Here is a 63,423-nt window from a genome sequence, read left to right as displayed (position 1 = left end):
GATTACCTATTAAAGTTTGAGCTAATGTAATTCTGAGTGCTTAAAATTTCTTTTAAAACTTTTTTTTTCAACAATGCATGGATGAAATTGAGGAATTATGTGCTATTCAATTTAGCAATGATACTGTTCCAACCACCGAGTCCGCGTAATATATTTATTTCATTGAAATATATTTACTAACGGACGTATGTAAACCCGTAATGAAAAAAAATCTCTGCTGCTGCGCGGTAGAAGGTTCAACTTCGTCCAGAGCCAGCAAAACTTTTCCTAACTCTGGAGTTGACGAACTGGTACCAACTGATCGGAGAATGTCCGAGGTCAGTCTGAGGACCGCATACACACCCATAAATTATCCACGACTCCGAATAAACGCATACGAACGGAAATGATCAAAGGAAATCGCCTTACATACTTCTCTTAATTCTTCCCGGCGAAAGTCAATGCACACTCCTGAGGTTCAATCTTTTAAAAAAAAACATAGTTTCAGAGGACGTTTCATCCAGACGTTTTCATCCATATTACATCTAGATCAGTGCGAACAGCTTTCAAGACCAAAATCACGAAAAAAAGGATTAAAGTGTAACAAATCTAGGATAGACGCAGCTTCTTCAACACATGGAACGTGCTCTTGCGTGACATCCAATTCGTGACCATAATGCATGACGACCACGTAAACCACTTAAATCGGAACACTTTTTTCTCAATTGGAACATTTTTTCGCGCTAGTTCCGTAATGTAGAACACATCTTTGAACTAACCGGGATTTCTAATCAGCAAGAAAATTTTTCGGATGCATGAGATGTCTTTGAGTCACCAAATATGGGAATTTTAAGTGATTTTTGAGTATTTGTCTAATTGTGTTCATCTCAAAAGACAAAAACGATGTTAGGAATAATATTAGTAATATAAACTAATATAAGCCGCCAAAAAATGATATTATGGATCCACCGATCAAAAAAAAGATCAATAGAGACAGAGATTCGTTCAGTAAACCGTTATGACTGATGTGACAAAATCCTTATGACCAGTCTGGGTCAATAAAAAAGTAGTACGGAGGGTTCAACGATTTGACAAAAATTTTAGTTCAACGATTCAAAGGATTCAATGATCAAATATGAAAGAATACTGCACCTCCTTTTAGAATAAATATAAAGGAGGTTTCAACTACGTACAACCCGTTACTGTATCATCTTCTTACTGTCAAAAAAGGTATTTTTAACCTAACTTTTAAAGACAACGTGCAGAGGAATTTTCGTTGCACTGCGCTCACCCCCTTTAGTAGAAAAACAAGTAGGGTTCAGAACGAAACATTTTCCAGAAAATCCGAAAACCACAATAATCGCGAGCACATAAACTAATTAATTTCCCCCGACGAATCAAACTTTTACACTCGAACAACTGGTGGAATCAAAGCACGACGTTTAATGTCTATGCAGAAAAAGTACGAAGAAAAAAAACATGGATGGGATTCCAACTAACGATAGATCCATGAAAATGGGGTAATGAACAAGTTGCTGGAAGCAAACTTACAGAACTCCGGCCTAGAATTCAAATAAAATTAATTTCCACAGGATAGATGGATGCAATCCGTGATGTTGGTACCAATCCAATGATGGGGTCGCACATAAGACTAGGATACGCGAGTACACGTTGAGAAATTCAAGAGTGTGAATGATTATTTATTTTAAAAAGGGAAAAATACAAGAAAAGAAGGTCGGCGGACGGCGGACAGCGCTTCTGGAAATACGTAAGGCAGGAGAGTTCCTTTTTTGTCACCAGGACGGTTAGAAGTTCCTTGTTTGTCACATCCAATTTCATCCTACGGAAAAAAAAAAAACCATTTGTGGATAACCACCACAGGTTCACCAAGGGAACGTCGATGGTTTTCGGATTCAAATCAAATCAGATGTGAATTGTAAGACCTTCACATGACGTGATTGACCCTAATAATATCCGGCGGATCCACCGAATCGCTTGAAGCCCTGCACTTCGAATCTAAATCCTGGACATTCCGAACAACGATTGAGAGAAATCTGATTTTTGCAGCAATCAGATATCAGACACATTTTGAGAAGAAATAAGAGCGACTCAGAATTTTCCCACAAAGAAAAGTACTAATAAACACAATGGTAGCCGTTACGACTGTAGATATGAGGAAAACGTTCTGTACTGGTCTAACCCTCAAAAGAATTAGGTGACCGTAGAAGAAAATATTTGTTCATCTAACAATAGGATGAGACTCATCAAACAGGAACGGAACATTTTCGGGGAGGTGTGCGTGGACTCAAGAGGCTATCCCCGATTCGGTCAAGCGTTCACGGATCACTCCGCACCGTACTCGAAACCGTTACACCATGTCAATTTCAGTGTTATTAGCACACCGTAGAATATACACATTGAGGGTGAAAAAAAAAACAACCGATGCTGTTCCGTACGAGCCACCGACTAAAAATAGGCGTCAATATGGACGACGGTCGTAGCGGCGCTTGAAGGCCGCCGCCTGATTCAACATTATCGAACAGCGGTGGGTCACAACAACAGGTTCACTACGAAAACATGATCGCAGCTTACGGATTCGAAATAATTCAAATTTCGCGGCTTTCAACTCTCTCTCTCCGCTTCATTTGCATAATTTACGGGAAAAAAAAACCTGTCTTCTCCACAACAGATGGTCTAACCGTTAAAGATAAATTGCTTCAACGACAATCACGTTAGGCGAAACAAAAACTGTTCATTCCAAAGGCAACGCATCCAACGAAAACGCAACGTAACCAAGATTGAGATACACATCGATGAGACTTGAATCTCCGGCCGTAAACGAGACGGCGTTTGTCTGCAGTATGCTATATATGGATTGCGGTTTTCCTCGCACATCCGACAGCTTCTTTCCGGCGTGGTCCCATTGCGAAAGAACGGGGTGCATACTGCCCGTAAGGATTTTGTCCGTTGTCATTTCACATGTAAGATGACGAACTGCAACCAGAAAAGAGTTAGCACAGAAATTCCTATGAAAAAAAAAATCCCAGAGAAAGAAATATTAACATCTCATATTGATAGATTTTTTTGCGCCATACAACTTCTTGCCCAAAATACCTCTCTAAAAATATCCTCATTTTCGCCCGCATTACAATTTCATACGTTTTTTCACTTTTCTACTTTTTCCTTTTTTTTTCTTTTCTTTTCACACCTTCCTAAAAATATCCTCACTGGATTCAAAATATATGTATGAAAATATCAGCATTGATTCTACAACAAATTTTTCTACAACAAATTGCATGGTATACAGATTTCCTAAATCAGGATCCATTCAACACTTCTACAAGAGGCTCGTTCACGTGCCGTATATTACTTATTAACTTAGTTGTTTATTTACTTACTTAATCGACAGTCTAGCATTCTCCCGATGCGGTTGTCCGCATTTTAGCCGAGGCATTTCTGAACACAGCTCTCTTCAACCTTCTCGCTCTACAGGAAGAGGTCGAGTAGAATCTCCATTCGTCATTGTTCTACCCACGACGTTTCGCGTGAACTCCTCATAGACACTGAGTGACCCGAGCTCAGATCGACAATGTTCGGCAGTTCAGCGTAGCATACGCAGAGTTGTTACCATTCCTCTCTTTAACCATTTGAGAGGTTGGGCTCGGCTATGGCACATCAAAGCACCTTTTTGCAATATCTGAGAAACTCCCATCATTTAAAGAAATCACCCCTCGAATCTGAGGTGGTACGGATTTCAGGTAGAGTATTCGTATACGGCATAGCAGATTATAGAGAGGGATGTGATTCCGTCCATTTCTTCCTAATTGCCGTTAAAAAAAAGCCCTGGAAGATGCGGTGTGTGCACACGGCTCGCGCGCTCCAATCGAACTCGTTGTAGAAAATAGCGCGCCGGAACCCTCGAAGCCGTATCTTTCGGGCAGTTTTTCACGGAAATTAGGAAGAAATGGACGGAATCACTCTCACTCCATAATCTGCAATCCCGTATACGAATACTCCACCTGAAATCCGTACGACCTCAGATTCGTGGGGTGATGCCTTTAAGTGTGCAAGTATAAGAAGGAAGACAGCGAGCAGGTACCAATCAGACTCATATGTGCAGCGCCCGCATTAAATATATATATATATATATATATATATATATATATGTATATATTTGTTTATTTATTTACGTATTCCAAAGATGCACCAAAATAAAATAACACGCAAAGTCAAAATATTGTATTTGTGTGATTTTTTAGAAGTAGAAAGAACAGCAGTGATAGCAGGTGAGAAATCAAATCATTTTCCATCTACCTAAGGTGAAAATATCTGTTCTCCTTTTCCAACAATATTAAGAACAAAATATATCAATAATATAATACTAATTCTTCTCAACTAAGCAATTTACTCGCCTCACCTCAATACACCTCTTTATTCTCGCCCCAACTAAATTATAAGGTAAAATTTGATGTGATTCTGAGAACGACTGCATCTATGACTTACATACAGTACGCCAGTAAAATCTTATTGTATAATCATAAAAAACAAGTGTTTAATGAACGAAGAGTTCAAACAACGGATAGAAATATCAGAATTTTCCTGGGAAGTACTTTGTGCACGCGTAATCTCCTTCAAAAAATCTGTGCGCAGGTTTTTTCGCGTGTTTTTTGCGAGTAATTTATGTCTTAAGAATATCTGCATGGTGAAATCTTCCTTATGTTTCCAAAAAGATCATATTGGTGAAGAAAACAAAGAGATTTTGACTAAATGTAACCAAAAATCTCTTTTTTTTTTCAAATCTGGGACGAGGACAATGACCCTACTGACAGTTGTCTCCGAAAAAGTGTTTTTTTTTCTGCAGAAAATAAAGCAAAACAAGTAGCTATCACACTAATGAGGCAAATATTAGGAAAATTGGAAAATATAATTATTGGCAATGAACATCTGTGTATGAAGGGGATCTCATGATATCCTTTAAAAAAACTGAAAAATAGACAAAAAAAAAAGATACAAATTTACCAAGACTAGCTCGAAAACTCATGTTTAAAAAAACAACTCATAACAAGACTATGACAAAAACAGTGTGCGAAGAAGGAAGGAAAATTTACGAAAAAAATTCATCATGTGAGCAAATCCATCCAAAAATGGGTAAAATAAAATCTTTGTAACACAATTTTTCTGCAGAATTGCCGGGATTTGTTCATTCTCATTCCCTAGTGTTTATTTCAATTGCATAGCTTTTTCATCTCAGTTCTCTTTCATTTACGCTGCTAAAATTTACAAATTTTTACAGGGCGGGGGCGGGGCCTATATTTGACAGGTTAGGACAACAACAACAACATCTAAACTCTGGTCATTGTTCTGTGATTTTCCCGAAGGTCTCTCACCCCTCGTGACATCAACCTCTTTCACATCCGCTAAGCACTAACAATGGATCTTATTTGCTTCGGTCCTGAAACTACTAATACGGGACATTCTACCAAAGAAATCATGTTGTTATCTACTGTTTAATCCTCTCCTTCCAGCCCTATGTCTCCAATATATGATAACAACAAAAAAAGAAAGACATTTACAGAAGAAAAAGAGAGCGTAGCTAAGAAAACAATCATTTCTGCTCCACTTAGGAAAACAAAAACTATCATTCTTAGCCGCCTTCACCATGTATGATTAGATTCTATGGAACAAAAATTGAATCGGTGGTGTTCTCTCAAAAGTAACGTACAAAAGGAATTAATAATCTAACAGCTCAATTTTCCTGATTTCTGCACATAGATTTGATTATATCCGAATTTTATGGTACTCCTTCTCTATACGATAAATGAAAACACTAAGAGCCAATTTTTAGAACAGTACTTGAATGGAATCCTCCAGGACACCAGCTTTACGGCTTTCGTGGAAGTAATAATAATTCCTTACTATCATTTTAACGATTTGTGTTTAGCGATAGAGACTTTGCGGTTGTTTCGTCTGACTCTGAAGAAAACCGAAATCTCCCACGTTCTCAGCCCTTCATACGGGATTTTTGACGATCTCAGTTTCTCTCATACTTATCACTGTACTCAGTCTCTTCTGAAATTTCCATTCCCAAGAAAAAAAAATCTCATAAACATGAAACACGTTTGGGTTCAACAAACAAACATCACAACAATCCTTTGAAAACATACACCTCCTCAACGTCCTAAAATATTCAAGGGGCGTTGCTGAAAATTTCAATTTCCTTTTCGAAATGTGCTTCGAATAATTTAATCCTCTTGAAAAAAGAGATATTCTCAAAAGCCGGACTTTTTATTCGACTAAATGAAGCTTTGATATTTGATGAAGTGAAACTGCACTTGATTAAAAATCGCTGTTTCATTTCATAAAATATCTTACCGTCAAAGAACGCTAACGTTCTTTAGGCAATAATTTACACAACCTTTTCATGAGCGAACTTATTTCTCCTTCAATAATTTTGAAAATCGTGTCATATCGAACTTCTTCACTTACTTTTTTCTTTTACAATAACAATAGTGCGGATAATAAGCATGCACATGGATTATATATAAAGAAGACATGTCCGTTCCCAGCAAACACTTATCAAGGGCACATTTTTCGTTCTCTGGTGGCAACCGTACAAAAAATCCTTCCTCCATCTTCAATTTTCCTCAGCTTTCAATGCTAGCTTTCAATGATCTCCGATCACTGATCTGATTAACATTTCATAAGAATTTTAGCATGGCTTCGCACAGCTTACCCTCCCAAAAAAAATCTTTTTTTTTTTTGCGCAAGGATATTCTCAGGGCGAATCTCCCCCGTCCCCCAAAGCTTTGTCACAAGATCCACTTTATACTACGAAATTATACTAAGTAATTTAGTCGGAGGGGAAATCTCCTCAAATGGGAAAAAAACATACCACCAGCAGTGTGAACTAAACAATTTATCCAGTAATATACCGGTTGCTACTTTTAATCAACAATAACGGTACTCTCCGAGTAAGTACGTAATTGACGACCAATTAAAAAGGTTTGCTCGACGGAACCCTTAGAAATATCTTAGGAACATATGGGAAAATTTCAATTATCTCATGAGCGGTACGCCAATCACACCGGGTAAAGATTTGTTTAACGAGCCGACACTTTTCTGAGAAAGGTGTCCAGCGCGATCATTACGCACCCGTTACTTGTCTTCGATCACTTTTTGTTCTTCGTTTCAAATCTACCAAGAGTTATAGAATTAAGTGACAAACCACAAGAAAAATTCTTTTTTTTTCTCGACAATAAATTAACTAATTAAGCAGAGACTAACCATTAGCCGCTTCCATTGGTGCAGCGAGAGAGTACATGCCCAGATGCCAGATCCCTAAGTTCACCCCACCGCCGCATACCATGAATTTGTTGTCCACGGACAGGGCGGAGATGCATTTCCCAAATTCCGGTCGCGATACCTAAATGATCACGGTTACATATTACCATTTAAATGAATATAAATCCCCTCAAAATCACCTTTTAGCCGAAATAAAGACGTTCCAATAAAGCTCAGAAATCTTACTTCATAAATTATTTTTACACGGTTTTTGGTAGGTTTGTTTCCTAGAGCGCATGTTATAGATATAATAACTAGTTCTGGTTTCAACATTTTTTTTAGATATCGATAAGACATGACTTGGGAGCATTTTACAAACTTCCCTGCACAATTGGATCGGAATATTTCTATTCATTTCTGGTCAAATACGGTTTTCAGGAATTTCTTTGACGCTGAGTTCTTCACAGTTATATTTATGGTTCTGAACGTGGTTTACAAGTATCACATTTCATTAAATGCACGGCTGCGGAAAGTGCTACCGAGTAATTTCACCGGCAATTCACTTTACGCGGCTCACTTCTTCTGATGGCTGCACACTTCTGCACACACGGCTTCTTGCGCTCATAATCCCTCCACTCGTTGAATTTGCAGCCAGTGTTTCAAGCTTTCGCTGTTGCACTTTCAAAGCGTATCCGGAACCATATTCTGTTAGGATATTGTGAATAAGTTCTTCCGCTTTTTGATGTAATTTGTTCTCATTAATCAACTCAATAGGGATTTTTCCTTTTCAATGAACAAATATTGGAACATAATTGATTGATCAACTCATAATTGATTGTAACTATAACCTCAGCCAGTGTCTACAACTTCTTCTCATCGGTCCAGCCATTTTTCGATGTCCATTGTATAGACCTTTTTTCTTCTAGCCGATCTCTTATGCATTAGAATATTTGAACCCATTTTCATTGACTTCGCAGGTTTCTTTTTGCCTGAGTCGCACTGGTGCCAGCAATACAGCGATAGAGAAGTTGTAGTTCTGCCATTGTTTATCTATATAATATATAATATTGAATAATGTTTATTTTTTCAAAGCACCATAAAACGAGTGCGCATTTAAAGATGTCTAATGCAGTCTTAACAATTACATATTATTTTCCATGTGAAACTTTTCGCTTTGGTATTACATCGTCTTTGGGGAATAGCGAAAGCAGTTATTCATCAATTTTATATAAATGGAAAGAACAAAACATGGGAAATTCCCTCGAACCCCACGCTTTTAACAGCCGAGAGCATCGCCATCGAAGAATTATCACTACGTCATTTCCGCCGATTGAGAAATGAGTGGATGAGATCGAGAATGATGTCAATTGAATGTGTTAGAGTAGTAAAATGTTAGATTCAGTAAACAAAAACGCCATTACCGTATTCCTGAAAAATAAACAAACACACTGATGCACATATTTCCACCAGAAAACAAGCCTCGTTAATTACTATATTACTATTAATTACTCGCTTAATTACTTCAACCACAAATATACTATATTACTATTAAATATAGTTCGTTTTACTTTTCGTTTTACACCAATAAAAGCGACAATTCATTCCTCAAATTGAGCAAGGTTTTGGGTACTGGGTCTCCCTTAGACCTTGTATTTACCAATTAGTTAGTTACTCCGTAATCTCCAGACATATCAGACTGGGAAAAATTTCTCCCTCGCACCGGAAAGTCCGCCTTAATTTCGAAAATACCCAGCATGTAGGTGCTAGTAATAAAACACTGTACACCAGTACTTCACACTCTAAATCTTATACATGGACCGCTACTTTACAATTGTCTGACGGAACGAATCAGATCAAATGGTAGACAAAGATTTCTTTCTCAATTTTTTCTCCATTTTTTTCACCCCACCCACTAATAAATAGGGTAACGGTGCAAAAAAACTTCTCATATTTGAATATATTTATAACACCTCGATATTATACTTAAAGAGGAAAAAGAGGAGAAGTTAAAAAATTTGAAAACTAGTTTTCAAGCAAATTTCTCATACAACAATAACCGACAGTCGAAGAAATTGGAGGAAACGGTAAGAGATAAAACTTTCACAGAATCGTTCACAAAATTAGTGTAATAAGCAAAATTATATTACAATTAACATCTCAAAACGCTAAAATGCAGTTTTCCGGAAAGATTCCTGTATGTAAGGGAGTGTGTACACTTTTTTTGCAAATGTTTTGCATTTCGACGGAGAGAATGACAACTACTAAAGTTGCACATTTCAATTATTGTAGTTTCATAACAAATTTTCAAGCAATTTGTGTACTAAAATACAAAATTATCCGATTTCATTAGGCGCTACAGTAGCCCTAACTCAAATATTTACAAAAAAGAAACAACAAAGGAACTTCATTACACTATTTTCCAATAACACGATTTCAGCGCTAAGTTTATTTGTGACGTGAATTTCCCGGAGTTTCACATTGTAGTCCTTAAAAACTCTTGTAACGAGTTGTAGTAATGTGTTAGGCGAGCTGGTATTCACATCACATACTTTAAAATCACCAAATAAAAACGGAGCACCTTTTTAAATCGTTCGATCATTTTCTGGTAATTTCACAGCTCTTCTTCACTAAAAACTATTCAGTTACGACCCATTTAGAGATACTCATACAGTATTCATGAAATTTCCTTCTTTCTCCACCATGTTTCTAGCACTACATGTATGTTACTGAGTAACAGGATTAGCCTCTGTGTGTTTCCGTAATCAGATTGCTTTGAACATACATATACAACGGTAGTGCCAAATTTTTCCGATAGGGGAGAGATGAACGGAACCACCCGGATCCTGCAATCTACAACCCCATCGCTAACTTTTACTGCGGATTCTCTCACCAAGTCAGATTCGCGGTATGCTGCCTTTAATTCACTTCGATTTTCAGGATACGAAACACAATTCTCATTTGGAATGAATGAATTGTCCGGTTCCTCATATCCACCGAGAGATGAGACACAGCCATCATGTGCACCAAAGGAACAGCTACGATTCACACTTCTATACGCCTTCCAAGGACTCTACGGGAGTATTTCTATCATATTTTACGTTATGAACATCAGCGCTCTGCACTGCCACCATAATCCTCTTGATAGAACATTTAGCAAGTTGTATACAGTTACTGCGATAGTGGTAAGTTCGGTCAATCCATGAATCTCCGAGTTCTTGAGAAAGTGAAGAATGAGCACCTTATCGTGTTCGTATTGAATAGCATGACAATTTCTCAAGACTTGAAGATGATCTTTCCAGGATTTTTCTCTACAGTTCCCGATTTCAGAGCATAATGTATTTCATGGACCACTATCTTATACAGCGATTCATCGATCTGGGCTATTGGTGCGAAGAGATACTGGAACTTTTTTCAACGCCAACCTTCCTATTGAATCCATATAAAACAATTGCTTCGTACTGTCCGATCGCTATTCTCGTTCTTCATTTCTCAATATCGTTTAACCGGTTGACCGTTATGGTTATAGCACCTCTGCAGGCAGCAAAGGTCAATTTTTGCAAGGAAAACTTGTTCCTGATTCTACACGCTCAATTTTAGCTTTCGATAGAGAATACTCCCTCTACTCTGACGGAATGTTCCCGTTTTTAAAAACTTCCCAAGTCCACCAGGGTCATCTTTAGTACTTAATAAGTAAATATTTAAAGAATTCATGAAAAATTGTCCTTACAGAAAACTGAAGAGATAGTGATCTTTTTTAGACTGCGATTTGAATATTATGTGAATGTCAGGGTTGGCTCAAATGTCCACTAACTACAGGATCCAAGTGGTACCATAGGGTTACGAATCGATCACCGTTGATTTGGTTTCATCTTAATCTGCACAAGGAAAACACTCCGATTTCCAATAGTGAGAAACAAATCTGTGCGAGAACAGTAAGACAAAACGGTAGTCCTTATCTTGATCGGTAGGTCTTGGAATTAGGATACAATAGAATAAAGTAAAGAAATAGCATAATAGTCAGATGTACGATATATTCAGAGAGAGAATCAGCTGCAAAAAAATCGTAAGATCCTTAATGTATGCATCTCCGTTGCAATTCACTTTTTTTTTAATTTCTTAAGAGATGCAAAAACTGGGCACAGAAATTCAGGAAATGAGCAGAACTTATTTGTTTCAGATGTGGGAAGATCATATTGTTTTAATTATTACCATCATTCTACTAGTACCTTTGATATTCATGTGGTTTATCGTTCCGTGCAAAAGTTACGTCGTATTGAAGAAGGATGGAGGGCTGAGCATTGAGTATGAGAAGGTCTTAACGGTAAGAATCACATTCCGAGTAGACCTTGAGTACCTGGTCGATCCTTCAAAAGTACACCTATAATTTCTTTTCTTCAAATATCCATGATTTATGCAGAGACTAAAGCAAATTAAAACCCCAGCTGTCTTTGATCTTGTATATTTCTGCGGGATTCCCTTCTATTCGAAAACACCAGACTCTTCATTAACAACCGTAACCACCAACTCTCAGAAATTAATCGAGTACATTCAGCGTAAAACTGATTATTAATTTGTTACATCCAAAATATAGTAAGGGCAAAACGACATGAAGCACGGGGCATTGTAAGCAGGCGCGCTGGAGCGTAACGGTCGCGATCGCGAAAGGACCTTTGCTAGCCCCATCCACCGCTGCATTTCGCGAAGGTCCCACGTCCACTCCAACCATTTCCATTTCCATCGCGTGAATCTTCCATCGCTCGCCTTGGATGCGGCGTGTGCACAAAGCTGGTGCGTTATAACCGAAACCGCCGTAACGTCTCCAAGCCCATTCAATTGAAGCAATGAATAAGCAGCTGACGGAACTGGAACGTACAAGGTACAACGTTCTAAGGTACATTATAGGAACTAAAACAGTTTCCACCCCGTTTTTCCCGACAATTATGGAGATATGAGCTTAACCACGCAGAATCCTACAATATACAACCTAGTTTTTCACGCTAATCCCCTCACCACGTCAGATTCGTGCTATGCTGCCTCTGACGAGACACTGTTCATCGCAATTCGGCCATAGTAGCGCAGCTCTGATGACCGCTAGCATCAACTGCAGATGAGGCAGGCGAAAGAGCGGAAGGCTTCCAGAAACTGTTCCCACACCTGCCGCTCCAGTAATGGTGGCACCGATCCCGACCGAAAAGAACAAATGTGCAGTTTTTGAAAGACCACGGTGGAATTACCTGCATCGTTACGGAAAAATGCCTCCAGCTCTTTGGCACGAATATGTTCGAATGGTGCACATAGGGTTCAGTCGACCACGGGGACATTCGCTTGCAGCATTCGTGAAACTTGTCGATTTAACATGACTCCAAATAAGGAAAAGCGCCAATAGAATTCTGTAGGTGTCAGGAAAGAGCAGGGTCAAGCGTGATGATGGAACACGACCCTCTCGAATACGACAGCTCCCCCTCCCTTCCCTTCCTCTCCAACGTTGCAGCGACAGTTCCCGTTGCTGCCATGGATGCGATAGTCGGGGCCGGTGCTCCGACCCCCTTCACGTTTGGGCGGTTGGCGAAATGACCCCCCTCACTTTTGGACGGTTGCCAAAAGTACCCCCCTTTACTTTTAGAAAGGATCCTCACCACTTGAGCACCCCATGAGCTAGACCCCCTCTAATTGAGGGTTCGGCTCCCCCTATCGCACCTATCGTTGCTTTCAATTCAATATATTGTGGATTTTGTGTGTTTCAAAAACGCAAAGTCCAAACTTAGGCTGAGTAACCTATTAAAAATGTGAAATTCGGTAGCCGATAGAAACGCAGAAACATCAAGTAGTAGAAGCAAACTTTCCGAAATTTTGTTGAAATATTGGAAATGAGATATTTTCTTTCTTCAATCTATTCCACTTTTATTCTAAAATCTAAAAAATATTTTTAAATACTATTTCAAGCAGATAATACGACAAAAAAAAGAAGAGTCAGATGCAAAGATCGAATTACAGAGGAACGAGGAAAAAAACGGAAAAATCAACATTTTATTTCGAAAATGTGTTAGTGGGATGATGATGGGCAGGTTCGACACTTCGCTCTGTGCACGTTATTAGCCTTAGAAGAGGACCAAGAGAAATATTTTAGGTGATTTTTTTAGAGAACGTTTGTCCTTCAAAACAGTCATATCGCTGTTTTTTGCAAACTACCAGTTCTTTTTTTTTGGATGGGAAACAGATGAGAAAAATAGCATCGAAAATTTGGAGAAACGGCGAAGCTCGAGATTTATCTCAGGCGTGATTTAGCTTCTAATAGAGAAACTCCTACAAAATACTGGAAGGTTATTTGGCTAGCACTAAGTTACTCCGAGTTATTGGACTTTATTCAAAGTCATACACTTGTCGGCGCCGGGCAAAAACCGACAATTTGGCAAGTTTACGTTTTGGTTTACCCATTAAAGAAAAACGGGACGACGTTTAAAAAAAATCACCCATATATTCAGGTAGAGAGACTGAGGGAACCCCTCTCCTTTCCGGGCCGTCTGGGTCTCTCAAATATTAGATGAGAAAAATCCACAAAAGTCGAGGTTTTGAACTTTTCCCATCTAAATTCCAAAGAAGCTAGGAAGTCGCACAAAACAGCGGTGTGACTAATTTGGTGGGATGAACCTTCCTTAATGAAAAGCTTCTCAAAGTATCTCTCTGAGTCCTCTTATCAAGAAATTATTTGCTATTCTCCAGGCCTAACAATGTGCCCATAGTCTAAGCTCTTGGTCATTAAATTTTATTTTATTTCATACAGCCCTACGCCTAAAACTAAATATAATTTTCTGTAATGTATGTAATTATGCAATACTATGTATTATATTATCATGTAATATTATATCATGTTTATTTTTTCTATTTGTTATCATGCTATCTCCATTCGCTAGTGCTCAGCACATACTCTCTTGCGACCCTCATGGGAAAATGCCATCACACGCTTGACCGTGGAGGTAAGCAAAGACAACAGAGGTTTACCAATCACAACGAATTAACTCTATCTTAGTTAATCTTCTTTTGAAAACTCTTTTTAGTTTGATTAAATGATCTTTATTGAGTACTTTTTCAATTTGTCTTTAAAAACCCAAAGTTTACGTGAAGCTTTCATATAAACGAGCTCCTGCGCTCCAAAGCCTCTAAGCAGCCGTCCCAATGTGCTCCTGTTATGGAAGCTGATGGGCGGTAGAAAAATTAAGCACCGAAAACGCTGAGAAAATCATATGCCATAAAATATCTCATTCGTCAGTTTTTTCCCTAAAACTTTTTATTTACAGCTCAGCGCTTCTGTTCATTCTTCAATCGCAGCCGTAATATTCGGTTGCGCCTCACTTCTTTGCAATGTATTTATTGGTATTAAACTTCTGAGTCTGAACACATCGAGGCTTAGGAAGACAGAGAAAGTTCTACTTGTTTTTGAAGCTTTCCTCTCATTAACAACCATGATGTATGCATCGACACAGGTATGTGCTGATAAACAAACATTCTATTTGCGTCAATAACATAAAAATATTTCGGTTCTAGACTCAGGACTAGTGTTTTTTTTAGATTATTTCTCTTTCAATGTTCTACCCAAAAAAAAACATAAACAAGAATATCCTAGAATCTGGAAGCTTGTTACAAGCGCATGCCTTAAGACAGTCCAATGTATGGAAATTGAACTACTTGCAAGTAATTAGACTTAATCTCCTCAATTTTCCTCATAATAAGACGAGAGTCGACGAAAGATAGACTAAAAAACGCTAAAGTGGATCCTGATTGACGCTGATGATAGGCTGTACACTCTCAGACGATTCTGAATTGAAGCCTAACGCGTAATGCATCTCATAAGGGTTGATCGACCCCGTGCACTCTATTCCTTATCCTTTTATCATATTAGTATAGACAAATCATCATCCGCAAATATCAGTTCTGTCACTTCAATCGAATAGGAGGCTACGCAATCCTTTCAAAGAGATCTCGATCAAATCACAAAAAGATACTAAATAGTCACTAACTGGTGAATTAAGATCACAACTCTAATCCAAAAACATTTTAGGCACTACTATACGCGTCAAAATATATCTTCAAGGACCCCTCCATGCAACAAACAGTGAACATCTTTAGACCATTCGTAATCGACATTTTCATTCTGCCAAATGCATGGACACTACCAATACTTTGCCGTTCTGTAAGGATATTCTATTGGAGATTCATAAGGCGAGTGCCTTCAAGCCATATGTGGTCTTTTACGATAACAAGGCCATTTATAAAACCATAACATGGTTTCAGCAAGTAGCTGTTTCAATTTCCTGCGAATAAATGAAACATATTAAAAACCAGATAGACTGGTTCGAATCGCAGAGTTATCGCAAACGTCTTATTCTAAAACGAATCCGCAATAAAACCTAGCAGATGACTTGGAATGAACGTTAAAAAAATCTCATTCTTTTTATGCGATCAATATTCGGGATTCTATCATAACTAAAATAGGCAAACTCGATCATCTCATTATTGCTCACCAACGCATATATTTCCATATATTTTTCGATCATCTCATTATGCTCACCAACGCATTTTTTTTTTTCCAATGCAAGTCGATAATAAACATAATAAATGAATCATGGATTATTCAAGGTGACGCACGTGATTTAGAAGTGAAAATTGATGCACATACTTTGCGTTTTCGCACTAGCGGTTAGCTATTGAAGGATAGACATCGATCTAATGGCAAAGAGGATATCTCGAAGTCCCAAACTACCTTCCTGCTTGGCAAAACTGGATATATTCCTCATGGTGTTCGATAGATCGATTTTAGAGACCAAAACGGTTAAAAAAACTATTCGACTTGACAGATCACTGTCACCACTTCTATGTATGAATTCCAAGAAAATTTTTCCAGGTAATGATCATCTAGAAACGTCTTGACAGACCCACTTCGCATAAATGAGATGTTTTTTTTAGAATCGGAATTGATATACAATGCCTTCTACTTCAAGTTTTCTCAGTGTTTCAAATTGATACGCTTGAATCTTTCTAAATACTGCTAAGAAGTCCACTAGCACACCTTACCATTTTCGACTTAGATATCGAAAGATACAAATCGTACTGGTACAAGTCAGGATATGACAACATTTTGTGCAACCGGAGCCTGTCCATACGTAATGTAAACCTCTCAAATAACATTCGCTAATGTCTACAAATCGAGAGGCACCCCTGAGACAAGCAGTAGCATTTACTGAAGAGAAATACCGCTCATTTACCAGATAAGTTGGCGAAAAAGAAAAAAAAAGAGAAAACAATGCAGCTCACTGACCTTAGCTTCATCGGCTACTTTAATCACGTGACTTCCCATTTTCTTCCGTATATCCCAGACACGAACACTTCCATCCGCTGAAGCACTCAGAAGCTGCTCCCGAGAAGCAGATCCGAGTTCGCAGACGGCCCCATGATGACCCATAAAAAGTCGAATTGGCTGAACATTCAACTGCTAGCGTGTAACAAATTAACGGTGATTATCAAAAACAACAAACCTTATTGGGAACGTTAATATCATACTCCCTAACAGCATTATCTGCAGCACCACCAACATAAAGGCGTTCCTTCTCCGGGCAATACAACAAACCATTGACTTCATGGGGACCAGCAACAGAAGGTTGTGTTCCTGATATTAGAAAAGTGAAGGCTAATTCGAAATTTTGCAGCGCAATGAAAACCTGTATGTGACTTCTCACCATCAAACACTCCAAAACTGAACACTGTTTTGGGAACAGCATCGTTTCTTTTCACAATTTCAGCCCAATCGTACGCAAAAACACGGCCAGTTGCATCACCACACACCTGCAAAACAGTTAAAAAGCGACGAACTTGAGAGATTTATTTATAGTGACTACTTAAGTATATTTCATGCAAGCCATTAGTGTTCCAAAAAGACTCCGGTGCAAGTACAAATGTCTTTTCAAAAGCTGAAAGGCTTCCGAATATTCCAGATTTCAAACGGTCAAAACTACTTATGACCCATTATTGACCACTGTACTATGGCGTGGAATTATAGTAAATGTTGCTTAGAACTTTTGACACCATGTTGCTTTTTGAGAGGAAAAGTTGCGACTTACAAAATGTATACAGGAAGATCGAAACAATCTGGCTTGAACTGCTGTTGCAAAAGGAATCTTGTCCGAATTTGTAGAATTCGTAAACAGCATAACACAAATGATCGCAAAAGACATACCAGTAGTTGATCTACTGTCTTCATCGCGAATACCGGATCTTGGAGCTGAATGAAGTGCGAAAGCCGCCGACTCTCGTCGGATGCGTTCGAGGAAAGGCAGTCGGATAGTTTGAACAAGCACACCCGGCAGAGGTTATCACTGGCCGCGAGCCAAGTCTCTAAAAATGTTTAGGTTCTCCCAACCAATGAACATGGTTTTTCATTGGATTAAAATACCAAATTGAACCGCAAAAAGGTGGACAAAAAGGTTTGTTTAAAATGAGATTTGAACAAAATGTCCATAAAAAGTCTCATCAGATTCAAAATTCATCTCACCATCAGGAGAAGCAGCAAGCCGATAAATTTTCATATAGTGTCGTAGCCGTGCTGTGCTTACACGCATTTTCCGTGAAGTGGAGACCATTGTGCCTGCGAGAAGAAAAAGGAGAGTTGACAAATATAAGAAAACCTTACAACGAAAAACCGTGAGATAACAAAGCAGAATCAACGACTGCACGATACCACACCCATAATCATTGCAAAAAAAACTAGCGATTTATTAAAACAGGTGAATCACAACTTGAAAAAAGTGAGAATCACAGATCAAAATATACCGTAAACCATTTCACCTATGGTTTTCTGCATTCACTAAAAGAAAACAAATTTCATTTCAATGAGCGACTGTGAAAATCGTGATATGAATGTGAAAGAATAAAAAGACTCTAATTATAAAATTCGCTGGAACTAAGAGCACCATCACGTACATCCAGACATATGTGAAGAAAACATTGCCCAGCAGAGCGATACTTAGTAACTTAAGCGTATAAGATCCAGTTAACTAACCTAATTAAAGGAATATACATATTGCGATAGCGTTCACATGCAGTCGTGAAAATTCATGATAACTTTGCACAAAATCAAAGAGTTTGTGTTCATTTTGAAGAATCAAAGATAAAAATTTCCACAAATAAACCATCCTTATCTGATTTTGACCACTAACGAAGATTAGGTGCTCTCGACTGGCTAAACTGAGATACACAACAATCCTAGATGGATTACCATGATGACCACGTCAGCGTATGCATATGAAATATGCAAGTCACATTGCAGAAAAGGATGGCTGTAATAAAATGTGCGAAGACAAACTAGACTTCCACTAATTTCGACGTAGGGTTTGATGTCCAGGACAGAATCTGATCCGGAAGAGGGAGACGGCACACCAAGAGGTAGAAAGGAATGTATTGGGCATTAACACATGGCAAAGATTTGATACGGCCAAAATAATAATAGAACTGTGAAAGTCACTGATCTGGTCCTTCTTCTTGTCACTTTTAACAGAAAAGAAACAGAATATAAATGGGGGTTCAGAGGAGTACAAGAAAAAAACAAGTACAAGAAAAGAAAGCAAAATTTCTGACTAGTCGTTCTTTTTCGACATTTCTTTAAAGCTCAAAACAGCAGAAGTAGATGCCTGAGCCTCAGTGGAATAATCTTGGTCTAGGTTTTTGATAACAAAGTACAAATCAGCGAAAAATACTATTGTTGCGGGGACGAGACCAATAATGAATCGAGTGGCTAGATCGAGGTGCAGATGAGGATATGCGAACTGCACGCCAGAGAATCCAAAAAAGAATGCGCCTACTACTGTAATAACAACGTTGAAGATGGACATCAGCTGACGATTCACAACCTAAAAAAATCAAAGTGGAATTCCTAAAGAACAGGATTTAGTTAGACGCATTAATCACTCACCTTCAATTCTGCACCGAAATTCTCCATGTGGTTGACTTTTCCATACTTTTGGCTAGCGTCAACAGACTGCACAAGTTTCTTGTACGTCATATTCTCCTGCTGTTTGCGTAACTCCTCCGTTTTCGCTCTGGAGAAAGTTATAGATAAAAATCGAGTAATTTTATCGCTTATTCGTGAGAATGAACCATTTTTACATATTTTCGTGCTACACTCGCGAAAACGTGGAGAAACCTCATCGGATTTGTAGCGTCGAAGATCGCCACATTATACCCCTCAAGTTCTTTTCCATCTACCACTTTGATCCCTAATTTTTCAAAAGAGTAAGTTAAAGAAGTTTTGCCGGAGAGGTCGCAATCTGGTTATCTGAAGGACTTTAGTTCTACCATTGATTTATTATCCTCTCCTAACACTTACGGTCTAAACCATATCCGAACAGAAACTTATTATTAGTCGAAAAAGATGAATGCCAGCACCTTAAACAGTGCACAAAGAACGTGCAGAAAGGTAAAGGGTAAATGGTCAAATATTTTTGTTAGCGCCTCACACCCTCCATCAGTGTAAACTGATGAACCAGTAGAACCTTGGTGTAATCAGAATAAGAGAACTAAGCAAAAATCTGAAAAAGAAAGAACCTAAATTCGGGCGAAGCTCTGTATGTGTTATCCTCGAGATAAGGTGTCAACTTATTGAAGAACACGAAGACTGGTGCATCCGACGGCAACACATCCTGGAATACATATATAAACAGCGCTGCCTTGTACCGTCCTCTATGACTAGTGCTTAGGCCTTAGGGACCCGATTGATTTGACTACTTACATCGAGAAATAAGGGCGCCAGTGAGTGGCGCTCCAACTACATTTTACCCCAAGAAATCTGCTATTATAAGAATTCAGCTGTTTCATAATCTGACTACTTCACAACTCACTCAATGTAAAGCTTTCACAATTGTTGGGACAAAATCCAACCCTTGATACGCATACCTTAATAACGGTAATATCTTCCATACAGAGGAACTTCTTGCTTCGCATTTTTCGAAGAACTTGCTTCCCGTTGTCATCAGCGTAATCCTCCAATATCTTTAGTCTTTTTCTATCAACATCGCTGACCAGCCATTGCATTATTTAACACTACAAATCAAAAAATTAAAACAACACTTTAACAAGAGTGCACAAAAAGAGAGGGAAGGACCAAAATACAACACTAGACCTCGCGACCAAAGGTTGACACAGTTTGCACAATTTCGCGCTCAAACGGTGTTTCTGCGTCCCATTCGTGACGTCTTCTTTTTCCAAATTTCGCTTTTGAACATAATCTCCTCTTTGGATGTGATTGAATGACCTGGAGAGGGTTAATTTCTCGTATTTCAGTGTTTTTTGTTACGATCTTGACAGAAGTGGAAGTATTTTGTACTAATTTCCAGTTTTCGCTACTACTTATTTCTACATAACCTGATCAGTCTAGTAGAACTTTTTTTTTATCCAGATATGGGTCATAAACGGAAATCGCAAGGTGGAGATGGCGCCATTGACGTGGCTTACTCAAGCATCCAATTAGACCCCTCCGAAAATAATGTAATTTGTTTCTTGCTTGAAATTTAACGAGGCGGGCTGTGGTTATGTCAATGTTTTCATTACTGAAAACAGAATTAAAGCTAGCCGTTCATATCTTCGTCTTTTGTCACAAATAAATTCAGAAAGAGCTGGTCGTTGAGCCGGGAAGGAGAAAGTCAAAATCTTCTCGAGACAGATTTGTTCTCTACTTAATACGGAAGCCGATTGAGGTCTGAATTTTACATCATCAGTCTCCTTTAACCTACTTATATTCCTTTGCACGCTCGTAACTGTGTTGATTTTACTTTTCTGGGCAGTTATGACCAAAGTCTGGTTGAATAGTTGTAGGTTACAACGGAAGACCTGAGTCAAGCAAACCTTCCATTAGAATCATGTATTAACGAAGAGAGCCGGATTGCATTAGGTATTTTCAATTTCTTTTTTTGACTTGACGCTTTTCCAATATCTTTTTGGCTCAAGGCAAGCTTTGCTGGACTTTAGAAGTTTCATCTAGGAGGTCACGACTTTATTGTTCGTGGTGCGGGTTTGCCTTCACAAACTTATCATATTCCTGCTAGCGTTATACATTCATCGGAAGGCACTTCTTCAGTAGAAGCAGGTTAGGACCCTATGGATCTGATTCAAGTTTATCGCGTATTTTCTTATCCGTATATGCATATGCTTTCATTCTTTTTGCTGATTTTATAATCACAGCTTTCTTCCTTTGAATTTTAGTTGGAATTTTACAGGTGGTGTCGTCACAGGATCCTTAGTAATCTCAAGGGCTGAGTTCCACAAGTCAGATGACATTTCTGAAGGTTTGTTCTTCAGCTTCATTTTTGCTTGTATCTTTTAATCTGGAGGTAGAAAATTCTGCTTTTTCTTCCCAAATCCACTGGAATTCAGATGATTTTCTCATCTTTTCTTCATAAATTATCCAATCTTTAGGTGACGATGTTGCATCCGATCTTCCTCAACACCTTCCCTTGAAGCCGATTAAGAAGAAAGTTTCTCGAAAAGGGATCCATCGTCTACGGCAACGACTGAGCGCCAATGGAGTAAAGAAGTTCACATTTAATCATGTTTCTAATTCAAAAGAAAAGTGTTGATATCGCTGCCATTCTCAATCAGTGTATTTTGTAGTTGTTGAACTTTTTAAAGTGTAGCCCGATTTGTTAGTCTTTTTCTTTTTGTTTTGCCGTTATTTTCACAGTTAAAAATTTGTTGTTACTCCTCACATCTGTGTGCTGTGATAATTGAGTACAAGTTATTGAATAATTTGTTTTTTCTGTTTCCAAAGATGAGAAGTAAAGTTTATTCAGTTTCGATTGCATATAATATCCCTTCTATGATGTTGAGGACCTAATTTGTTACTTGAGTTTTTGGTGTCTTCCTTGACAAGTGCAGGATATGTAGAACGCAGAATTTTTTTCTTCTAGAGAACCAATGTATCATTTTTCCTTCTTATTTTGATTTAGATTTAATTATAGTCCTTGAGCAATGACCACTCCTATCTGCGTTATCTCTAAACGAAAAGGGACCTCCTCTGGTGAACAAGACATTCACTCTTTACCTTGTAAGCTCCATTACGATGGTCCGGCGCCGGTATCAAGGTTAGTTGTGTCATAAGTTTTCGATTTCGTAATATTTTTAAACTGTTCTTTCTTATAGTTATTTCATCCAAGAAGAGGGCCCTAACGGGAAGAGGCGGGCTGCTTTTCGTGGCCATGGGCTAGAAGGAGTGAAGCTTGATTTACCTCCTAATTATGAACTATGTGTGCTGAAAAAACGAGGTAAAAACTCTTTAATATTCTCTTAAATCATCTAAAAGTTCTGTTTTAGCTGGTGATGTTTTCGATATTGAGCGTCGTGAGCGTTCTTTCATGCTTTGGGAATGGGATAGGGAGGCTGGTGAGCGATCCGCTGCTGCTAGAGCACTTTCACAGTTGAAGGTAGCTCACGCCCTCGCCGACGATTGAGCACTACTTTCCTGGTATGAATACAAGTAGTGATCTCATTTCCCCTACTCCCCTGTTTAGTGACTTCTTCTGGCCTTGGTTGATGACTTCACGTAATTCCACTCATTTCTTGCTGTTTTCCTCCTCTTCGTTCTATTCTGAGTGGTAGAGATTTCCTAATAAAGACGTCTTTTCAACTTTTAACTTTTATCACTTTGTTCAAACTTGTTCAAAGGTCTTCAAACCTTATTTACATGTAGTTCGTTTAAATATTCTCATGATCTTTGTATACTCGGGTCCAGAATTCTTCACATCAGATGCAATTATCAATATACGTATTGTTGCCGTGTATTACTACTGTTCTTGTGGAACAAACTGCATCTGAGCCGATCTCCTTAATTACAGGTGCGAAATGAACTTTTCGATTCTATGTAGAATTTTTGTCTTCACTGTTAGGCCTTTAGTTCGTTGTTAAGGAGCCGCTGTAGTTTTTGGCGGTGGTGCTTTGTGGTCCTTCCAACATAAGATCAAGTGCAAATTGTTCGAATGTTGTGATAAGCCTTACGTGAATCCACGATTCGACAGTGAGTTCAATATCAGATATATATATTTTTTTGCGGATTTTGGCTTCTCTTGAGGTTTACTGAGATGCCAGTTATAAGCTGCTTATGTAAGAAACTCCCATATTTCTTACTTTCCATCCAGAACTCCACCGTGATCTCAACGAACTCATCTACGGTCAGCATCTAGTTCTTGAGACTGTTGAGAATGCACTTCGTGCTCACTGGAGCAACGAACAACCGAAGAAACCATTAGCTATGTCATTCCACGGGTTTACTGGCTCCGGGAAGAACTATGTTACCGAAATCATTGCTAACAGCACCTTCAAGTGAGATCGGTAATTTTCGTAGAACCTTGTTCGTCGTAGTAAAATTTATACACAAACCGCAACTATTATAGCGGTATGTTATAGAAATGGTATGCGAAGTAATTTCGTTCATCATATTGTGGCTACTTCGGAGTACCCTGACAAGAATAAACTCAACGAATATAAGGTATGTGTGAGTGCATTTGTTTATCGATTGTCAGTTGTGCTTCTTGATGTATATGCTAGATTGAGTAAGAAAACACCAGATTCCGCAACAAGTTCCCCAAATTCCTAATAGATATTTTGGAGTTTGTCTCAGGAACCGATGAGCGGGATTTTCTTCCGAAATATTTCTGTAGCTCACGGATGCCCAAATCCATGTTGGTGATTTTGTGCATGTCCCAGCTTGCTGTGAATTCTTTATGCTTACAGTCGGGTATTGAAGGTCGGTACAGTTGCGCAAGCCATCGTTAGCTTCACTTCGACTGCAGCGATAAATGATGCTGGCGAGGGTCCCCCCTTCCCCCGCCCCACCCGATAAAAAGCGCTACGCTCCATCGCTCTTCTTCTAGTCCAACGCAATTACGCAGTTGCACTGTCTCAGAACGTTTTGATTGTTTCGTTTTAGGAAATTCGTACTTGTTCAAGTGTAGCTGGCTTAACTTCTGTTTGTCCTGATATTTTGTTAACACTTCGATCAATGTTTTGCAGCTGAAATTACGGGAACGGATATTGAATGGCGCGAGTAAGTGTAGCCGAGCAATGTTCGTCTTTGATGAAGCCGACAAACTTCCAGAGCAACTACTAGGTAGGTTTCCTTTTTTTTTAGAAGTTTCAGAAGTGTGTTAAGTCATAATTTTTAGAGATAATAAAACCATTCCTCGATTATTACGATTCTGTTGGCGGCATTGATTTCCGGAAGACTACATTCCTCTTTCTAAGGTTGGTGCCCACGTGGTCACATCATATTACTTTCTTTTTTTCTTGATATATTAAAGAAAATTTTTGTGATTTCTTTTTTTTTAATATTGAAGCCTTGAAAGCTTTGTACTGCTGTTACAGCAATCGTGGAGGCAGTATGATTGCGAATTTAGCCTTCAGTCACTACCAATCAGGTAGTCCTCGAGAAGACCTTACGCTCAACAATTTCGAAAGGATGCTTATGCAGGCAGCTTACAACGAACCAGGTGGCAGACAAAAACCGCTTACTGCTCGAAAATTTCTCAGATGATAGTTTAGGCGGCCTCAAACTCACTGAGCTTATCTCTAGCCATTTGATTGATCATTTCATCCCATTTCTACCTATGGAGCGTCGCCACATCTATTCTTGTACTGTGTTCTACCTAAAATCGCGAGGTAGAGAGGATCTAGCCAAAGACGACGAACTTGTACAGCGAATAGTTAATTCTCTTCAGGTATATCTGTTACTTCTCTATTCCCTTTAATTCTAGGTGACTTCTTCTGCACATATTATCTTTTCAGTATTTTCCGAAAGATAAGGAAATCTTCTCCAGTTCTGGCTGTAAACGGATAGCAGCGAAAGCGGGTTTGGAAATAAGTAAAGAAACAATCCCTTCTTTTTCAATCAAGCATTTGACTTTTGACGACGAGCTCTAGTTTCCCACCTATTCATTGACTAGATCTATATTTTTAAAAGAAAAGTTGCTTTAAATAACGTATTTGTAGTCCGTTGTTCATATTGTTAATCTTGCAACGTAACACTCTCGTTAACCTACTCACTGAACTCTCAGCTTTCATTCCCTCTTTTTCGTGTTTCAAAGTCCGAGTGATCCGTTGTAGATACGCTAGTCATTTTTGCATCTGTGTTTGCCGGTTATTTTAGATTACTGTTTGTATTACGCTATTTCCTAGGGTTACTGCCTTGCTCTATTGCATTCTTGCTTGTTTTATTCTTCATCTCCAGCTGTTTTCAAATTTGTTGCCTCAACGTTGGGAACAGTCGCCAAGTTCAGATAACGGGAATCATTGCTGTATCAGCAGATAAAGATATGTCACTGTTTATTGATCACTTCATAGTGGAATTCATCGACGCGTATAAGGGAATGTAGTTATTTGACGAGTTCTGTAGGCGAGTATCTAGCTAGAGCAACAGACAGATCGGCGTAGCACGTCTCGTGGCGCTCTAACACATTTTGCCGGTGCTGAAATAGTGGGACAAGTAGTAAATCGAGTTACTTGAAGTTTCAAGAGAATTGTGCTTTGAACCTGGGCAAGAAGTGAATATACTGCCAGCTTTTGTACATTCCATAATTGTTTGTGAATCTGTTAGATATGACGGAGTAAGCTGGTACGGACATGACAGTACAGTCATCAAATCGTATGCGTAGGAGTGCACAGGAGCGAATGATGATGGCAATTTCTTGTATTCTTCATGAAATTAATTCATTTTTGTATTCGGAATTAAAATGGGTTAGCACGCATCAGGAGAGTTACCTTTACTGACCAATCCTTCATTAGCGATGAGGAATTCTGTCGTGTTTTTCAATGGTAGTGTCTCGTTGCGTGCTCCTGAAGGTCCATGATTGCATAGGTTCGAAACCAATAAGGATTCAGAGGCAACTAATTCGAGGTTTCAGCTGAGAAAGAAAATTTCGATTCTGCTTTCTAGAAGAAACATTTCGAGTTGGCATTTTTCTTGAATGTTAATAGAATTTACTTCTTTAATTTGCATATTTTAATTGTGTAAATCTACCACTCATTTCTATTGAAGACTGTAAAAATCACTTCATAACTCACCAGAGTCCTTTTCATCATTCAACGATGTTGTGTTGCAGCAAAACCCCACGATCGAGTTAGTTTGACTTTGGCAAGTGTAGCCGATCCTAAAAACGTTCGTGCTCTGCAGAAGCTATTTTTACTTTAACTCACGTTACTTTACTTCGCTTCAATTTCTACAATAAACTACCAGACTGCCTCAAAGTTTGAAGCTTTTATGAATTCCAAACAGGATCTAGGCTCACAGTTATCTGTGGAAAACTACAGTAAACGTGCAAGCTGTGTTACGTCACCTTACCTGCAGGTGGTCACTCCAACGGTGCATTTTTGTGGTTCACCATTCTCAGGATACAAGTACACATGAGACCCGTTTGGACATCTTCCTTAAAAATTACGCTTACAGCTTATTTTGAAACTACTTTCACAAGAATTCGCAGACCTTCTATTTTTGTAGAGCAACAAAATCCCCATGGATTCCCGCGATACGGAGCGATACATTCGTAGCCGTCGGAACATGTGCGATGAGTGTGCATTGGGTTACATTTCATAGGACGTCTTGATCTTGTATCGATCAGAGGCAGCTGCCCAAGAGGGCAATAGTCTAAGGTTAGTAATCCTCTACGCAAATGGCACCATACTCATCCTGACCACTTTCCTAACCTTTTTCTGGTCTGCAGCAGTGTCCACTTCTTTCCTTTCTTGTACATATAAAATCCATAGGACACTGATCGGTAACAGAAGAATGAGAACAGTGAATCGGCAACAATTTGTTCGGGGATGCGAATGAAACTGAGTTTTCTGGACAAACTCCTCCTGGAAATTACGTTTCCTGATTCGTACGGTTTACTTCAAATATCACTGCTGGCCAAAACAAACAACCTCAACTAAACCTCTCCTCTCCTTACTTAAAAAGTAGATCGAAAATTCCTACAAATCCCAGGAAGTAAGGATCTACGTCTGACTTATTCTAATCCTCTATTTATTAAAGCTTCTTCGAACATTACTCTTTAATTTCCATTTTCAGTTCTTTCTTTTCAGTTTCTGTTAAAATTTCAGCAGGAATCTTTCTTTTCTAGGCGAAAGTGTATTCTGAGAGAAAGTATGGCTAAACCCACTTTTAAAAGTAGGCTGCAATTGAAAGAAGGAGATTTTTTTTTGCCCAGAAATTACTGTGGTTCGGCCAGAAAGTTTTCACGAAGTTGAGATTTGCTAGAATAAGATTGTGATTAGTCGTTATTCATTGTAATGCAAAAATTCGAAAAAAGTGGCATGTGATAAAAAGTTCCTCGAAATGTGTAGCTGCTTATCTGTTTGATTCTGAGCAAAATAAAGAAGCATTTATAGTCACCGTGCGTTCAACTAGCAAGACGCGACGCATCTGCTGTAACTCGTGCGCTCTTTCTCTGCTTGACACAATTCCTTTACCAGTCCCTTGCCCCAATCAAAAGTGTTCATGCGATAGTAAACATCCGAGTCAACAAAATAACCAACTCAGAAAAAATTGCATTAAAAAACGGTGTTGAGTAGACGCAAAATACAAACGATGATTGAACCTAAATTTGAAAATCCGCAACACACACGTCGACGGAATAGCTTATCGTAGGAGCAGCGATACCCGTCCGGGCACTGTGAATATTTCCCGCATGTGATTGGAGTTGTTGTCGGAGACAAAGCTATTATTTCGCCAGGATAGCAAGCTGAAAAAAGAAAAACGTAGTTTTTTTTATGGATTTGGATTAATAATGTCTCTGAAAGTATGGCAAAAATGAAATGGGCTCTATGGAGCAACTAGTGCTAAGGTGCAAGCCAAGGAAGAGAAAAGGAGATCCTGAACGAATAACCTGTATAGAGACAAACGCTTTCACATTCTTCTTCAGTAGCAAATCGATTTGCATTTCTTTCCTTGCAATTTAAAAATAGGAACTTTTTGCATCTAAAACAGAAACAGCTTTTGTCAAAAACTTGTTCAATTCGTAAGATCAAAAATTGAGGCCCACCTCAATTCGTATGCGTCAAAGTAAAACATGGTAACCGGCCTCGAGCTACAGTCCCCAAAGCCGGGATTTGGCGGAAGAGAGCATATTTTGACTGAAAATTCAAGGCAAATAATTTAGAATTAGATTTCTGTTCAATTCAAATGCATGCGTGCTACTGGAAGAGCTTACATTGACATAACAACAAATGATGTACCTGCACTCATTGTGTTAGCAGTTTTAGAAATTGGCAGCGCTATTTGAATGAATGGAAATATAAGGAATACGTTAAGAAGTGGTCCCATTACGGATCAAAACATGCGACCTTCCTAGCATATGGGCACACACGGAATAGGAGTGGAAGTTTTTTTTTTCTTTTTCTTGAGGAACTGAGCGTGAGAACTAGGAAGTAGACAAACTACGATCCGGTACTTAAGCTGGCGAAGATCAAACAATCGCGTGGACATGAAAAGCTCACGACATTTCTCGACGTTCCATGAGAAACGAAATACGTATAGGATGATCAAAACATACTTGTTATTTTCTGATAATTCAAGGCTCAGGGACTAAAATCCCGACTCATGACTCAGGGATGAAAATTTTTTTGTTCTTGATTCTTATGGTACTTGATATTTAATTTTCTGTTGAAATTTGAATACGATCAAAAACGTAGTTTTTTTGTAGTTAACGATACCTGCTAGAGTTACTGTAGCCTAAGTCTCTGAAAAACTTCCGAATGAAGACAGTTAAAGACTTCACACCATCAAAATTACTACAAAAGTACTTAGCTAACTACTTAGAACCACTTCAAAGAAGGAAATAAACTTGAAAGGTAGTTTAGCATTGCGAGAACTATTGGCTAAGTTGTTGATGGTTTCGTCTGCCGTTGTCCACTACTTTTACGGCATCGATTGTATGAGAACCACGAAAAACACGAAGAATCACAACAAAGACGTAAACAAAGACAGTTCGCAAGTTTATGCAGGCAGCGGCACAATGAGCTTCGATGTTGTACTGGATACTGAAAGATGTAAGATGGCTCTCCAAAACAACGGGGTCTAAGTATCTCTTTGCACATTGAAGTTGATCTTCAGGTGAGAGTAGTTTTCTTTTCTTCTCCACTATTCTTAACTGTTTTTCTTGCGTTTTCTTTTTCAATCCCTGGTCATTTTTCTGTGTAATCAGGTAATCCGTAGCAGATAATGTATATGATGAATTTTCGTCTGAAGCACGTTTCTAATCGCAGAGCGAGCGTCCAGAACTCCTCTTTGTCTTCTCGTCCCTTCTCAATCAATGGCTTCTACCGAAATGTTCCTTGTTGTTCCAAAGGAGCGTCATTATTTCTGTAAACATTCTTTTCTTCGCGCATGCGCCGTTTCATTTCCCATCACATAAGGCTGCTATTCTTTTCTTCGAAATTCTTTGAAGTAAGATTAAACAGTCATGAAAATGACAGTAGTGTATCCAAGAAAATCCAAATTTCCTCTTTGTTCTTACCATATCACTCATTCTGGCTGTTACTACCAGTTTTATTCACTTTCGTTTTACCAGACGAACTGGTAATCAAACGCAGGTAAATAAGCGGTTTTTTTTTTGCACAAATGAGCTAAGAAATTTCTACCACAGGTATAAATACGATATCAATGAATACGAATGATGTTGTTTTACTGCTGGATTGCGAAGGAGCAAATGCTCTCGGAATGTTTGAGCAGAGTGCTCGAATTTCCTAATGGATATTATTATACGACTGCGCGTCTTTTCTCAACGTGTTCAGAAATTAATGAGAAATATTGAGATTTGTGAATGTTGACGATTCACGATTTACACGATTGATTTACAGTCATGCAATAACGAGGCAGTCCCCGGCACAAAAATTTCAAAACATTTCGTTGTCTCTGTACGACTTGCTTTCCAGCCGAAATTTCCCTAATTTGTTGAAAAAATCCAAAAATATCGCTTGCTTGATTTTGTTGTATGAACTTTTAGTACTAGAATTCGTTATTGTTGCATACATGTAATCCATGCACATCCTTGGAATTTTCCAATACTTCTAAATGAGTGCTTCACAGCTGGAAGTGATTTTATGATTTCGACTTTTAATAAGAAGTGGATTTGCATGAATTACTCGGTCTCCACTTAGCGTCCGGCAGTCATGCACTTGTGTTTTCATGGATTGCTTCATTTATCAGAAAAACCTTACGTAGGAATCGAACAAAACTAATTTAATTTCGCCTCTGTCCTAGGTCTTGCCCAAAAATTTACCTCCAGAAATAGATAGCTGTCTCATTGGCCCTTTGATTCATCTTCATATGAACACTCTTGAATATTCTATCAACGAATCTGTCGTTTCATTTCTTCTCGTTCTTTCATTCTTTCGGTTTTCTTCTCGTGTAAACAAAAATATTCGAAGGTAGAGGCTGTCTGCAAAGTGTTCTCTTTGACTTCTTTTTAAGCAAATATTCATTCTATGGTTCGCTGCCCCAACTAGTTGATCTGCCTACATACTTGACGAAGTTCCCACTTGTGAAGAAATGCTTTCAAGGGCAAGCTGACCATCCCTCTTCTTTTACTTTCGCTTATTCTTCCTCGAAACTTATATCCATCTTTGTCATTGCCCCACTGTACAGTCTTTTTTGGCAGAATACGCTTGTTTAAAACGGCATAATACGAAACTGACGTAGATGGGAAACTTGAAGCAAAACGTAGAGTTCGAGGTGTAGATTACGAGTGTGAGTTGGTCCTAACTCAATTGCCCTAAACCCTTAACCCTCCTCAAAAATGGCGTGGGAGTAACGTTTGTTTCTACGAGGCACGTTAGAACGCGGCCCCTTCTACTCGCTCCGGTTCCCTCAGCAGGCTATTCATTAGTTCTACTTTAAGAGGGCAATTAATTGAGGGAACCTCAGCATTTTTTTGGATCGCTCGTGGACGTGACTTTTGCACAAGGGTGGGGCGTTTTCACGTGAATCGTAGGAACAAACGCAGTTTCGTACGCCGTTTCTTAGAAATATCCTCACATCACCTGCTTAAGTGTGGCTCTGGATGACTTTCTTCTCTATTCTTCCACAAAATGTCTGTAAGATAACAAAGATAATAATTCTCTGAAATGCTGAGGTGTTCCCACATTTTGGAAAAGGATCGAATTTCTACTTCTGATTTCACTCGTTTGTATGGTTTCTTGGCAGTCATGCAAGTCATGCATCCTTCAATTGTGTTGCTTCATTTTCACCACAGCCCTAAAGCAAGCACTTTCCTGGTGTCTGTTCCTCCGTTTGTTGGATCGATCGCAATAGTGCACGCGATTGTGCGCCGCATGTTTTTTTTGTGGTGCAAATTCATGCTTGCGTCAGAATCATCGATTCAGAATTCCTCTGTGCTCTTGCCCTTTATTCCGATATTATCTGGCAACACTGTATTCACATATTCCTTTAACTGCAAGCGAACTTCCAGCAAAGTGTTGTATTGCCATGATATTTTTGATGCTGTCCCACCAAAGAACACAACCCCGATTGAACAACCAGGACCGAAGAAACGTGCTTTCTCATCTGAACAATTGAGCGACTCATTATGAATCATCACATGGACATTTCTACAGTTTGGAGATTTTCCATAGTTTCCCAAATTTCACCACATCTTGTTGCCTGAAAATTGACCCTTCGAATAAGAAAGCGTTGATTGTAACTCGTTATAAACCATTGCCGTGCAGAACTTTGTGCTGTGTCACGCATCTTACCGTTTCAGTTGTTGGTTTATTGTGCATTTGTAGCGGGGTTACTCATGTAGTAGTCAACATAAGAAGATCTGAGAAGCATTGATGGATAGCAGCAATAAGCAATAGCAATAATGGACGCGGAAGCAAGGAGACACTTTCTCGTTGAGCGCGGAAGATGTTTGAAGTGCCTCAGGGAGAACTGCAGAAGGGCATAAATTGCCCACGGAGAAACGCGTCATGCTTCTACTGTCACGTTCCCATCACGCAGCGACATGTCCCACCCCGGAGCAAGCGAGAGATGTCCGGGAGCGGACGGAGACTACGCCAGAGTCTAGAGGAAGCGGTGAACAAAATCATTTCGACGCCGACTGAGACTAGAGCGATTCGACACAGAGCAGCGGATCCAGGAAGCCGGCAGGGAGTATCGCGGAACCTCTGCGATCTTGTAACGCTCAATCCATTTTGTAGCACAGACTGTCGGATCAATCTCGGACTGTAAGCCGCCGCACCAGAGCTCCGCCCGAGGGGATCAGACTTCAGACTCTATCTCTGCTTTATGCTTTAACTTATCACCTTGCCTTATCGTGTGCCTTTGTCGTATATTTGCCTTCTTGTTTGCATCTTCGTATCATTAGGTTCAATTAGCCAAGTTAGAGGTGCTACATAAAGTGTTAAGCTTGCTTAGGCTTAGCTTAGGCCTAGCCTAGGCTTATTTTTAGGAGAGCCCGCATCTCCATAGATAGCATTTTTTCTGCCCGGTTTGGGTAAAATTGTGAAAACTGGGCCCATTTCTTTCAGCGATAACACTCGTGTGAGCGTGTGGCGACAAAAGGTCCGAAGACCAGGATTAACTGCACGCTGTCCAAAATCAGATACTATGGACTCGTGCGTCCCATCCCTCCGCCCGACACGGTGGATAGAACTTGATCACATGAATTTGAATTCTTTCCTCTAATTCTTCTGTGTGATGCGTAAGAAGCATGTCAGCTGAACTTGGATGTCCAAGCCGAGTACCGTGGAACTTCCGCGAGATACAATTTACGACACTCTTAAGGTTTAAAGGACGCGGACGGCGTCCTTTAATTTCCTTTTCCGTACAGGAACCATACCCAGCAAGATGTTGTCCTTCTTGTTCCTTCTTTTTTGTCTCGTTTAGTCTTGTTTACTTATTCGGGATTTAATTACTCATGTTTGAGGTTGTCTCGTTGATACCGCATGGCAAAATAAATCTGTGCAGAGCACGGTTATTGTTACCCACTACTTCGTTGTAGTCTGATATGAAACGTCCGCAAAACTCGAATAAAAATTGAGGAAAATCTCGATTTTGTATCAATTCTGAAACCTAGAACTCGAGGTGTTACAGAATTCCGCGAACTACGCAATGTGGAAGCATTACTCCGTGGTCTGATACTACAACATTTGCAAAAAAAAACCCTTCAGCAGTGATGGACAGTTGGCCAACTAACGCTTCCTGACTGCCTCCACCTTTCGTTTCCCAGTTTTTAAAAACCGTGCTAATTCTTACTCTTGATACGAACGACAACAACAAAAGCAAAAATGGTAATAGTGCGCAAAACTCAAAAGGAGAGACTGTTGGATAAGCAGAAGAAGAAAAGTATGGTATATGCCATTTGTGCGACGAATGGGCCCTACCCGACGTCGGAGACATTGCGAGTGTTTTGCTATCCTCTTACAAAACCGCAGTGATAGTGACTATCATTTTTCTAGGGAGCATCGCCGTCGGATATCTTTTCTTCTGGAGTTGCAGAATGAAACGCTGAACCACTCTCTTTCTCTCTCTCTTAAAACCTTCAGGAAACCAATGCGAGCATGGACATTAGGTATCAGGTGCATGCATTGTCTGTGAAGGATATCTTACTCACTCCAAGATGAACTATGGGAAACTTTCGAATCAGCCCACAGTCTCTGGAACAAAAACAAAACGGTTTATTCCCACTCAACACGACAATAAACCACTTTACTCCAGAGGCGGAAGTATAGCGAATCTTCCTCGCTACTAGATTTACCCCATTTCGCTTCATGTTGATTTCAAAACAAGGTCGAATCAGTGCACAAGCTCAAACCTGTAAATCCAAGCAGGTAATAGGATTCCATATTCTCCTTGACTCCAACACGGATAAGTAGTGAATACAACTATGAACATGAATTGAACAGCTATTTCGCTTACGACACCATCGCTGCTGAAGGGAAACTCGAGCAGATGAAGCCTCAATGAAGAAAAAAATCCGTTCTTTTCTTGAGAGCAACAATCCTTCTATAACACACATAGCAAAGTATTCAAACAAGGAGAAGAAGAAGGAGTTTTTACGAACACTCAGAACACCGCTATTTCATTTATGTTCAGGTGTATTTTATTGCACGCATCGTGTGGGTTTTTAACTTATACGGATTACTGCTTGTTCTAATTTTGTTAAACGCACATATGCGTGGTTGTAATGTAAATTTCGATTAGTCACGTTTGAGATGAACTTTTGTACCTCACTTTGTGTGGATCGCTCGCATGGCATGAATAAACGATAAGCACTGCGCCATTTAGTTCGCAATATCTTGCCTCACACGAATTCGGTTGTTGCTTTAGCGTCCTTTAGCTCTACTCGTTAAATTCGTATTCAATTTTCTCCTTCTGTTCTACTTACCACTACCGGACGGTGCGTAGATAGTCATGCCTAGTGCTTGGTTCGTGCTTCGATTTCTTCTGAAACATCCACAACCCAGTTAACTAAAGGCTGAGGGAACGGCTCCCACGAGCTACTAAGGCTAGGATCGGTACTGCGTAATTTTTCCTACTTTATTATATCCACTACCCATATGTTTATATTGTGTAATGTGCCGTTGTTTTAGATGTCTATTTCGTAGTACCATTATTTTAGAACGGCGTTGGGACCCGAAGCCTTTCAAGAGGAAGGAAACGAGACAAGCGGAGCCAAAACGCGCGGACGCACTCACATGGATCTGGACGGAGTATGATGGTTTGGCGCAGAACTCCTGATCTGGTTACTATGGTTCTCACGCGATTAAACTAACAAAAAATAGCTTTAGCCAGTGTGTCATAGCCAGCTGCGGGCGCGCTATCAGCCAGCTGGAACAAAAGGAAGCGGCTGCAGGAACGGTCACCACCAAAAGAAAGCGATGCAGTTGGGGGAGTACGCGTAAATAAACCCTAAACACCCCTCATCCCAAAACATACTCCACTCACACCCGACTCGTTAACTCCGTTTACAACACTTTAATCCGCGCCATTATTTCATTCATATTTACTTTGCAAAAGCCTCTTATGTTAATGTTGGTATATTTGCTTATTCATAATTACACTCCTTGAATACTTAGTGCCTTAATATTTCCTCTCGTATTATGTCCTTTAATCCTATTTGTATAGATGTTGCTTCAATATGCCTTGAATTATACGATCTTGTTTTAATATTTTTGTGATTTAGTTATTCAAGTTTGAGGTGCTTGCACACGAAACATGAAGAAATTGGGCTTAGTGGTGTTTCGTATTGTATGAAGGAGTGTGAAGCTCAATGATACCCGCGTCGCAATCTGTCGTTGCTGGTTTGGTATTCTGTTGAACACACGAGCCGTCAACATTATTATTACGACACTATAGTGTATCAAGAGCATGAAATCTGGCACAGCCCCCTGACCTGGTTGTATATCAACAGACTTTTCTCGGGCTGGTGGCCATCCGTTTCATGTAATCTTAGCAGCGCACATGACATCCTACCTTCAGAAAGAAAGGATCCCAGACCAGTGGAAGACCTTGCGAACCGTTCTTATCCATAAGAAAGGTGACCGAGAGGACCTTCGGAACTACCGTCCGATATGCTTGCTGAGCGTGTTATACAAAGTATTCATCAAGATCATCCTCACGCGCATACCTAGGATGCTGGATGAAGCCCAGCCTCAAGAACAAGCTGGATTCCGCCATTCAGCTGCTTGGACCACATCCCGACCGTGTCGAGGAAAGGGAGTACGACAAGGCGATACTATATCGCCAATGCTGTTTATGGCTGCATTGCAATGGATAATGAAATCACTTTCCTGGGAAGAAAGGGGCATACGTGTTGATGGAAGATTTCTTTCGAACCTTCGTTTCGCGGACGACATCGTTCTCTTTTCGAGCAGTACCAATGAAGCAGAAACGATGCTCAACGAATTGAACGAAGCAGGGAAGAGAATAGGACTACGAATAAACAGAAAGAAGACACAGTTCATGAAGAACGCCTAGTTTGAGGACGGAGGAGTACAATTTGAAATCTCCCAGATCGTGGAAACTTCGTCATACGTGTACCTCAGACGTTCTATGAACATGGAAAACGACTTGAAGGAAGAACTGAATAGAAGAATGAGAGCAGCATGGGCAGCATTCGCAACCGTCAGGAAAGCTACGGACCAACTGACGGACCAGGATCTTCGTGCCCATCTGTTCGATTCGACAGTCCCTCCAGCGCTCTGTTACGCAGCGGAGACGTGGGCAGACACCGCGGTCACGTCTAGGAAGCTACTTACTACCCACAGAGCCCTTGAGAGATGTCTCCTGAAGTTTAACCGGCGCACACAACACCTAGCCAATCTTCGTAGCTCCGACTTAAGAGGAATATCCCGTCTTCGCGACCTAGCGGAATATGTATCGAAAGCAAAACATAAATGGGCCGGTCACATCATGAGAAGAATCGACGATAGATGGACTAAAAGAACGTTTGAGTGGATCCCAAGGGACGCTAAACGCCCCCGAGGGAGACCGCCAACGAGGTGGGGTGACGTGTTCGCTACACGGATGAACTAGCTGAGAGCTCAGCTGGATACGGCTCAAGGATCTCGTCACTCACGAAGCTCGAGAACATCTTGGATGACTATGGCGAGGGAACGGAACGAGTGGAAGAGATGCTGGAACCCGCACGTCCAGTGAAGACGGGCCATCTAAGTATCTAAGTAAATAAGTAAGTATAAGTGTAAGCAGCCGTCGCGACCTAAATTTAGTAGCCGTGACTGGGTCCGGCCACCAACGACCTGCCCATTCTTACAGGAATCTTCCGAGTACTAGTACCTACATCTTCAAGCATCCTGACTCTTTGGTAGGCTCACGATTACCGTTCCTGTAAGAGTTCCCCGATTGAGATTACGATCGTCGGGCAACTGTATGGAAACGGTCGGAACTCACAGTATATCACTTACCAAAAAAGGAGATAGATAGAAGAACAAATAAAAGTGTGCCATCGCTCTTTGCAAACATAGGGTGGACAAAATACACTGAATGAAAGGACGCTCTAAAAAAAGGAAGCCAGCGGTGAACCTACCGCTCTTGGAACTGGCATGTGAACATCCAAAGCTATGCCTCGGACGCAGCTGTTCGTTCGGGAGAACTTTGAACCTGACGTAGTCAACTTCAATAAAATTTCCATGTTCCTCGGGGACGAGTATGCCCTCTCCCTCTCCTTTCTCCTCTCTCATACGAAGTATCATGCGTAACGATTACTTTAGAATGCTAAAGTTTTATCTCAGACGTAACAAAATTCTTATAGGAAAGCAAAGGCGACAAACGTCCAGGGACTCGTTGCAGCATCTCGGACTCTACAAGTTCAATGGAACGGAACTCGATGGGACCTTGCGCAGAATGATTACTCGCCACGCCGGGAGCTATCGGTGCTTGCTTCACACTTATTGCAAGCAGACTGGTAACCTAATGAATAAGAGCTGGCTAGTGAATCCGTTTTGACAATATCGGTTTTTTTCTTCATCGTCAACACGCAACCACGTCATTTCAGGTACGTTTCATTATTTATTTAAAGTATATTGTTGTATTTTTCTTTATACTTTCAATACATGGTGCATTTTGTCCACTTGATCATATGAAAAAAAAATTAATCAAATTAAGAATTCGAAATGATAGGTCATATGAAGTAAGAAATGCTCTTTCGAACAATGGTAGGACATTGAAAAAATGTATATGAAAATTTATATGAATTTTCCACTTGGAAGAACCGCTCACAACTTAACTCTCAACCTAATATCATCCTGTGTACTTTTGGATTTAAAATGATTGTCTAGCACAAGTACTCTACATCTCTGCTAAACTGATCTCTTTACGATTGTTATTATGCACAATCGTATGCCGTCACCATAGAAGAGTCAGTGTATCGTGTTACTCAGCACAATGCTTTTCCTAGATCCTCGGAGATAGCAACTTGACATAACATTTGTTCTCGCTCAGTTGCGTTAAGCTCTTTTAACATTTCATATTCTCGTACTATAGTTCCCGCACGATTTACGTGTTCTGTCACTATAGTTCCGGTACGATTTATGCTAAAAATTGCAGTGTTTGCATTTTCCGTAATTGCGAACAAATCAAAATTCGAATCGAAGAAAATTTCTCACACTGATCGGTGTGGGGAGGTTGCTTTTGTCAGTACAGTATGTTTTCCTAATTTGTTGGGACTAGTGATCATTCACTACGCCAACGTACTATAAGCCTACTACCGCGTAAAAAAAGAAAGAAAACCAAATTTCTTTGATTTTCACGCCACGCACTTAAAAAGTGCGCTTAAGATTTGTTAGATTGTTTCATACTGAACAAAGCCTACAATTTTCTAGTTGCAGTTATTCGCCAATAAGTCAACTAAATCAATCGCGACCATATCGCATCGATCGCAGCCGAGTTGTTTCAATTCCTCCGTTTGTGGGTAAAGATCAAGCTAACTTTGAGGGATATTGCAGCTAGGACGCCTTAAATAATTTACTCTATATTTGTTCACGACGTTTTTCAACGTTTTTTTTTTATTATCTTCGTTGTTCCTTGTGGGTTAATTTCACGACGTTATTGAACAAATGTGATCACTATCGCAGCCGTTGTTTACGTTTCCCGAGACGGTTGTTTTCGTTTTTGGTGTTCTACAGAGCGAATTTGTTTACTTTTCACAAATAATAGTTCCTATGGATGATTATTTTTAGTTACTTGAAACGTGCTTTTTGTAAGTTTCAGTCTCGTTTCGTAAGAATTGTTCCCTGTTTGCTCGAACATGAACGAGTGGAAAATATCCGTGTGAAATAACTTCTTTCGAAGTACTTTATACTTTCCACTCGTTCATTTTTGGAAGTTCCAACTGATTCGATGACAACAGTTGAATGTTGTTTTCAGTGGAGAAATGCCTTACACACTGCTGACACCAACAATCGCTACATTTGTCCCGGCTCGTGTGCTCCAGTGCGTAATTTTGCAAACCTTATCGCACGGTGTCACGATTTTGACGTGATTCATAACCCACGGCGAACGCGTAGAGCTCGGATAGTAGATTGCAGAGCTCAGCGTGGTTCCGTCCATCTTTCCCTAATCATCGTTTAAAAAAAAGGGCGAGGAAGACGTTGTTTTTTACGACGATTTCAGCTGCAACTCGCCACCAATGTGCCCGCATTCGCATCCAAACGCAAGCGGTCGAAGATCAGTGATGTTTTCTCGCCAGTCTTTCCCAGTGAAACCAATGAATAGGCTGCTGAAGGGACGTCTGCATAGAAGCGCATTCTAACGTACCTCCTAGGAACTAACGCGGTTCCCATGCCGTCTTTTTTTTTACGACGAATAGGGAAAAACGCGCAGTTTACCAATTTATCGATCCCGAAAGGACGAAAGCCTTGGTTTGCGCGAGGGTGGTCTCGAACGATCAAGCCTTGTACAGTTGCGTAAGCGAACCGTGAAAGGTATCAATGCACCACCTCGATCGCAACCGCTGGCGGCCTTTCAACGCAGCTCCTTACGCAACTGCACCGCGTATCAGACCATTGTGACCCGACTGTGGTTATGCGGAAGAAGATTACGGTGTCCACCGCGTGTAGACTCTGTCCCATATTGGTATTCGGACTCGCAGAAACTACCAAGAAGTCGTTCTCTTGGGTACTAAGCACTTTCTCGAGGACATTCCCCACTCGAAACTATGTTTCGTCACTTGGCTGTCCTCTCAACATGCAACTGCGCTTGCCCTTTACTTTGTGAATCTCGCCTCCAGCTGATTGTAACGATCAGCGCAGCTGTGTAATGATTTACGAAGTGACCCTACACAAACTTTACCGACTGTATATGCTGTGTAGTAGTCTGTGCTTCCAATACACTCAAGTCCCATACGTAAATTCAATGGGAGTTGCAGATTTTTTCTCTGACTGCCTACGTTAGACTCGACTTGCTTCCCTCCTTTTTTTTCAGATGTAGTTCTTCTTCCAGAAGACTAAGAAGGATTAGCATCACTTTATTGTAGCTTTATCATCAAGATCTTTTTTGATCCCCTTCTAAAGCATTTTTCTGCTTTTTCTGAAACCTATAAGGTAGAAGGTGGTGAGGATTTTTGAGCGCATTCCGACCACACAGCAGTTTCTCAAACTTCTTGAGAACTGTGTCCGGTCACTCTTTGCAGTCGATTTGAGCAATTCGGCTTTTTCCCCCTGAGGATCCGCAACTGCATAAACAGCTTTAGCGCAGTAGTTTCCTTTTTTTGAGCTCGTTCAGTACCCTCGTTATCGTTATCAGTACGAAAGTCCGGCTGACGTCTAGCTCTCAGATTTGGTGTGATGCTGGTGTGAGACATGTGAGATTACGAGGAACTGGATACACATCTCCACTTCTTTTATCATTGAGCCATAATTATTATTAGCAATGTTCTACCTCTCATGTGCCGCAGACTGCTAAAAGGTAACCGCTGTGTTTGCGTAATCGATACTACATGAGGATAAAGGAACTTTTCATCTTTCCGTGGTCGGTAAAAATTGCAGCATATTTGTTTGAGAGGATATTCAACAGTGTCTTGATAAGATGGTTATCATCAACAATTCATAGTAAAGGTATTGTATATTGTGCGCATACATGTTCTTTAACCTCTACGATTCTGAATTGAAGTTAAAGTCGTCGAGGGAATCCAAGAACAAAAAAGAATATAGCGCGCAGCACCAGGCAATACTTTTTTCCATGCTATTCTTTCTTCTCTCAGGATAAAGAAAAAGAATATAAAGAATGTGAATGTTGGTTCTGTGGCATCGTAGTATCAGGTCATAGAAGTTCATTTGCTCTATACTACCATGTTCCTTCTTATGATTCAGTAACCTTGATAAATTCTTATTGTCTAGACACTGACGTACGCAGTAGTAGTTGACGTATGTAGGGAATGTGGTAATTCCGTTCCAACAGACTAAATACTCCTCCAGGAGAAAATTCTTACTCACAGGTCGAATATCTGGCGAAGAGGCGAAATCCTGGACCATATTGAATGAAAGCCTGAATTCCTCCTTTTGGGATTTATCAACCGTAAAATATTTCCCATCTTTTTATTGTTGAGGTGTAGTTGACGACATATTGCAATGCTGACTGTAAAATGATGCATTTCTTTCCCATTCAGTGTAACGCCTCTCGCTCGAGCACGTATATATGACCTATTCATAGGCTGGATATAACTCACGAACTACTAAATTGTTTTGGAGGATCGCACACATCCACTGTGAATTTGTGGTGTGAGGTAATCTTAAATTTGTAATCGTGGCAGAATTAGGAGAACTAATTACGTGAAACATGAGAGAAAGATGAATCTAATAGCCTCAAATGTGAAAATTTTCGTTAAAAACAAAACAGCTAGCTTTCAAAAGTGACGGGAATGAGGATTCCTGTAAGTCCCAATTTTTTAAATTTTCGGACAGAGTGACCTTCTGTATCTCTGAACTCTTGGAAGAAAAAGAGTTCGTTTGATAAGATTTCTAGACTTCCTGAAGGTGAGATCTAGACAAATGTTCTCTTCTTTATTACATATTTCTTATAACTGTGTAGTTGTCTCTATGGCTCGTCTCTATGGCAAGAAGAGCGTCTAAGACGGTTGTCTGCGTCTCCATGAACGACTGAAGCGTGACCTCGTCGAGTTATGTTCGTGTATCCTCCAGGTATATCCACTGGACATGTAATTTCTCGGAGGCATTCGCGGAGAATCCTTCACGATCCTCTTTACCGTTCTCCTATATGACCTCGTTGCCAAATATCCTGAGTTCGCATATCGGAATGACCTCATAACATGGTTGACAGTTACATACCATCTCTCTTTAAGTGATTAATGTAAAATACATGGGAAATAGCAAATGAATAGCCAACCTTCAACGTTGTACACTCTAAACTCCCTTCCAGGTTGACGTTACTTAAATTTTATCGGGCTAAGTCATAGATCGCCTATTATAACGAAAGTACAAGCATATATACAATAATGAAGCGGTTGGAGAGATCCTTCGGGAGTTTGCAACAATTTGCACCCGCGATTAGGATGGTTTAAGTAACCGCTAGTGGTAGCTACTGGACGCGTTTTCATCGGAAAGATTACGTCTCAATTGACGCAATATTTCTAACGAAGGTAATATGATTTTGAATAAGATCATCCTCACGAACTTGAGCTTACAATACTGTTGCCATGGGTCAGAGATACTGTTGTGTTTTTTTTAAATAAAAAAAACTGTCGGCGAACATATACATCCAGTAGTTTGGCCATGGATGTAGTTATTCGACGAATTACTGTATCTCGCAACAAATTGCCTTTATAAGGAATTCGCGCTAATAAATCAGTCATGAGCTAATGGTGAGAACGGCTGGAAAAAAAAGAGCAACGGTGGATCTATTCCCATTATCTGTACCTATCGTCGCAATAAAAAAAAATGTGTCAGCTCTGAGTGAGGGACCAGACTTCGCACTTGTTAGTGAAGGTAAAATCAGGTAACAGCGATGCATTGAACTGTTAGGTCATCAAGAATTTCGCAAGAGCTGCGACGAGGAAACTGACGGGGGTGGGGCTTCCCTTTCGATTTCGCCACCCATCTATGTAGTTGGTTCTGTGTTAGCTTTTTCTTTTTAATAATTAATTAACTATTATTATTATTATTTGAATCATTAATTAGTTAATAATCATTAATATTTGATTTAATCGCCGATTATGTTCTGTTTTTGGAGGGTTTCATGCAACAGGAATGATACACTCGGGTCAAAACGATCCGAAGCCTGGCGCAATTGCGTAACCTGTTGCGCTGGAATTAGCACGGGGACCCTAACTCAACACTGCAAACCAATTGGAGCTAGCGAGAGTCCCGAGCGCAACCGTTTATGCGCAACTGCGCCAGACTTCAGGTCACTTTGACCCGACTGTATCTCCTTAAATATCCGAGAACGCATCAAGCGTTAGAAGCGCAGGACTGCAATGGCACTTTTTAAGTTCATATTGTGACCTGACTATAAATTATGGACCTTACAGGCTGGCCAAATTTCGTTTTGTATTGATACTTTACTTTATTTTATATCTTAAACAAATTTGACGACTCCATTTTCGTACCAGCGAGACATCGAAATTCACGAGCACGCTCTCTTTTTTTGTGCTGTATACTTTGCTGGTTTTTTTTCATCATTTCATGTCTCGTATCATCTGGATTGTATAGCCTTTTTCGCCTCTAGTGATGTCTTATCTTTCGAGGTGACCTTCCACGTACATTTTGAATTGGTTATCATACTTCCGCTATTGGTAGGTAACTTACAATCAAACCTGGTCAGAATTGTTGTCATTTGCTATTTGCAATTCGTTTGCAGTGCAACTGACCGAAAGTCGCTGAGTGTGTTACACAGTGTGCGCTGGTTTTGTTGGTCCTCAGTTGACCGCTGTCCACCCCCAAGACTCGCCGACACATTACTCTGTTTACGATATCCCGCCCTATGCCAAGCCGTTATCACGTCGTACTCATAAACAAATGTTTACGTGCGTACTGTTGTCCCCGTTTTGAATTACTGTTTCACTTGAGCTCGTATCTGTTTTAATTGCGAAGTCTAGAAAGCCAAGATCCTCGATGAACATTCGTTTTTTTTTCCTTACCGACTACCACCAGCTAAAATCTCATTACTTTTAGCATCCTGTATTCTTCACCAACGTTTGCGGGGGTGTTTTAGAGATAAATGGCCGTAATATCTACAACAAAAAGGGTTTAGCTCTAGAATTTGAATTCTCTTGGGTAGACATAAGTGAAAATTTGCGGTGATCTTCTGCAAACGACGATAACCTCAGGAAAGTAACTCTGCTACTGATCAACGACAGCAAAGACATCGCAATCACTTTTTTTTGTGTCGTTTTCCTTCCATATTCTTTATCCTGCTTTAATTTTTTTTCCGTCAACATGTATTGTTCCACATTGCTATAGGTTATACTGGATTGTATCGTTATCAGTTGTTATTAGAATCTATCGGTTTATTTTCGTTTTTGGCGGTGATGTATAGGTTGTTGTGTGAATTTTCATTAATCAATGTTGAAGATCAGATTCCAGTGTTTATGCCCATACGATTACAGATAAGTAGTTATGGATCTGCTAGACAACATCACATCTATGATGACCCACACGGGAAATGAGCGGTTTGGAAAGCCTAAACCGAAGGCAGAAGTGAAGGTGAATATACTGTAGGTAATATTCTGGCTATAAGTGTATACGTTCGCCAAAGGGTACTAAACGCTTCTGCTATCAAGCAAATGCTCATGCATCGTAAGTGGATTGGGATGTATGGGTCACCAGGCGTCTTGATTTGGCATATGGTCGGTTTTACGTCTTGTTCTTTTTGCCGTATAGGGGAACTGAGAGAATGGTTATGTTGTAAGGATCCTTGTCGTTTTAGCACGTTTATTTCCTTTTAATAATAGATAGTGTCCATGAACTTCTATTTTCAAAATCTTTCTTGTAGTTCGTGCACGTCAAACATGTCAGTTATTTTCGAGAAATTTCCAATCTTTTTTCCTAGTAGTTTAAAAAGTTACTCGTTGCTGAAGTTAAGTCTATCAGATCACTTAAGAACGGCGGTAACTTTTGTATGATGAAGGTCTGCTCTGAATGCAATAGGATGAGAAAGATTTCGTTTTTCGGTTGAGTTGATTGGGTTGAGCTCTTTACTGTTTTGAAGTAACTCCATTCCTATGATGCAGACGGATTCTAAGTGCAACAATGCTGTGTTTTCGTGCAACCAAACGCAGCTGGCTGGTGGAAGTTGCGCACGTGTTCTGTGAATTACGCGATGATCGATATCGATGTGACCATCCGATGACTTCGGATGTAGTTAACGGTGCTTAGACCAAATACGCAGAGCTGGGTTTCTAAAAAAGGAAAGGAATGAGAAATCAAGAATAAATATGATCGATTTTTTCGCAATCGAAAACAAACGTTGGATTGACAGTTTTTGATGCGAAGCCAATACATGTTCTATTTGTGTACTTGCAAGAGAGATTTGTACGCGAAGTGTCTGTTCGCTGAATGGGGCAACTTCCGAATTTACACGGAGTTCAGGTCAGTGGGTCGTCTACAAGCTGGCTACTGATAGAATATTTAGATCCGGAAAAAGCTGCCGTTTCATTCTATTGAACCAGTCTTTTTCCTTCATGACCTCACATCGACCTTTCACTGCTTCTTTTCAGAAAGAACCCGCAGATGGACCAACAACTACTGCAGCATCGACGTCGTCTTTCAGGATACCTAAAAAGAAACCGGGTGGCACACAACCTAATGGAATAACATCGCAATCTCCACTCAATAGAACGGCACTGAACACCATCAACAAGCTGGAGTCGGGAGATCGTTCGCGCAGTTCGCTAGATTCGGGAGACCGTTCACGTGGTTCATCTCGCGTAGAAATGGACTATAAAAGTGGTGTTAGAGAAGGTGTGTATGTGTTTGATCTTTCTAAAGTGATTTTATTCGCTCCTTTTCATTATTTCCTATTTGGCAGACGGGTTTTTTCATTGCTAGATCACCTTTTGTATTTCCGATATACCCCTGTAGATGTAGGTAGGCGTAGGTAGATGTACCTTAGGCTGATTCTGGTGGTGCCTTTTGTGTGGTAATGAGGGAGAAGGAGAAGTCTGTCTTTATTAGTTTAGTTTGTCTTCAAGTTGCAAGTTTAGTTGTTTCAGTTTTCAAAGCCGAACCAAGAGACAATTACGGTGGAAGAGCGTTCAAGCAAGAATACAAGCCATCATTTGGAGCTGGAAGTAAGCCTGTCTTCACGAGATATTTCGGCTGATATTCCGCGCAGCGCTCAGTGACCTCATGCCATGATGCTACACCTGCAGTGCTAACTTTGTTTTTAATATCTGTTTTTCTTCAGCATCTGGCGAATTCGTGATTCCTCGGAAAGTGGATATTGAAATGAACGGACTTCAGCTAAATCTAAGCGCTGCGCCAGAGTTTGTTAATCGTTATCACATAACCATAACAAAGATCCTGCGGAACAAAGAAAAGGACGCCACTAAAGGTCCCAAGGAGGAGTGAGTTTTCACGTTCATAGTCGGGATTTTGAAAGGTCTTCCATCCTCTTTGTAGTCTGCCGACTCAGCACCGTCGTCGTGCGTTGTTTTCTGTCTTCAAACAGCTGGTGAAGTCTAACCCAGAGGCGTTCGGAGAGGATCGCTACAAGCACGTTTACGATCTTGGAAACACCTTCTACTCTGTTGGCTGTAACATTACTCAAGCGGATGGTGATCGCGTCTTCAGGATTCCTGCGGTAACGAAATTGCCTTCTTCCACGGTTTCCTTTGTTAACTGCATCAATCGCTTTCAGGAGGATATCGGCAGTGAATTCAGTCGGAATTTCTTATCAAAAGGTGGCCTGAAAGAGTTGGTTTTTACGGTGCAGTGGACTGGACAAGTGAGGTTTTTGTCCTGTTCCCTCTTTTATTCTTCAAGCGAAACTTTCAGGTATACATAAAAGGCCCAAAGCTGAATCAAGATGACGGAACGAGGCGTGAGGCAGCGCGATTCTTTGATGTTTTGACCAGCCAAATTTTGTTTCATGGGTAATAAAACATTTCTCTTACATTTTTATCCCCACTATTTACTTGCTTCATGCTTGATAAATAGTATATGCACTTTAGCGCAAACAATCCTTTTAGGGATCATTACATCTTTGCGAACAAATTTTTCGAGAAACAATATGAATTTGATGTTCGTTTGGGCGAGGGTAAATGTGTCAAGAGCGGCTTTGAGAAGAACGTTCGGTACGTTAAGTATGGAATTCCTCCCGTACTCATCCCGTTTTGGGTTTTTTTTTTACTTCTGATACATTTGTCTTTCTTTTTCAAATAGGCCTCACTTCTCTAAATTTAGATTTGGAGCTGTTCCTGAATGAACGGTTCCATGTTATTCAACAATTCTAATGGTACTATTTCAGATTTCTTGGTGACAGCGATGAATCTGCGGTTCCCATACTCCAAATCGACAGTAAGTTTGTTATTGTTGGTTTTGTTAACCAGCATCGTAGTCAAGTATTTACTATGCATATCGACTCTAAAATATAGCAGATGGTCATAGGATCGATATGTATAGTAAATATTTTCTAACAACATTGTTGGGTTTATACTACTTTGGGTACTTTTAAAATGTACTTGGATGCTGAATAAAAAGCATTATAAAGAGCCGTACTCTCTATTTCAGCAAAGAAATCCCCATTCTACAGTGAACAGTCTGTGCTGGACTTCGTTCGCGAAATTACCGGACGCAATCCGGAGGATGCACTAAGTCAGAAGTCACTGAGAAAGAAGGTAGCCAAAGAACTTAGAGGTGAGCCTGGTATCATTCATTCTAAAATCATTTTTATGAGTGACTTAAAGCTGCTGATGTGGATATAGATATAGAAAAGTCGTATCCATTGTTCAGATCTTGTTGTAACTACAACTCATATGAAGAATAACAGATACTTGTACGTCCACGGTGTGGTCGACAATAATGCCAGAAAGTATGTTTTTGTGTCTTACTCATGTCTAGTAATGGGTTTCTATTCGGAAGCAGTATTATCTCGGAGTATTTTATAACCTACACCTTCTATGCTTGGACGTTTTCTTTGTATGTGATTTTTCAATGTCAGGATCTGTTTTTAGTCAGTTCTTCGAGACCGATATGGGGGAAATATCAGTAGAACAGTACTTCTTCCAACAATACAAGTTCGAATTACGTTATCCATTGCTGCCATTGGTTGCTGAACGTAAAGGAGCGAGTGGATTAAGTTTCTATCCTCTGGAAGTTCTGAAAATCGAGCGGGGTCAGCGTGTAGATAACAAAAAGCTTGCTGGACAACTTGTGAGTTTGGCCGTTCTTTTTCTCTCCTGCTCTGAATATGGTAGTTTCCAATTCACGCTCGTGTAACCTCTATCCCTTTATTATTTACATCAGAGATAATCTTATTTCTAGACTGACAAAATGATAAAACATGCTCGTATGCTTCCACCTGAAATGCGCGAGCACAACAGACGCATGTTGGAAAATGGACGCTTGAAGGACGATGAGAATGCATACCTTTATGCTTTTGGTGTAAGTACTTTGTCCCGAGTTCCATGTGCTTCTCTGTTGTTATTTTGTTATGATGACAAAAATCCTGACATCTCAAGTGCTTCACATATTTTTTAGGTCGAAGCCGCCAACAATTTCGTTACTTGCGAAGCTAAGGTTCTAAGCGCACCAGAGATTAAGTATAAATCAGAGTTAGTGACGAGAAGATGCTTTTGAAAGTTTCCATAGTGTACACTGGCGTGATTTTAGTTCTCTTCAACCTGATCGAAGTGGACCAATGTTGTCCTGGCGTTTGAACCAAAGAACCCAGTTTGTTCGTCCAGCAACAGTGGATTCGGTTTCCATAGCGGTATTTGACAAAGCAGTGATGGATCAACAAGCACTGTAAGTGTTTTTAGTTGTTAGCTGAATTAGATGTTAGCTGTTAGAGTATCAGTATTGTTCCTAATTTCAGTCACTTTTTTGAAGCGCTGTCACGTGCCGGCCGTGCTCGTGGTATGACTATCCCTAATAATTGCGCCAAAGTTGTACAATTACCGTCTGAAGTTGACGAAATCATTGAAGAACATTTCAGGTTAATGTTCTGTCAGTTTGTGTTCTTTTCACGGGCTCCTAATTGGTTTTCTTTATTTTGCTGATTTTCACTTGTTTGTGAATTACATTTATTGTTTTATGTATTTAGATCTTGTGCTGGAAGAGTGTCGATGATCTTGTGTATCACGAGGATAAAGAAGGATGATGTGCACGGTAGGTTTGTTATTTCCAATTAGTAATGTCTCTTTTTTTAACGAGATTCTTCAGACACTATAAAAATGCTAGAGGCAAAGCATGGCGTAGTCACTCAGCATGTAAGCAAAGACACTGCTTTAGCTTGCATAAATGGTGGAAAGGTAGTGCTTTCAAATACTCTCACTTTGCCTGAGTTATGAACGGATCACTTGTTTTTCAGACTCTCGAGAATGTTCTGCTGAAGTTCAACCTCAAAAATAAAGGTCTTAACCACTCAGTAGGTGCGCCGAGACAAGCCCTTAGCAGCGGCACTACTCAAAAAGATATGTGAGTCATGATTACAAATATTTTCAATTTACTGTGTTTATGTCGATCAAAAGGCATTTTCCAGAAATGGAAAGTTGTTCCAAGGAAAGATGTTCGTTGGGTTCGAACTATCTCATGCAGGCGCACAGTCCCTATACGATCGTCAGAATACTACAGCAGTGAAGGAGCCTACAGTAATTGGAGTGAGTTGTGGAATTCAATAGTTTTTCTCGTCGTTTCTTCAGTTACTCGCGATTTAGTTCTCATATTCCGTGGGGGAGCCGACGGATTACAGTGGATTTTGGTGGTACCAACAGCCACGGCTTCATAGGATTCAGTGAGTGAGATTCATTTGATTTCCTAGTGCTTTGAATTCATGGACGCTTTACGTGTCCGTGCCCGTGTCTTAATGTATGTATACTTTGTTTACGTTGACAATAATATGAATTTATCGTAAGGCATCAGTTGGTCTTATCATAATCTAAAAATCTGAAACTCCGAACTCAAATTATCCTGGAAGAAGTGAATATCGTTTTTGTTATCCAACTTTTTCCATCTAGGTACATTAATAAACATTTTGTCCGGGCGTTCATGGACTACCACAAAATGAACAAAAGACTACCAACAGAAGTTTTTGTGTACAGATCAGGTACAAGCGAAGGAGAGTTTGCTGAGGTATTTCATTTTTCCGAGCAACTTGAACTGGAGAATTTTTCCGTTGTCATTTGGGCGTATGCCTTTATATTTACACACTTTTTTCTTCGTAGATTTGCACCATTTAGCGTCTTATTTTATAGGTGGCTGAGGAAGCTAATGAAATTCGCTCTGTTGCGGACAAAATGAAAGATTTCAACAATGGTAGGCCGTACCTCCCAAAAATAACTGTTATTGTAGCGCAAACTAACAGTAACTATAGGTATTTGTGCTTTATCATTTCTGTAATGAACGTGGGTAAACTAGCTCCTGAATTTGGTTTAGAATTATGCCTGCGTCACTGCCACCAACCAATGGAGGACGTCAAAGTGCTCGGGATCTCAACGTCCCTTCTGGAACCTGTGCGGATACAGCTATCGTTCATCCACGATTCCGGGAGTTTATACTGACATCTCAACAAGCAAACATTGTTAGTCATTAGCAGAATTAAAATATGCCTAATGATCTAGATAGTTTGAGTAGGTAAAGTGTTAACATAATTTTCATTTTCTTTTTAGGGTACGTCAAGGCCAACTAGATATACAATTGTTGCTGAAGACAAACCCCAAATATCAGTGGATGTAGCAGAGCATCTCACACATTTTCTTTGTCATGGCCATCAAGTATGTTGCTGTTATGTTTTTAGGAGGGTGTTAACATGAGAAAGGAGGCTAATGATGCATTGTAAATTGTGAATTTATTGGAAGGCTTGGATATTTCATATTTAATCTTTTCCTTGCAAGTTTTAAGTTCAACATGAAAGATATTTGATCGTCTCGTTGAATTTCGAAAGAAAGGCTTTCGAAATGTAACCATAATGCGCATCGTTACAGCAATCAACGCTTCCGACGCATGTGCCAGCAGTTCTTTACGCTGCAGAAAATTTGGCGAAACGAGGAAGAGCTGCATGGAAGAGCTCAATGTAAGTTTTCTTTACCTAAAGTTGCATGTACATCTTCATAAATTAAGACATAAGGTCTACTTTGTTGCTAAACAATAGGGATCAACTTGGATTTGTCTGACATGAGCTTGTTTTGCAGCAATGAGAACTGTGATGGTGCTTCGTCATCGTATTCACAACGTATTTCACTTCGTGACGGAGAAACACCTGAGGATTTTTATAACAGATTCACTCTGGATCTAATGAATTCACTTCCTAACCATTATTTTGCTTGATCGCTTGGTCTAGCACTTCCAATCAACTGAGTGTTCTCAACAAGCCGGGTCTTCATATCAAACGGATGGTGGAATTTTTTTCTGACGGCAGTTTTATGCAATGCCAATGACCTTGAAATGGTCTTCAGTTAGTTGCGTGATATCCTCGCATGCATTTCATTCAAAGTTAAGGTGCTGCAAGAAGCTTTATATTGTACATATATTATTTATTGATGTCCGTGAGCATTGTATATAAGAATCAGGAGCATATTGTCAGGGTACTCAATTGCCTTGTTTTATCCATTTCTATTTGGCACTGTCTGAACATGTTTTTCTCATTCTGTTGTTGTGCCAATTGTTATTCATATTGTATGAGGTGTTTTATCAAACATATTCTGGTTAATTTCTTGCCGCTTTGAATGTCAATACTTGCATAAAAGTAATAGTTAGTTGTGAAGTAGAGAATCTGTGAACTCTACTTGCCCTCAAATAATTAGAAGCCGTAGATTTCTCATGTGGAATGTTGAAAATAAACTGTCGTAATTAAGAAGTAAGGAGTACAACTGAGGAGATTGGAGACATGTAGACAGTTGTAAAGAACAATAGAAACAGTATTCTCGATCAATAAAACTATGTTCTTCAATATTTCGCCTGTTGAAGTTTATCTCTTTATTGGACACGAACTTATACAATCATCTGATAGATCGTCTTCCGAACAACCGCAGGATTGCCAGTGGCGTTCATGGTCTTGAAAGGGGTTTCAAGGAGAAGTTTGTTGGGAGCATTTTGGGATATCCGGAACTGTAGTTATGGACCACTAAAGAGGTGAAAGGCACAATTGTTCCGTTAATATGATGAAGTTAGGGTGCAACGTCGGGCAAATGTAGGCTCGAAGAGATCCTTTAACACAATTCTTTAGCGTAAATAGCGAGTTTAGCGAAAATTTGAACTTTTTTATTCGTCGAAATTCACAATTGAATCGAATTATTTCAATTTCGGATAGCCATGACACATTTACCGATTGAACTGGACAATTTCCAATTTTTTGTATAGCGACCTGCGAATCGTTTACAATGTCTATTTGTTGTAGATTGGCAATGTCTATGTTGGTGGCTTCTGGTAACATTCCATGATGAGTTCACAACATTAGTGACGTTAGCTAGGTTCTCTTTCTGTATTTCCGGTTTGTGAGACATCAATTATCTCATTTTTAGGATCACTCTAAAATACTGCATTTCCGTGGAGTTAGTAAGATCTTTAGATTCGGCGCTTTCCTCCCATGCTTCTGCTTTCTTCGGAATCTGGTCCAGTTCAGTGTATAGTAATGTACAGTCGGCTCTAGCCGAGATAATTAAAGGCGGTAGGCCTCAGAACAGTGGTTATCCCTAGATGGTGCGGGTCAGATCGGTTCGGATTGATCCCGGTTGCTTTCTGAGGGTAAAATCAGAAAAAAAGGCTAAATCTAGTGTGATGTAATATTTTTAGCTAGGCCACCAATATACGGGAAATAATAAAGCGGCTGATATGCGCATCAGATCACTTTGGATTGATCCCGGTTGCTTCTTGAGGTGATGAAAAGGGAATTTTTGGAATGTTGGCTTTTTGTTCTCGGAAGTTCTTCTGAGACATTCTGGAGAAGGATTTTCTTATGCGAGAACTCTATACAATGCTCAGAAATCAATATTTAATCATAAACATCAATATATAACATGTACAAGATTCTCACGTTATTACGACCAATCCGATACTGTGTTGAGCATTCAATGGTATCAATCGATCGATCGATCAATCACGCAATCAAAAATAAAATGCCTAGCTTTGACAATGACTTTGTGTAGTAGTGATGCCGCCTCTTTTTCGAATGGCGTCATATTGTATGACTCAACTAAGGGACGAGATTTAAAAAAAAGGGAGAATTCTATAAATTAATGTTAGCAACAAACAAGTGGGGGAATGAACGATGGTGATGAGGAGGAGAAAAACGACTCAAACGGAACTCTACGCGGTTCTACTTAATACGTAAGAGATTACAAAACGAGGCGTCAGTGGCTGAATGACTGGCTGCGACTGCGATTTTATTGTTTTTCTAATGTTTGGAGGTTCTGTTCAGCTGAGGACACAGTTCGGCGACTTGAACTCGTCCCAAATACCTGAAATGAAGCAGCTTTTTGCACATCAACCCGCTGAAAGACGTGTGTGCCACGCTAGCGTCGACGTACTTTGCTTTTACCGGCGGAACTCCTCTGCTCCATCAACGTCTCTTCGCCTCCGTCTTCGAACTGAATCGGCGAGACGCCAACTACCTCACGTTGCTGAAATCCCAGTTCTTCGTTAGGGTAGTCGAAGCAAGGGATAGAAAAAAGTAGGTGGAAATTATTAAGGAACCTTTTCTTCAACGGGAGCACTTAGTGTTAGTTGAGAGACGCCGAGTGCGATAGCTTTCGGTTGCCTTACGAGTACACCGTGAATGACGGGAGTGTTCGAGAAGCTGAAAGAGGCTTTTTTCTGGAATTCACTTTGGGTCGCCTAATGATAGCACCAAGAGGGTGGGCAGACTCATAAATACTTTCCTTTCCTTCTATGAATAAAATCATTTATTTGATTCTCACATTTTCAAAATGGATGTTGGGAAAGATTGTCTTGTGTTTAGGTACGGCGTGAAGTGAAAAATGAGGGCACGTGTAAAAGGAAAAAAAAGACGTACGTGCTCGATGGCCTTCTTATCCTCCTCAAGCTTCGAGAGGTCCCTCTTTTCACAGTGGCGCCTTGTCGAACATCTTGATTTCGTTGTCTGAAGGCACTATTCAGTTCTTCACTCACTTAGTCGTTTTTTACTCATTCATTCACTCATTCATTAACTCATTCATACACCCATTCCCTTATTGATTTATTTATCAAATTATCCAGTCTTTAGCATTTTCCTATACCGTTTATACCGTTTCTCCGGAACGAAACTTGGCCCGCTGACACGGTTTGAAATTTCTTGTCGAGCTTTCTCTTCCTGACTGGTTACTGAGAAGCCATGGAAGATACTGAGATACTGTTCGTTCACCTGAATCCGTTAATTCTCTGTCGATTTGGTCGTCGTCGAGGTCGCTGACATGTGACGCAGAAGATTCGCACAGGTTCGCTGGCAACGACATTATTCCTGAAAGTGATAATATGAAAGCTAAGCGATGAATTTTTTTTTCGTAGAAAATTTACCAGGGCTAAAATGACTTTATACGAAAGATGAAAAATCTTTAGTGAAGTGCAAAACCCCAGTTATCTAAGTGACCTAACTGCCGTACCTGTAATGTAGACTGGGCCAAGCTGGGCATTGTCCATTTCTAATGGCGAACGCGGTCGAAGGATTGAATTCACAGTGACCATTTGTTGGGTTGTAATGTGCTATCTAAAATGATATCATCACTGATTTCGTCTAAATCATTTCTTATTTAAGCTGCTATTTTATATTGTATTACTACTATTTAAGCTGTACAGTCGTACAGTCGCTATTGTTAAGAAATTCGCGGTTCCGAACCTGTTGTATGAGCTTTTCTATTTTGCTACTGTTTGACTTATTCCCAAAAATTTCTTGCAGCGAGAAAATTGCTTGCTAACTCTTTAGGTCAAATAAGAATCAACGCTCATTCCTAAGACAATTTTGAGGGATTGGCGAGCCAGAATGGATCCAAGAGCAACTACTAAACAACAAATCGACTCAGCTATCGCCTTTGAGGAGGCGAGGTAATAAAAATTAAGGTGAGGTCCCATAGAACTCCCCTAGAGCCTTGCGCGTTTCAAACAGCTGCCGTAGAATCAAAAACTGCTCTGTAAACTGTTCTCCTCACCGCACAATTGAATTCATGACATGTCCGTGCACACTGATCCACAGTGACAGCGATAGCAAAGTGGGTGAATGACAATCTGGTAGGTCCGTTGATAGGCGTTGAAATGTAGAAGATGGAAAGAGGGCAAACTACAACAATTAATATTTTTTCTCAAAAAATTGAATTTTTTGAAATGATCCGCACCTCCAGTTCGCAGATTCTGTTGTGTGGCGAATGGAAGCTGAGGAGCAGGCGTTGTCGGTTGTCCAGCATGGAATGGTTGTTGTGAACGGAACTGTTGTTGGGATTGGAATGGCGCTTGTGTTGGCAAAGGTGATTGGGTTGGAAAATGAGGTTGTGCGTTGAAAGGACGTTGTGGCTGCTGGAAGTTTTGTTGCGGAACGAACGGTGCTGGAGTACGGAAGGACTGTTGTTGTTGATTGTTGAATTGTTGATGAGGCTGTTGGAAAGGAGCCTGTGTGGGCGGTCGGACGGGTGGACGCCTGGAATATGGAGCGTATCTGCGTAGTACTGTAACAATTTTAACCACAAGTAATTCGATATTACCTTGTTCTGGGTCTGAACGTCTGGGGTTGAGGTGGTTGAGGAGGTAGAGCTGGTCGGGGTTGTTGGGGGAATTGGGGTTGGATTGGAGCAGGAGCAGGGCTACAAATAGTATAAAAATGATAAAATATATCCTTTAGAAAAAGAGAGGAAATTTTATGAGTGTCTGGATGAATTCTATGGACTGAGAAAAAGTGAAAATATTGCTTTGCTGCTTAATCCTCTTGAAACTTCACCTATGCAGTGAAAAAAGGCAAGCTGTCCTGTAGTTCTATATTTTCTTGAACCTCATTATTATTAAGAATTCTATCATAGTTTTTATTTTTTTTCGAAACTTTTCCCGTACTGTCAACTTCATTTTCCAGAAAAATCAAGTACAGCTGTGAGAAAATAGTGTGAACAGAACTAGCTTCTCAAGTATGTGCTGAAGAAATTCCCCTCCTTAAATCAAGAGCACATAGCACTTACGTGAACGACTGAACTGGTTGTCGTGGTGGTGCCGTCGTAACGATGTTTACTCGTGGAACCGTTTGTGGAATTGGCTGACGTCCGAATGTGGGCTGCACTGCTGGTCTACAATACGGTCACTGGTCTTCTCCGTCGGCCCAAGAAACAATCCAAATCAGCTGGATTACGCGGTAAACTTACGCAATCGTCTGACGCGTTGGCGGCGTGGTTTGCACGAAAGGAATCGTACGTATGGTTGTTGGCGGTTGCGTGATGGTCGGACTGAAACAGAAATCCTGAATCCTATCCTATAAACACCCATAAACGTGCTGTGAGAGCAGAAGTACAGGTTTGTCTTCTCTCTAGAGATTTTTTGAGACAATGTTCAGATAGCCATGCAATTCATAGAGGATTTCCCTAAAATTGTGTTAGGATCGCGTAAGAATAGTGATTTAAGGCTTGACTAGAGGAAATTGACATGTCATATCCGTGATCGATTTAAATTCCTTTTGTTAAGGATATTCCCAAATTCGGAATGTTACCGATCCACGGGACCTAATCCTAAGGTTACTCGGCAACGCTTTCAAATAAAGAGCGAGTTATTTTGGCCGCGGTCCTCCAGCGAAATGACATCTTTAGAGAAATGCTAACGTTATTTAGAAATAGCTGCGCCACATGCAGATAAGATTTTCCTCTATTCCCTCAGTTAGGGGTGACTGTACCCAGTCAAGTTACATTTGACTTTATCTCTTTCATTTTTTTTTTCGGTGGTTGTTCCTCAACCGTCAATCGCACCGAAATCCAATAGTTAGCAATTTATTCATAGAACTAACAGTATTTCAGAACTAATTGACCATAGGAAGTCGCTACGGGACGCGAAACCCGCCCTAAGACCCTTATCGTCTGTTACTTTCCAGTTTGAATTGATTCAGGGTAGCCTTAATTCAACTCATCTTCGATCATTAATAAATATTCAGAATTAAAAGACTTTTTCCTTGACAGAGGATTCACTGGAAGCACCCTATGAACTAGGCCTGAGAAATTCCTTAAGGCTATCATTTTTAGGTTTTTTCTGGTTCCTGTGAGCATTGAATCAGGACTCAAGCAGTCCAAACATTGGCTTCTCGAACTCGTGTCGACCCAAGGAAGTAAATGGTAACGTGAATAGTTATTACCTTTGAGTTGTTGTTGTTGTTGTCGACGTTTTAGCACCAGGACGATATGGTTTTGGAACGAAGAGGTTTTTCTCTAGAAATAGCGGGACTTCAATGTAAGCTTCAGAAAGGGAATGAAAGATCGTTTCTGATTGATCCTACTTCACGCGGAAAAGAAAGAAAAAAGAAGGAAGGGAAAAGCAGAGAAGTTTCTGGGGGGAGAACTTCAAGTATATATAAGACGAATGTTATCCTGAATTCTGTACTTTTGTACTCATCCCCTTTAAGCAGTTGTTGGGCCGCACTTTTAGAAAAACGATAATTTTAAATTTGTTTGAATTTTGACTCAATTTTTTCTCACATCAGATATTTTCAATTTTTTGACCCACTATGCAAGCTACAATAATAGTGTCAGAAAAGATTTCCCCACCATCTTCGGTTTCTATGATGTTGTTGTCGTCATAGGCGCCCCAAGGATCCGCGGGATTCGGTATGTTGTCGGCTGAAATAGGGTTGTTTCAAAGCGTATTTTTATGTTTCGGATGAGTTTTTCGTGAGACTATTCAAGGCGTTTTGATCTATCTTTAGTGTGTCTTTCTAAGTGGGAGTTACAGTTATTATTACAGTAAGGATTTGTCTTAGGACAGTAAGGATAATGTTTTAGGACTAGTTAAGGTTTCTCGGCATAGGCTGACCCAAGTTTGTCGAATTGAGAGGATGTTATTTTATGTAAATTTAGTCTTTAAATAATGTCTTTTCCTCTTTCGTTTACCATTGCTGATTAAAACAGATTAAAGTAGCTAAATGCAGCAAATGCATAGAAAATTTCGGAGTAACATATCTCAATAAGCAGCTACTCTTGATACTGGGTTCACTAGGATCTTTTTCTACAAATTTTTCCCTCAATTTTTACGATTTTTTTTCCGCATTTCAACTATGACCTATGTCCATCTTTTCTTCATGAACAAAATCTTTCGACCATTGTTAACAGATGTGAAAGGGGGAGGCATATCCTATGCGGATCTTTTATGGCTACGAAATATTCAAATTTTGAGACACATGCCTCTTTTTCATCCTAAAAAAAATAAATGTGGCCAGTTGTGCAACTTTGCATGGGCATCGTTTCGATAATTTTGCTTATTAACTATTTAAGGTGTAAAATAACCGTTTGTTATCTCCAATCTAGTGCGTTTCGTTCAAAATCTAGACGAATATCTAGGATTTATTATGGGAATTGTTTTAGGAACATGAGATCAAGGATACTGTCCTCCCCGAGTCTTAAATGGCTAAATAGCTGCTATGAGACTCACGTTCGTGCATGCCTTCGCCTTCCACCTCATTGAAAATCTCCCTTCGAACGCCATTAATCGTACCGACATCTGAAAAAATCGAAAGAAATGGCTAACTCCACGGACGAGAATACGACATGAACGCGTTTCGCCTCTTTAACGTTCACCATAAATGCACATTTTCCTGAAAGAGAGGCATACGCTCGGCTAATTGTGAACGCCAAACGAAGAAGAAGTTTGGATTCTGTTTGGGCCGAGCCAGTTTGGTGCAAAATACATCGAAAAACGCAATTATGCAGGAAGAAGAAGAAGAACGTGTTTCTCTGCAAGAAAATGAAAAATGTTTTGGTTACTGGGTTTGCACCTTTCGCAGAATTTGTTCACTGTTCGACATAACAATAGGAAAAATAAGTAGAAGTATGGAGCGACTCGCCTTCTAAACAAACTTTTTCCTACATCTTTTTTTGCTCTGCAAAATGCTTTCTTTTCAAGAATAATAAGCAGTAATTGCTGTCAATTTGTCACCATTTCCAGTTCCGATTCAGTGGAAAAATGTAGAAATGTAATTGTATTCATGAAATTTCTCGTTTCGATTTGAAAAAGTCTCGAATAAATTCCCCATCAAGTAACATTTATAATGTAGAATTTGCAGGGAATTTTCTTTTTAAGAATTTGTTTAAGGTTCTGGATGATTTCGTATTGTTGTCACAGGTTGAATACTAGGCAAAATTTTGGTTACGCACAAGAAAACTTTCTTTTCCAGAATTTTCAGGTAGCATTAAAGCTTAAGAGTTTTCTTTCGAGGCGTTGAGCTTTTAAGCATAACCTTCCCTTCGATTCCTAAGCGACTCTATCTATATGCCTAGCAAAGTGTTTGTTCCCAAGAAATCGCTATGACTTTCTTTCTGGAATTCCTTCTAAATGTAAATGTAAATGAGTGATACAAAAATATGATGGAAGCTTCGAGAAAATGCGCCCACTTCCAGTAAACCGCTTCAGTTTAATAGATGATTTGGATGATTAATAATAATATTAATTAACTTATTAATAATTTGAGTTGAAGATAGCTTGTTATCTATTCAGTAATGGCTTACTCAATAAGACTCACATAGTCTGAATTTCCCGTCACTTTGCTGAGCCTCGCTTTCGGAAGGGGCAATAGCTCGTGTTTGAACACTGGAAATAAATTGTTTAAGGTTGGGTGAAAAATCCACAGGAATAGATAGTGACAAGGAGAGATAAACGAGGTGTGTGGAGAGGAAGCGGCCTGACATTCACTTTTCTATTTTTTTCCTTTGATTTTCAATTGACTGGGTTCTTGGAACGTTTTTTTCTCGTTGAAAACGTCAAGAATAAACTGTTAGATTACTGTATAACTGTGATTAACCTTCCTAATGCCAGCTGGATGTAGATAAATAAATTAATCAGATTAAAATTAAATTAATTAGATAAATATTTTTTTTTGATTTTTAAAACCGGCACTATAAGTCATTGTATCAGAGCTCAATCTAAAGAAATTTTTTTTTGTGTTTACTTATTTACTTTTCCTAAAAGAACTAATAATGTTAATTTCGAGCAGCTGTAAGGTGATTGCTGTTTAGCAGAGCGGATGCTGCATGTATTTACGCCAGAATCCGTGATGATGACAACTGCAGTGTTTTTTGTAGACGTCCGAACATTAATAGCGGTTTATAGAAGTAAGACCTTTGCTGGATGAAAGAGCTCGACATGGATGCTAGCACAGAAGCTTCCACGACGGAAATGTCAAGGATTTTTCGTCAACTTCACTGGATCATTCGGTGATGATCCTGTGTGATCGGCGCAACGTTAAGATTTACAACCTATAATTATATCGAGCTGTGCAGAATAAAGTTCTCTACGATAAAATTAGTTCTCTTCCCTACGCATTCAGTATTTCCCCTCAGAAATAGTTCTTCCGGAGAATTTCCATATCACAGTAGTAACCACGACTCGGCTACGGTTACGGCTCGTTAATTTTCGACGCCAATCCCTGCCGAGTGTCCGATGTGTTCACATCGAACCATGTCCACAAACGTTTCCATACGGGTTTTTAACATTCGCCCGATCGCCGAGAAGCGCAAGAACTTGTTCCGCTCGCCTTAGCATGCACAGCGAATCGTCGTCGTGGTCGTGGTCGTCGTCGTCAGCACGGGATTATCCGCGCAGCGTCCGTTTCTCGGAGATTTCCGTAAAAGAAACACTCTTGTCGCACATCATCGAGCCGCTTAACGGCTACCCACCTGATAATCCATCCCTGGGCAACAATCGAGCGCGCAAAAATTCACACTGAGGATTTCTTCTGAACAATACCTTTCCGAGACATTTCTCCAACTTTTGCAGCAGTAATGTTACACTCTAATGATGTATTGCATGATAACATGTTCAAGACAAACATCCTAATCGCATCCTTTTTCTTTTCAGCGACGAGAATTTTCAGCGTTTAGGGCGCTAAAATGCTGAAAACCCGTGAGGAATTGTTAAGTGACCGTAGTGGTAGTTAAGCGCATGCAAATTGAATCTCCGGTTGCTCTTCTGATTCCGCCCAACGCTCGTGAATATGGATGAGGACTGTAGTTCCAACGTTTGTTCGAGATATTCACATCCTGTACGCCTCCAAAGGTGTTACGGTGGTGTTTGACTCGAAACCCCGGTAATTTCTTGGCACAAACGCCAAGATCAAAATTAGAAATGAAATTGGAAATCACATGGAATTTTGGCACCTGGTTAGCGGTTATTTTCCCGCGTAAGAAAACCCCGATAATCCGGGTGAAGCTAAAGAACGTTCAGTGGATTACGGTATAGCACCCAGCTATTGCTTTCAAACTTTGAAATTTTCGGAAAATGAAGTTACAAGATACATTTTTTCGTATGATCCAGTTACAAGAAATTTCCAGTAATGATATTTTTGCCATTTTAAATAATTTACACTTAATTAAATTTATCAGAAACTACTAAGTCGAATATTACAGGAGAATTAGCGAAGGCATCTAATAATTTTGAGAAAACAACTAAAAAATCCGAGAAAAATTCTTCCTTTGTCCTTCCATTAGTGGTAAAATAAACTAGAATTTTTCGTTGATAAGGATTTTCTTGCGTAGCTGAATTCAGCCCTCCAAAGTAATGAAACACCCACGATTCTTTAGTCGTAACAGTTTCTCGCATTCCAGCAATAAAAACGCAAATCAACAAAAACTTTAATGGAATCGAATTTGTTTAGTGTCGTTGATGTTGGCGATAAAATTCGCAGTTGTGGGTGCGCACTTCGTCAACGCTGGGGGGTTAACGTGAACTGCGGTTTTTTATCGTCCTCAATAAATGTTATACGATCCGGGCATTGTTTCACGTGTGCGAGATTTCCCCTTCACACAAACTGGTTCCACTAAGTTGTCCGCTGTCCATCCGCGCCCGCCATACACATCCACATACACACACACAGACACACAGACACACACGCTAACGTCGCTGCGCCCCGCCGCTGCACTGATCATCCGGAGATACGTGGAAGAAAAAAACCGTTCTCCATCGTTCAAAGCACACAACACGAACTTCGCTTCGAGACAAAGCGAAGCGCAAGCGAAAGGTGGCTGTGTGTGTGTTTTATTGCATCCGAACACAATGGCCCCTGAGGCAAAATCCTTGCGATTTCTCATTCTTTTTGAAAACTGGTACTATTACAGCAAAAGATAGTTTTAAAACCTTAAGGTCGAATATAAAATCGCAACGAGAGCGCTAAAAATGATTGTAATTCTCTGGTTGTTCTGAGTCATCCTTCCCGTCCTGAATTTCTAAAGTTATGTACTAGAAAGTTCCCAGGATCTATGATTGCTAGTTAAGAACCTATCAAAAGACGAAATTTTCTCCTCAAAATCAAGTAAATCAAATAGTGAAGTATACTGGTCAACAAACGTAATTTTTAAAGATTATAAAAAATGGAACGAATATGAGAACTTCCGGCTCTTTTTCTCATCCGAAAACTTGCGATCTTCTTTGAACTAAGCATTTTCATGAGACCTCCATATTTTTTTCATAGAAGTGACAAAGAAGTATCCACAACAGGGAAACTGGTAAAGGATCCTTTATTTATTGTGGCCTTATCCTTAATTCAGAGCTCAGTTCGCTAAATGAGAGCGTTGAAATACTATAAATAAAAATGCTATGAAGTTTTTTGTTTGAAACTTCTGAAAAAATAGTTGGATTATTTCAAGTTATTTTTTGAAAATAGCTTTTTCAGAGAACATATTTGAAGTGTTCGAAAAAAAAACTGGGAATTTTTTATTTTCAGGGATGGATTTTTGAAAATTTCTTTTTTGCATGGTTTTTCTGCATATTTCCGTGATTTCTTCTACTTTTACTTCGAAGAAGACATTTAATTACTGTTTTAAACTTTTACCACAGTCGGGATCTTCTTCTCGTTCCACATTAGTTCAATGTTTTTTTTTCTCCTAAAACAGTTTTGGTAAAAATTAGTGAATCTATGAGGGAGAAATCACTTTTTAAGAGGGGCTTTTTTTTCGAAATGAAGGCCAAACACCTGATGATGGCAATAGACTTTTACGATTTACGACCTTCCAAAAATCACAATGAATCCATTATTCCTAGAAAAACGTCTCTTTAAATCTAATAGTATAGCGGCAATATTTGATGCGAGTGTCGGCAGTGGCAAAGGACCGAAAAAGCGAAAAAGCAAGGAAATCTCCAGAATTTTTCCATGCAGCTTTTATAATCACCACAAACGCTATTCAAATGCAAAGAATTCGCTTTTTGAGCTCTTCGCTAATGAAGAGTTTTGTTTCATAAAAAATTAAGCAACGAACTGGTTTTCTTAACGAAGCCATCAACGTTGAAAGCAAATTTTGGCTCGACTGAGTGCACCGCTTTTGTACTTGGTGGAACGGAAGTAAACAAAAAAAA

The 63,423-nt window shown here is 39.8% G+C and overlaps 10 protein-coding genes across 12 annotated transcripts in view; 6 read left to right on the top strand and 4 right to left on the bottom strand.

Moving 5' to 3' along the window:
- Positions 1-2,731: 2,731 nt before the first annotated feature.
- On the bottom strand, positions 2,732-17,891 carry RB195_016560 (uncharacterized protein; the record flags this gene model as incomplete). The annotated part of the gene is made up of 7 exons (XM_013437237.2): positions 2,732-2,973; positions 7,264-7,402; positions 16,574-16,732; positions 16,791-16,921; positions 16,992-17,097; positions 17,489-17,646; positions 17,804-17,891. 7 exons carry the CDS (start codon positions 17,889-17,891, stop codon positions 2,732-2,734), a joined length of 1,023 nt encoding a protein of 340 aa, XP_013292691.2.
- Positions 17,892-18,884: 993 nt separating this feature from the next.
- RB195_016559 (uncharacterized protein) lies at positions 18,885-20,337 on the bottom strand (the record flags this gene model as incomplete). Its single annotated transcript, XM_013437238.2, has 4 exons — positions 18,885-19,157; positions 19,220-19,346; positions 19,852-19,946; positions 20,200-20,337. The coding sequence occupies 4 exons, from the start codon at positions 20,335-20,337 to the stop codon at positions 18,885-18,887; spliced, it is 633 nt and encodes a 210-aa protein (XP_013292692.2).
- A 366-nt stretch (positions 20,338-20,703) lies between these two features.
- On the top strand, positions 20,704-21,878 carry RB195_016558 (uncharacterized protein; the record flags this gene model as incomplete). The annotated part of the gene is made up of 6 exons (XM_064183140.1): positions 20,704-20,790; positions 20,913-20,999; positions 21,118-21,193; positions 21,284-21,388; positions 21,519-21,587; positions 21,718-21,878. 6 exons carry the CDS (start codon positions 20,704-20,706, stop codon positions 21,876-21,878), a joined length of 585 nt encoding a protein of 194 aa, XP_064039021.1.
- Positions 21,879-22,269: 391 nt separating this feature from the next.
- Positions 22,270-22,748, top strand: RB195_016557 (uncharacterized protein; the record flags this gene model as incomplete). The annotated part of the gene is made up of 3 exons (XM_064183139.1): positions 22,270-22,382; positions 22,441-22,562; positions 22,612-22,748. 3 exons carry the CDS (start codon positions 22,270-22,272, stop codon positions 22,746-22,748), a joined length of 372 nt encoding a protein of 123 aa, XP_064039020.1.
- A 296-nt stretch (positions 22,749-23,044) lies between these two features.
- On the top strand, positions 23,045-25,212 carry RB195_016556 (uncharacterized protein; the record flags this gene model as incomplete). Its single annotated transcript, XM_064183138.1, has 9 exons — positions 23,045-23,132; positions 23,204-23,311; positions 23,433-23,616; positions 23,701-23,782; positions 24,307-24,403; positions 24,459-24,537; positions 24,658-24,782; positions 24,835-25,010; positions 25,078-25,212. 9 exons carry the CDS (start codon positions 23,045-23,047, stop codon positions 25,210-25,212), a joined length of 1,074 nt encoding a protein of 357 aa, XP_064039019.1.
- Positions 25,213-25,692: 480 nt separating this feature from the next.
- RB195_016555 (uncharacterized protein) lies at positions 25,693-28,609 on the bottom strand (the record flags this gene model as incomplete). Of its 2 annotated transcripts, XM_064183136.1 has the most annotated exons (11): positions 25,693-25,757; positions 25,822-25,983; positions 26,050-26,124; positions 26,353-26,438; positions 26,630-26,714; positions 26,771-26,932; positions 26,992-27,144; positions 27,885-28,028; positions 28,173-28,264; positions 28,329-28,419; positions 28,522-28,609. In XM_064183136.1, the coding sequence occupies 11 exons, from the start codon at positions 28,607-28,609 to the stop codon at positions 25,693-25,695; spliced, it is 1,203 nt and encodes a 400-aa protein (XP_064039017.1). The 2 variants fall into 2 exon arrangements, with proteins under 2 accessions (XP_064039017.1, XP_064039018.1); XM_064183137.1 differs by lacking the exons at positions 26,992-27,144; positions 27,885-28,028; positions 28,173-28,264; positions 28,329-28,419; positions 28,522-28,609 and having other exon boundaries at positions 26,771-26,864.
- Positions 28,610-35,749: 7,140 nt separating this feature from the next.
- Positions 35,750-36,265, top strand: RB195_016554 (uncharacterized protein; the record flags this gene model as incomplete). Its single annotated transcript, XM_064183135.1, has 1 exon — positions 35,750-36,265. One exon carries the CDS (start codon positions 35,750-35,752, stop codon positions 36,263-36,265), a length of 516 nt encoding a protein of 171 aa, XP_064039016.1.
- A 75-nt stretch (positions 36,266-36,340) lies between these two features.
- RB195_016553 (uncharacterized protein) lies at positions 36,341-36,969 on the top strand (the record flags this gene model as incomplete). Of its 2 annotated transcripts, XM_064183134.1 has the most annotated exons (2): positions 36,347-36,789; positions 36,852-36,969. In XM_064183134.1, the coding sequence occupies 2 exons, from the start codon at positions 36,347-36,349 to the stop codon at positions 36,967-36,969; spliced, it is 561 nt and encodes a 186-aa protein (XP_064039014.1). The 2 variants fall into 2 exon arrangements, with proteins under 2 accessions (XP_064039015.1, XP_064039014.1); XM_064183133.1 differs by lacking the exon at positions 36,852-36,969 and having other exon boundaries at positions 36,341-36,823.
- Positions 36,970-44,376: 7,407 nt separating this feature from the next.
- RB195_016552 (uncharacterized protein) lies at positions 44,377-51,246 on the top strand (the record flags this gene model as incomplete). The annotated part of the gene is made up of 27 exons (XM_064183132.1): positions 44,377-44,463; positions 45,477-45,720; positions 45,972-46,049; positions 46,166-46,325; positions 46,381-46,561; positions 46,619-46,705; positions 46,756-46,853; positions 46,950-47,054; positions 47,228-47,277; positions 47,491-47,616; positions 47,713-47,791; positions 47,934-48,132; positions 48,244-48,363; positions 48,460-48,533; positions 48,592-48,726; positions 48,797-48,916; positions 49,025-49,089; positions 49,144-49,232; positions 49,292-49,398; positions 49,463-49,580; positions 49,638-49,714; positions 49,938-50,052; positions 50,175-50,293; positions 50,356-50,500; positions 50,589-50,693; positions 50,904-50,992; positions 51,111-51,246. The coding sequence occupies 27 exons, from the start codon at positions 44,377-44,379 to the stop codon at positions 51,244-51,246; spliced, it is 3,108 nt and encodes a 1,035-aa protein (XP_064039013.1).
- A 2,054-nt stretch (positions 51,247-53,300) lies between these two features.
- The window catches only part of RB195_016551 (uncharacterized protein), a gene marked incomplete at both ends in the record, with an annotated part of 11,712 nt that continues 1,589 nt past the window's right edge, over positions 53,301-63,423 (bottom strand). Inside the window, 15 exons of the mRNA XM_064183131.1 lie at positions 53,301-53,375; positions 53,445-53,537; positions 53,611-53,713; positions 53,930-54,016; positions 54,278-54,373; positions 54,516-54,619; positions 55,059-55,186; positions 55,242-55,540; positions 55,605-55,703; positions 56,070-56,174; positions 56,250-56,330; positions 57,224-57,296; positions 57,633-57,704; positions 58,513-58,581; positions 59,600-59,667. Of these exons, the coding sequence (XP_064039012.1) occupies positions 53,301-53,375; positions 53,445-53,537; positions 53,611-53,713; positions 53,930-54,016; positions 54,278-54,373; positions 54,516-54,619; positions 55,059-55,186; positions 55,242-55,540; positions 55,605-55,703; positions 56,070-56,174; positions 56,250-56,330; positions 57,224-57,296; positions 57,633-57,704; positions 58,513-58,581; positions 59,600-59,667 (1,552 nt within the window). The remainder of the gene's footprint in view (positions 53,376-53,444; positions 53,538-53,610; positions 53,714-53,929; positions 54,017-54,277; positions 54,374-54,515; positions 54,620-55,058; positions 55,187-55,241; positions 55,541-55,604; positions 55,704-56,069; positions 56,175-56,249; positions 56,331-57,223; positions 57,297-57,632; positions 57,705-58,512; positions 58,582-59,599; positions 59,668-63,423) is intronic.

Source organism: Necator americanus, chromosome II (genome assembly GCF_031761385.1).
Source record: "Necator americanus strain Aroian chromosome II, whole genome shotgun sequence".
Classification (NCBI taxonomy): Eukaryota; Metazoa; Nematoda; class Chromadorea; order Rhabditida; family Ancylostomatidae; genus Necator; species Necator americanus.
Note: the sequence above shows the minus strand (reverse complement) of the source record. Positions and strands in the feature narration are given on the sequence as shown.